This window comes from Megalops cyprinoides, chromosome 20 (assembly GCF_013368585.1).
Source record: "Megalops cyprinoides isolate fMegCyp1 chromosome 20, fMegCyp1.pri, whole genome shotgun sequence".
NCBI classification, from domain to species: domain Eukaryota; kingdom Metazoa; phylum Chordata; class Actinopteri; order Elopiformes; family Megalopidae; genus Megalops; species Megalops cyprinoides.
The window spans coordinates 13,154,351-13,215,298 of record NC_050602.1 but is presented as its reverse complement, the minus strand read 5'-3'; the positions used below and the strand labels follow the sequence as shown (position 1 = coordinate 13,215,298).

The following is a 60,948-nucleotide window of genomic DNA, read 5'->3' as shown; positions in this document are numbered from 1 at the left end:
GCTGACAACAATTAGCCAGCTAACCCACTGCATCTGTTGGATCTCCGGATCTGTGGATGTATAGAGCTGTGCTTGATACCCACAGACTTCAGTTTCAGGTGTTGGCTTAGAGGCTCACAGTTACTATGAGCTTAGTTTAATATTTTTTCTGTTTGCAGGGAGTCAGAAATGTCTACCCATGAGCTGCACATTTCCTTTCCTTTGAGAAAAACATCCCGTCGAGGGGGTGTCCAGTGAAGGTGACAGGAGAGGAGGTGGATTGGGATGCAGCCTGTGTTTCGGAATCCCACACCTGGTAAAGCTTAGGCTCACAAGAGCCCTCAAGCTGAGCAGTAAATACAAGAATAAATAAAACAAGACTGTCTCCACTAACAAACACACACACACACACACACACACACACACACACACACACACACACACACACACACAAAAGCCACACAGACAGCTTGGCTCAGTGTATTAAACTGTTTCTATAGGCTGACAACTTGGAGACCATGGTCAGCAGTGTTCCAGAGGAACTGGTAGGAATGTGACTATAAAACCCAATGCAGACTGACTACCTGTACTTCAAAGATTTTCAACTCTATTTATGAAGAAGAGAGCAATTATGATGATAGTTATTACACAGTGTTCCTCTTAAACTGCTAATGTGAGCTCTGTTCATATGCCAACAATACAGTATGTGATTGGAGCATTACTTGGACACCTTGAGCTTTCCAAGAATCAAAACGTCTGTGGTTGGTACTACAATGAACCACCCTTGAAGTACAGTCAGGATCTGTTGCTCAGTAAGACCACAAAGTGAAAATGTCTCACTGCAGACAGCCATGACCACCAGTCATCGAGATTCAGTTTTGCAGGCCAAGTTTTAGCCACCAGCTGCTGTTTGGGGATCCTGCTCTTGAGCTCCAAACATGGGCACTGCTATGTACCAGGTCCGCTATTTGTTTCAATATGGGGAGAAATAGTCTGAACACAACCTGCCTCCCACTGCTCCAGTTGCACTGCCTCCTAGAGGCCAGAAAGGAGAACTACAGAGAGCCAAATGAGACAACATGACATGCATAAATATTACACCAAACAGGACACACATCACACACTCTTGTCAGAAGTCACATAAATACATCTGTATAGTGAGATATGTATATCAACATATGAACATATATAATAAATGTTTACGTTTTCTTTGTTACATTTGAAAGGATTATTGGAGTTGTAAAGGAATTTCTTGGTGTCAATCCCTAAGTGTCACACTGTAGCTCTGTCCAGCAAAGGCTGACTCATTCGACCAAAAACACATGCAATGTAAACACCAACAACCGTGATGTGTTCACTCACAGACACACCATGCTGGAGACGAGAGCCCTTTGTGTAGAAGATAAATCCCAGAATTTGTAGCATACACAGTGCAGTACTGCACAAAACACTAGGTGGCAGTATTTGATGGGGAGGGCATTTTGCCAAATGGTGAATATTCCATTATCCATTTAGGCTAGCATGGCCTGATTTCCCTGCAAAGGTCTGCAGATGGGTAGGGTATGCTGCAGTTAGCCAGCATAAGTGTGGTGGGTTCAGCAGGCACGTCATTTCACAATCGTAGCCAACTCATAATTGCACCGCTTATTACACTTACTATGATTATTGCTGTGTATTTATTATTTTCTCTCAGGCTGGGATGTTCTGATTTGCACAGCTTGAAATGTTATACCGACAAAACCAATTTCAACTCAGCACTGAGTGAATTTTCAGATTGCATTTAACTGGAAAATGGCATATAGCTGGCCAGGTGAAAGGCAGGTCTAATGGAGTCACCTTCAAGTGGTTTTACTGGCAAGTAGTGTGGAAAATGTGGATGAATGAGCTTAACCAACAGTCAATCTCTCACAAACACTGCCGCAGTATGTGACGTGCGGTCAGCGCAGCCAGACTGTATGCGGCATGAGCTGATGTGAGAAACTGCCATCATGCTGTATGCAGTGACAGCGTAAAACAGGCTGACTGGAGAGCCGAACTGAGCAGCTACAGTGTGTGAGGGACAACCGGGCCTCAGCCAGCGTGGTTCCTGCAGCACAATGTGTGAGCACGCCACTCCTGACCCCTCGTCCTGCTCCCCATGCTGCAGTCACATGGGGGGGGGGTCGCTCCCCAGTGTGACCTCAGACAGGGGGTTTGTCTGATAGGATGGTCAGACAACTCTTCCACCCTGGAGACAACTCTTCCACCCTTTCTATGCTGACTAATCAGGAGGCAGCACCCCGCAGGTGGGCTGGGCAGTCTGTCAGCCAATCAGATGTCAGACCACAGGACGGCCTTGCTCCCCTTCTCCACGCTGACGACGTAGGCCCCCGACGGAGACCAGGACACTGCATTGATGGCAGAGCTGTAAGAGAACCATGAACATGGTCAACACAGCAGAGGACCAATCACTACGGAGCAACCTGAGAGGGGACCAATCAGATCAGAGCAGCAGGATTTACCTGTGGTTTTTGTCCAGGGTCCGATCCAACTTCCCCGTCAGCACATTCCACACGAATAGGGTTCCATCCGCCGAACCAGCCGCCACATAACAACCATCAGGACTGAAGACAGAATAGAATCAGAGTCAAAACACACACACACGCATGCACCATGCACAAAAAACATACACACACAAATCACAGAGTCTAAAATACATTCTCAGATTACCAAATCAAACACTCCAATCATCTCAGTCTCTCGGACAGCACACAGAATTATAACTTCCCCTCCCGCCAATAAGCTCTAACCTGAACGTTACCCTGGTCCAGTCTGCTCCACACTTGAAGCCTTGAGCACTTTGGAAAAAAAAGAGATAAAAATAAGGTGTCGTGATCTCTGTTTGTTCTGGTTTGCTGCAAGTACATTCAAGTTGGCAATATTTACATTTTTGCCCCTTATGATGTTCCAAATGAAAGATCAAAAGCATTCTGATGCTTTAGTAGCGAGTTTTAGGTTTGGGAGCTACTGTCTCTTTTCTACTACCAGAACCTGAGGACCTAAACCTGTAAAACAAAAGCAATCTAAAAAGCGGGCGGTGCAGTGCTGGCAGCGGCGAGGCTGGCATATGCCAGTGTTTAAACTCTCTCTGTGTGATCATCTGTGACTCATCTCACCACCCTTGCTACTCAAGGGAAAATGAACACTGCCTAAAGAGCTATAACCAGCTATAGTGAACTATAGCTAAACAAACAGCTATTTTACTTTTTTGCAAGCTATGAGTACGTTGTCTACTTTGCTAAACAGTTGATGCTTTAAAGATAAAACATTTGTCCACAAGCAGCCATTTGTTTCTAAATTGAAATACAAATTGACAACTCCCATCCTCACACTGTTTGTTGTGCCTGGCGGCAGGTGTGATAACTATGGTTGTGGGCTCCGGTATGAGGCTGAAGTAAGTTATCACAGTCCTGCCTGGGGTCAGTTTCAAAATTTAAAAGTCACTGACATTTGTTATCACACCACAATGACTGGGCTGCCAGCTTTACGGCTCTTTCTTAGTGTAATATTAAACAAATTGCTAAAAAAAAAAAGCTTGCTATGCTATATACATGTTCTTATGTTCTAGCTACATTCGTTTCCATTCATCTGTCCACATAAACTGCAGGAGCAGAAGCATGCAGTGAACCAGGACTTTGAAACATTTGGTAGCATTGAAGCTGTAACAGGAAGTCACCTGAAGGACTGCCGCACGGCGTTACTACGCAGATCGATGATCTTCACCAGGTCGTCACGCGAACAGGTAAGAAGTTCAGTCCGGTCGTGGTTCAGATCCAAGGATGTAACCCGGCCCTGCAGTTCTAGCTCTTGCACGATGCACTCTGACCTGACCACAACAAATCCACACAGAGCCAATCAGACAGAACCAAGCCCTCACAAAGCCATCAGACCGATACATACGGTATGTCTCACCTAATGTCCCAGAAGCGCACTTTCTTATCAAAGTGTCCGCTCATGACACACTGCTCTGTACACACTATGTCATTGCAGCTGGAGCCTGCAAATACTGTCTTCATACCTGAGAGACGGGGGAGAGGAAGAAGGAGCATAGACAGATAGAAGGGTAAGAGGCGTGACTATATTAGCTATATTAGTTGTACCTTTACCCTACCATTCAACTCACATTCATGATGCCTAATTGTAAGCTTTGACCATACTGTATACAATTAATGTCCTGACTGTAAAAACCTGAAGTGAAGTGAGGGGGAGAGGAAAGAAAGGGAGAGAGAGAGACTTGGTTCTCACAGACTTTGCTGCGCAGGTCCCAGAGTTTGAGTGTACGGTCGTAGCTGCCGGAGACGATGCGGGCGTTGTCCAGCAGGAAGCGGGCAGACAGCACCTTTCCACTGTGTCCCGTGAGGGTGTGCTGGGGAGAGAGGGATGAAGCTGTACGCTGTGCCGTCCAGCTGGGGCAATACTAAACTACTTAAACAGTACATTATGATTCTATGCAGGTCAGTTCGTTCAGCAAGACTGTTATTCAAAATGTGCTTTGGTGAAAATTGTAGAGTATATATCAAAGCCACTACTTTTTACAATCTGTGATCTTCATGTTGCATCACCTTACCAGGGTTTCACCTACTAATTCAAATCTCACTGTAAGGTTGAGGTTTTTCCCTGATTTTTGTGCTTACCTATCCTTCACAATAAGATCTACACCTATCAAAGGCAACACCGCATCACCATAAATATCTATCAAACAGACTCATACCCTCCTGATGGGTTTGTGTGTATGCATGTGAGTGTGTGTGTGCGTGTGTGTGTTAAGGTACTCACTCGCAGCCTGAAATCATCGACAGTCCAGATCCTGCTGGCAAAGTCAGTGGAGGCCGCAAGTAAGTAGGATCCCTAAGCAACAGACACAACGTACACCTGTAGTAGGCCATAAAAAGTGCATGAGACACATCTGTGAATATAACTATAAGACTCCAATGACTTTTATCTCATTTTTAACTAAAATTTGCTTTGAAGACTAGCATAGTTTAAATATAGGATTTTTTTTGGTCAAAGCCAGGTGACCTGCCTCCCTGAGGGTGTAGAGGGAGGTGTAGGTGGTGTAGGGGGTTTACTCACTGCACTGTCAAACTCTATGCTTGTGATCCCGGCGTTGCTTCCAGTAAGAGCCCCTTTCAGCTGACAGCGTCCTGCCAGGAGAGGAGAGGGGACAATCTGAGATTTAAAAAACTGCATCTACTACTGGAGCACTCAGAGCTTCAGAGCAGGCTCCAGCTCCACCCACCACCAAAATACCAGTTCATGATTAGCTGTGTTGGATGTCCATCACCAGTGCAAACCCAAACTTTTCAAGAGGTACATGCTGAGAAGTGATCCAATACGCCAAGATCCCATGCACCCAACACTACTCATTATAGCAGCAGATGATTCATACTGCATCACTGACCTCCACACACACACACACAAACACATACACACACACACAAACACACACAAGGTTTATTTTGAATTGTACCAGAGACCACCTCCCAGAGCTTGACCCTGCGATCCATCCCGCCTGTAGCCAGGAGGCGAGACCCAGGACTGAAACACACTGCATTGACCTCTCCATCATGGGCATCCTGCAGAGACACATACACTTGTGTCAGCCACACGCGCACACACACACACACACACATGCATCAGGCACAAAGACACACAAACATCAGTCAGTCAGAAACACAGACACCCCTACATCAGCTATACACAGAGCCACATACCTGGAATAATCAGACAGACACATACACACTCTCTCTCTCATACACTCACACACAAACACACACAGTCTCTCCTCTTTTCTTTCAAAGCCCCCCACCCCCCATTTTAAATACTGTGTGCATCTTAGGATTGTAACAGAACCACGGGCCGTGAGCTGCAGACCACTGGATCAGATTTAGCCATTAATAATGAGGTACTTCATCAGAAGGGCCAGGAACACAGGCTTCATTTCAGAGACCAGGGAGAAAGATCTGTTTCTCTCTGACAGTACTTTGGTAATAAAGTGATAATTGCACTTAATGCTTGCAGTAATACATTCATACAAATCAATCAATTTAAATACAGTTACCATACATAACTGCAGCACTACTGCACTATAAAAGCACAGAACTTCTAGACACAGCTCCGACAGCAGTGCATTTCTCCATGGGAAATGAATGGTTACTAATTACATAAAACTAATTTTTGAACAGTGTGGAGTATTAGCTGCTCCCTGGCAAGTGAATACATCACTTTGTTTAACACTTTATGTAAATAAAATGACACCTAAGGTCATTTGTATTCTTTTAAGCTGCAATACCCGTTACAATGATGCACAAACAGCTGGCTTGCAAAAAAACACAATTATCCCTAACTACAGGGTGCCTTCAATGAGCTGTGCATTATGTGAACTGAATGCAGAATGTCCTTGTGTTGGGTAGAGGTGAAGTGAGGTGGGGTAGTATGGAAGAGTGCTCGTGTGCATCCGTGCGGCAAGCCAGATACTCACAAAGGTATGCAGGGCAGTGGAGGGCAGGCGCACCTCTGCACACACCCCTGTGTGCGTCTCTACCTCTGTGCTGTCTGGGGAACTGTTCACTGAACGACGCCTGCTAGGATAAGCACACACAAGCCAAACATCAGACACACACACACACAAACCTATCACACCAGACACACATGCTTATGCACACATACAACCTGATACCTTCTCACACACATACACGTGCATGCACACACATACAAACACACAGGCACACACAATCCTGTCACATCAGATAACAACCCTAATCTCAAAGTTCATCTGAGTCTGGAGGAGTTTTCAGTTCAGTTTCAGTTTTCAGTATTATTTCTTCCATTCACAGCACTGCTTACTAGTTTGCTAGATAGAGGCAATGGAGCACAAGAGAGGTATGATGGAACAAGGCCTAGAATTGTTAAGTACGCTTCTCTATATTTACTACAGGCTAAAGCTGTGTATATGAACAGCGGCAGTGTAGCATAGTGGTTAAGGAGCAGGACTCGTAACCGAAAGGTTGCCGGTTCAATCCTCGCTGGTACACTGCTGCTGTACCCTTGGGCAAGGTACTTAACCCACAATTGCCTCAGTAAATATCCAGCTGTATAAATGGATAACATTGTAAAGAACTGTAACCTATGTAAGTCGCTTTGGATAAAGGCGTCTGCCAAATGAATAAATGTAAATGTAAATGCAAGAATGCTTCTACTATTCATTAAAGCCATGCTTAAGGAGTAGGTATGTGGCATGACTCACACCAAGCCAACCTCACCATACCCAAAGATGTTGGAGATAGAGTCCAGGATACCCGCTTGGGGCGGCTGGGAGATACGCCTGCTGAGAGAGAGGAAGGGAGGAAGAGACAGAGAGAGGGAGGAGAGGAGAGGAGAGAGTGAGGTGAGTCATCATGAATCCAGCTTTACCTGTGGTGCACAAAGCCCCTCCCCCGTATACGCCTGGCCCCGCCCACAGCCCTACCTCGGAGTGCGGCTGATCGCCCTGCCAGGGGAGGTCTCGCCCGTCGCCTCTGCAGTGTCCTCCTGCAGGACCTCGATGTCGTCGTCCCTGTGGGAAACGCGCCCATCACTGAGGTCGTACTCAACATACACACACATACACACACATACACAGAGAAACACTCACGGGTCGAGTGGCAGGGGCTCCTTTGCTGCCTCTGCCAGGTCCTTTTGTAGTTTGGCCTGTCTGCGCCTGGAAAACAGAAAGCTTTTGTTTACAGACACAGACACACATAGTGAGAGGTCCGTTACAGAAACAACAGTGACAGACATGTCACTCACACACACACGAATGCGGGCACGCACACACACACACACACACACACACACAGAAATGAAACTGTCAAGTAAAACAGTCTGCACTGACCAGACTACACGTTCTCACCCCTTCCCTCCAACATCAGGAAACAGACTGATTCCTGCTGTCTCTGTAAATCTCACCCCGTTCCGTTACTTGCGCTTCCTTTTACTCCCACACTGAGGGTCTCTCTCTCTCACCAAGCGGGTCAACTACTGTCTCTCCTATCCTCATCCTAAGGGTCACCTACTGTGTCTCTCTCTCGCCCTGAGGGTCACCTGTGGCCTGTCTCTCTCTCTCACCCTAAATGTCACCTGCTGTCTCTCCTACCCTTGTCCTGAGCACCCCCTGCGGTCTGTCTCCCACCCTGAGGGTCACCTGCTGTCCTTCTCGTTCTCAGCGTTGAGGCGGTTGGCCTCCTGGGCCTTCTCTGCCATCCAGCGGGAGACCAGCTCCTGGTTGTCCTCAGTGGTGCGGCGCAGCTTCTCCTCCAGGGCGCTGAAGGTGATCTGCAGGGCGTCGTACTCGTCCTTCAGCGTCTGATTGGCTTGCTCCAGCTCCTGAAGGCTGCTGCACAGCTCCCTGCATTCCGCCTCCAGCTCAGAGATACGCTGCTGGTACTGCAGCATCCTGCCAGCAGGGGGCAGAGTGAGCTCAAGCAAAAAAAAAAAAAAAAACTATCACAGATGAGCACAGATGAGCACACAGACTGACGCAGGCGATGACCGCAGACTCACTTGCTCTCATTGCTCTGAATCTCCTTGTCCTTTTGCTGCATCTGGTTGTTCAGTTCGATCACATTCTGGGCCAGCTGCAAGATGGCGTGCTCAAGGTCAATGCATTGTCGAGAAAGCAACGCATTTTTCTTCACCGCATACACTTTGTTTTTTCTATGATGCACATTTACTATATTTTACACAAAACTCAGAAGAAGCAAAGGGTTGTGGTATCTCTAAATTAGGTTTTCCTTATTGTGAATCTAATGCATGCATACCTTAATGAACATAACTACTGGAACTTGGTTATCCATGTTCCATTGTCTAGATAAAAGTCAGCTGAAAATAATATTTACATCTACATTTATTCATTTGGCAGACGCTTTTATCCAAAGCGACTTACATAGGTTACAGTTCTGTACAATGTTATCCATTTATACAGCTGGATATTTACTGAGGCAATTGTGGGTTAAGCACCTTGCCCAAGGGTACAGCAGCAGTGTCCCAGCGGGGATTGAACCGGCAACCTTTCGGTTACAAGTCCTGCTCCTTAACCACTGTGCTACACTGCCGCCCATGTGTACTTGTATTCAAGTATGCAAATGTACTTGACAAGCATGTACTGTTTAAATAACGTGAGCAAACAGGGAAAGACGGAAAAACAAAGGGACAGACCTCGCCGCGCTTCTTGTGCAGCTCGGTCAGTTCCTCCTGGTGTCGGATCCGGATCTGGGCCATTTCCTGAAGCAGGGCGTCGGCACGGCCCGCATCCACCCCAGGGCTGCAACACACAGGAGAGGACCTCGGACACCTGTTCCCCAAAATACACACCCCTCTCTCTGTGTCTCACTCACACACACACAACTGTCTTTATCTGTCTCATTTACATAATTACTCTAACATATACCTGTATTTTTCCTCTTGCCTACCACATATACACAGACCACCTCTTACTGTCACACAAGGCTGTCTTACTCCATCTATCATTTTTACTCTCTCTCTCTCTCTCTCTCTCTCTCTCTCTCTCTCTCTCACACACACACACACACACACAAATGTCTTGTGGGGATTTACAGCACTTGTCCAGGATCTACCTGAGGTCATGTCTGTTCTGATGGTCAAACTTGTCTGTCTGGAGTCTCTCGGACAGCACGGCCTGGAGGTCTGACTTCTCCAGGAGACGATTATCTGACACACAGACAAGAAGGCAGACACAGGCTGAATCCACATCCTTCGCCCCAAACATGACAGACAGAGCTAAAGCACTCAACAGCCGGGCTAAGATGCATTGCATTACATTACATTATTCTCATTTAGCAGACGCTCTTATCCAGAGCGTCTTACCGGCTTACAGGTTACAATTTTTATGTTATCCATTTCTACAGCCGGATATTTATTGACGCAACTGTGGGTTAAGTACCTTGCCCAAGGGTACAACAGCAGTGCACCAGCAGGGAATCGAACCAGGAATCTCTTGGCTACGAGCCCTGCTCCTGACCACTATGCTACGCTGTCGCCCTGAGATGCAGTGGCATGCTGGGACACAGTTTAACTAATACGGCTCTATTCATAGGAGTAACTGCTGTAATGGAGCACTGCGGTGAGCCCGGCCCTGTGGACGGCAGGCTCAGAGGCTACGCTCACATTGATGGATGATCTCCTCGAAGGCCTGTCTCTGCACGCGGTCCCTCTGCTTCAGCTGCTCCACCACATGCCTCTTCCAGGAGCGCTCCGCGGGCCCCCCGGCCCCTGACATCCCCTTCAGAAAAAAAAAAAGCCCCAGTCCCACCATCGATCACTTAATAACATAAACAGTTTCCCAAACAATCAGTACAGTAATCTGTATGTCAGCTGCGTGTGGAGGAACCGGTTATTGCATGCCATGGTGCCAACTGGCCACTGATAAAAGCAGACACACTGTAACCAGGTACCAACTATGGAGAAACTGGTTTCTACGCAGCAGAACAGGACTGATGTCCCTATTTCAAACTCTAGAGAAAAGTACTGGACCAAATCAAGTCCCTGATGTAGTGAAAGCCACAATGAAATTTTGACACACCATACTGCCCTCAAAGGTCTGACAGTAAGACCATGTGTTCACAGCCTAACCCAAAAAGGGGGCTGGGTTGTGCATTCCATTACTGAGCCTGTGTCAGCAATCAAGAATTCTTTATGACCATATTTTAGTAAAAGTTCATTGATCATCCCAAACACAGTGGAATCCATGCTGAGACTACCACTAAAAATGTGAGTTTTTGGAAGACTGCTATCTGGCATACAGTATAAACAAAAAGTTTAAACGTGCAATGTAGAAGAGACCTTTTTAATTATTGTAACAATTACACTTTTATTCTTATAACAAGGCAGACATGCATTACCAGCCATAATATGATGAAACTGTCATGGAAAGTAAAATTTAGCCACTGGCGATATCATAATATTTCCTGCTCAACGGGAAAGACCAGAGTGTTTGGACAGTCAACTCAAGGATGTTTGGTTGCAGGGTGGGACTGAGGGATCTTCAAGCCAAAGGCTATTGCATGGCAAGATTCTGTAAATATCATCTTGTTCAGGACCACGTGAAAGCAGAAGGCAGGTCTAGATTTATGGATTTACATTTGATCTGTCATTTTCATAACCAGCAATTTCAACAGCCTGTGGTCTGAGGCATATGCCAAGCAATACTGAAACCAATATGTATGCTCCATGTACGGGTAACCAGGATAAGATTGTGAATACAGTAATAGTATTAAGTTCAATGTAGGATGCACGAAACGGATGCAAATCCCATTTTGGCAGTAAAGGCCGAGCCCATAACTGTAGCTAGGGGATAGGTGCAAGCCAGATACAGGCATTACGCCCACACTTAAAAACGTTCGATCTGCGAAACATTTGGGGTACTCATTCCAAGCTCCATCCGACATCATACCGAATGATCAAACAGGCGCTGGAAGATGACATTTGGCTTTTTTTTTTTTTACTTAACTAGACCCTAAGAGCTAATATGTGTGAACTGCACAACGCATCACGTTTGCCAACTATAGGTAAATATAAAGAGCTAACATTGCCTATCCACAGCTAGCAAGTTAACCTGCCTTGGTTTGTCATAATTGGTAGCCTTCTCCTAGCTTCCTATAGCTAGCAATCAAATTGATAACAATGACAGCTAGCCAGGAAACATAAGCTCGGTCGCTAGCTAGCTAGCTAGCTAGCCTCATAAACATTGGCTAGCCAGCCTCTGCATTGTATATACATCTGTGAATATAGTTAGCTAGTTAGCCAGACACATAATACACATATTCCCTCACATGAGGTGATAAACATTTGCAAGTGCGCCGCGTAAACAGCATGGTATACTCAGCAAAAATAACAGGCTACTGCACTTCCGCATGTTCACGTTAATTGTTTTTAATTGCATTTTAAAAATCAAAGGAAAGCCACCTACGACACGTAAACAAATCGTCGGTCCCAGTGAGTCCTGGCCAGAACAGACGAACCGCTGTTGCTGTCGTGCTCTGAGAAGAACGAAATTACGGTATCTTTACCCTTATTTATTAAAATCCACCTCCAATCCTGTCCGCCATGTTCACCTCTTCCGTATTTTCCCGGCGCGTTCTCTCGGGAAAACCGTCGTGTGAAAAATACCTAAGCAATACGCAATACGCAAGCTAGCTTACCTTTCCACTGACGCAAAAACTGGGGTGCAACATTTCGTGTTACTTCGGTGTCATATGGGCCTTTAACTAAAAAAAATCTTCTCGTCTGAGGTAGTGATGGAAGGACGTGTTTTGAAATTAATTTATTTAGACCACGGAGGCATGCTTGGAGTAGAAGAGAAGGAGATATTTAAACGGATAAGCCTCCTTATCCTTTCTTTAGATTGAATAACAGAAGTGCCGATGAAATGAATAATCAGTTCCCACAGGTAGTTTAATTGTTCCCTATCTCTTAAAGGTGTCATTTTCTCCATAGAGACATTAGACCAAGGTTCAGTATATTAAGCTCTATTAAACCATTACAAAGGCGACAATATCCTAGGACCTAGGTGAATCGTGTAAATTGCGTTTATGTTATGAGGGCCAAGTGAAACAATAGTGGCTGTCGAATATACTTAATTCAAAAAAATCATTCCTTTTCCATAAACTGATCTTTGTCTATGTCTGTCTGTAAGAATTATCCACATTGTCACATCTGAGTATATAGGGAAACATCGCAGAATTTTGCAGTAGCGCTCAAAAATAATGTTACCATCAAAGCCAATTAAGAGCATGGATATCAGCTACTATTTAGAACCTATTATTATTGCTAAATTTGTGTGAAAGAAATGAACAGTTTAAAAGTAAAAACGGATGTCTTTTTTTAGTATTTAATGATTGGAATGCATATTTGCGTTGTGAAATGCATTTACAGTGTCACATTACAATGCTTGGGGTTAGTCTACGATGTTGAGAAGCAAAATAACTACAGGACACATCGAACAGGTATTTGCAAGTTATCGCGTTTGTTCTGGTGCAGTTTCACGATTCCACAATAGAGGTCAGCAAAATCATACCAAGTGTTTCGCTCTAGTATCCTTTTCACTCAACTTTTAGTGTCTGCGAATTAAACAGGAACATTTGAATATATCGTTTTCTCTCAAGAGTAACCTAACGGCGTTCACCTGTTATTTTCTTTCTTTATACATTTTTATTTCACTCATATATGTCACTAATCATAACACATTAGGCCTACTTCTTAGTGGAAAAAAATGAAAGATGCCAAGGTGTCAAAACAATAGTTTATTGAAAAGAGAAACTGGTATACATTAAAGCATACGTAAATTATAGCCACATGTGTTGTTTAAACTATTCTCTTACATAAAGCCTTTATTCAGTAATTAATTACAATAATCATAAAACATATTACTAAAATGGTATAACAAAAGACATGGACAAAATAAAGCCAAATGCAGTAGTGACAACAATTAAAGCTATTTATACAATTTAACTTTTTTTTTTTTTTTTCAAACACGGTTTAAACATAGCCTTTTGAAGTCCCAGCTTCTGAGGTAGCTGCAGCTCTATAGATCTTTTGCCCTTGTCCAGCTGCAGAGTAGAACCCACTGTGGAACAGAGGCAGCACATCAGGTTAGAGAGAGGAGAACAGAACACAGAGACACAGGACAGGGGGTTAGAGAGTGGCACAGTGACGCTGACAGTTTCACTCTGGGTTAGAATGAATAATGAGAAATGAATAAATGTAATGTTAGGGTTGAGGGTAAAAGGCATGGTTTTGCTCACGATCTTGGTTTTCCTGAGACAGCCCTCTTGCCGGCACAGCACAGGAAAACCCCTCCCACAATGGACAAGAAGGCTGCGCCCCAGCCCATATACAGGCCAGGTCCAAGTTCAAACCTAGAGAGGGGTGGAAACATGGTCAGGAATCAGGGATTCTTATATAGGGTCTGGAAGTCATGTTTGGTCACAGGTGGGACTGGATCTACCATACTTGAAGAATGAAGAGTTTAGAGTATTTGTGTTTCTACATGCCTATGTGTATATATGTGTGTGTGTGTGTGTGTGTGTTTTCATATGCATTTGTACGGGTGCATTACCATGTCACAAGCCTTTGAACTCACCTTTTGCTTCCAAAAAAGGGATTATAGAACTCCTGCACAACTTGATGGGCATACCAGGACACAGCCGTCAAGGTACTAACACCTGCAGGAGACAGAAGTGATCTCTTTACATTACAGCCACTTTAAACAGGTTCAGACTGACCTCAGTGACATATGCTGATACCAGTCATGAAAGAAAGGGGTTTCAAGTACAGGATACACACCCCCTTCTACAGCACAAAGACAAGGTGTGCTCCAAGGAGCTATGCATTTGCACAGCATATAGCCTCTGAATCCTGATTATAAGAAGTGTACACTCAAAAGAAAAAAGAACCTCCCAATTAAAAAGGACAGTATTTAAAAGAATAGCACAAAATATTGTTCGTAAGTTTCTAAGAGCCTGTTTGCAAATTACCTGCCCCATTCCACTCTGACTACATGAACAGAAAACAACTTTACCTAAAATTAAAACAAAAACATTAACATAAGTTCATTTCAGCCAGTTAGCTACTGTCAGTTATAAACCTGCACACGGCACATAATTAAAAAGTAGCTAAATAAGCTAGCTACTTATTATTGTTATCTGTTTCATTCATTTGACTGGCACTCTTGCTAAGTCCTCTGAAGTCATTGTTTAGATATTTGTGCTTGTGAGAATTGCTGAGATATTTGTGCTGGTCAGCAAAAGAGACACTGTTACCAAGATGAGAGAGAGAAGGAGAGAGGGGAAGAGTGAGAAGGAGAGAGACAGAAAGAGGAAGAGTTCTGATCGTACAAAGAGAACTGTTGAAATTCATTTCCACATCAATGCTGGAGGTCAGAGCCCACCTGCCAGGATGAACAGACAGCCGCCAGTCAGTGCAATCTTGTCCTTGTCCTGGTCAGAGGTGCGGCTGGTCTGAATGCACTTCACTCCCAGCGTTGACGCGATGGTTGCAGGCAGACCCAGGAGCAGGGGGGTGATCATCAGCGCACGACATGCCTGCATAAAAGCTGAGCGCAGAGTTAAAGAGACGCAGATGTACAAATTTAGAGAGATACAGCATTGTGGGGTTTTGAAGAGAGACAAGAAGATTACAAAGACACATTTATAGGGACTTAGAGTGAGTGTCACAGTGGTTTACATAGACATAACATAAATGTGCCAATGCAAAGACAATTGGATACCCACTCCTCCAAGAGTGGCAAGTTGACCGTATAACCAGTCACTACAAGCTCCACATACCAAAAAAGAAGTTTATGAAGTGAGCATGTAATCTGTGCATGTGGCTGATATTTTTTATATAGTAATCATATAAAATTATGTCACAAAATGGCACCCATGTATAAACCAGTGTTCTGTTAAAGCATCTTACCTACCTTTTTTTGGAGCTGGTCTGATCTGCAGAGGACATAATGTCCCACATACATTCTCAGAGGCTTGCTGGAAAAATATTGCTTAGTTCACTTGAAAATGGCTGCTCATCTTTTATACTACTACACTAAATCCACATTTCTGGGAGTCCTGTTTTTATTGCCAGAGACAGCCAGGTGGTGTAGTGTATGGGCCTCTGACGGGTGCCGTCCAGGCAGAAGCAACGCCGGCAGTGACCGTGTTAGTGACTGCGAGGTCACGGCAGCAGGTGTACATACCTGGCAGGGCGAGCATGGACTCAAAGTCCCTGCAGGTGCTGATGCCGGCGCTGTTTTCAGCGCAGGAGTGCCACAGGTTCTCATATTGCCGGTTTGAGATGATGACGTTGCCGGAATGCGATGACACCTTCCAGTAGTCGTTGGCCAGAGCGATGCCGGTTAGTAGCCAGCCCCCGACACACAACATGAGCCCGGTCATTTCCAGCATGGTCGACATGGTAGCCCCAAAAATGCAACAAGACAGGAGGAAATGCTCCAGAAACACACAACAGCTGAGAGAAAATATCCCAAAAAAAATGCACCAGGGCTGAAAAGAAAATACCCCGCAGTGCCACACGCAGAAGAGGAGAAAACTGGGCTACAGTGAGTCTGACTGTCCTACATCCCTCTGGTAGATGCGGGGACTTTACTCTTTGCACAGGGGTTGTAAAATCGTAAGAGCCGCTCCAGTCCGCTGCTTTTGATGAAACAGGGAGTGGTGTCTGAGGATCGTGACCATGAATGGTCAGCACAGAACACGTCACACATACGCAGATTGATACACAGTAATAGACTAGTGACATCAGGACTCCTCCAACCTTGGAAGCATAACACTGAAGCAGACAGGGACACACACTGAACACGCTGCTTTGTTTGTTCCTGAACATATGTCCATGTGATTGGGCCTGGCTAGATGTATCTCCCTTTCAGGCATGTTCATCACTGTGTTGGAAGTCGCTCTGGATAAGAGCGTCTGCTAAATGCATTTAATGTTATGTAATGTAATGCATATTCTGTTTTTTTATTAAGATGATACATTGTTATCATTGCACACTCATAAAACAATTTCTTCTGCAGAGTATTGCAATGAACTGATTAGGACACACTAATTATTGCTTTCAAGGTATTGTCCGCCTGTAATCCAGCAAACAACAGCTCTTCTTCAACACTATAGACCTCCTCTCCAACACCGTAATCCTCCCTTCTTGCTCTCCAACTCTGTAAACCTCCTCTCCATCAATGTGGACCTCTTTTCCAACTCTGTACACCCCTCTCCTTCACTGTGGACATCATCTCCAAAACTATTCACAGTCAGTACTGTACTTCACCATCTGAAGACTTCAGGTTCCATCTGGGACCCATACACAGTACTTACATCCTGGAAGCCAATCACTAGCGAGCTAACCAGCTTTATATAGTTTTACAAAGTGGTTGTGATTTTAAATTCAGTGATATGAAAATTTATGGAAAATGAGTTATTGAGTTAATGAGTTGTGAGTGTGACACAGAATTTCCCATAGATGACTGCCATACTGTCTATTCCCATATTGCTGTCATTTCCATCTCTGTCTGTTGGGACCCTGATAACTGTCTATCTGTGATAACCTGGTTATGCTTTCACTGCTGACTGTTCGTGGACTTTCACTCATTATTGATTCTCAGTGCAACAGCTTTTCGTATATTGCCTATTGCAGTGTTTCGAAGCTAAGACTAGAATACGGTGCATCCCTGCCAGCTTTACTTTTTCATTTCATTCATTCAGATTTAGTTTTCTCTGCTGGCATGACAAAAACATGTTTGTTTTGGCAAAATGCATATGCAGGAAGCAAATGAAGCAGACAATGAAGTGTGAGGAAGTATCACAGTGGAACAATACATGAAAATATGACAAAAAGCAACCAATTAGATGTTGACTCGGAGGGACGTTCCGCTTGAGTGATGAGTGATGGTGGACAGCAGTCTCCTCCGCCCTGGATACCCGCGCAGTATGTGGAGCACAGGTCATGGGGGGTCGGGAGGCTAACAGACAGCCTAGCATATGACTAAACACCGTGTTTAGTTTCTGCTGCCTGAAGCCCTGCCCCAGAGCCTACAGATTTTAAAATGTGTATAAAGACTTTATGGATTTATGGCTTTATGACCTGTTTAATGGTTTACCTGTGACAGAGACCAAAGTCTAGTTTCCTAGAAGTGCAGCAGAGGTGAAACGAGGGAGCTTTGTTTCTTATACTGTATTGGTGCAGAGGCTCAGCATCACACAGACACTTCCTTTCTGTTGCCGATACTGAGACTACACTCCCTCCTCAAACAATGTGCAAGTATCTTATACATACAAGCACACACACACACACACACACATTAATACAGAAACAGGAGCGAGAAACCAGCACACACACGTGCACCTTAAACTCTACAGACCTGAAATCTTTTCATGTTTTATATAATTATATAGTGTATCATTTATATACTTCAGTACATTATATCATTTATATCATTTTTTTGTTTGTTTTATTTTTAATTGTATTATTTCTTAGCACTGTAATTCATCAGTTGTACTTATTGGTGTCTTGTGATATTATCATATTTCTTCTGCTGATTGATGAGTATATTCTTTAACCAACACAAAGGTATGCTAAACTAAACTGAAAAATGAGAGAGAGCTCATTAAAATGTATACTTCATTAAATCATTGTAGCATTTGAATAATAAGATAATATTGTTTATTTGAAAATCAAAACTAATTCATATAAGAAAGATTTCAATGGAAAAATGGCAGGGCAAAGACTTTAATCATTTAAGGATAAATCTTCCAACAACTGCCTAATCAGAAACATAGAGCATAACAAAATAGAGATTGTTCCTAAATTAGCTTTTTTTTTTTTTTTTTTACCAAACTGTCACACCACATCACAATTATATCCTACACACTCTACACTCATTGATTATGTCCATTACATTACAGTATATTACATGCATTTAGCAGACACTCTTATCTAGAGTGACTTCCAGCACAGAAGAACAAAAGTGTATCCATTCAAGTTAAATGAGCAACAGCGTCAGACCAAGCCAACAACATTCCAAGACCAGTGACTGTGTATAACACTAGTCAGGCCTATTACAATTTAATTTAATTTAATTTAATTTGTTCTGACTAAGCAACAGAAGACAAGTATACTACTATACATCAGTCACTAGAACACAGAATCCAAAATACATCACAATACTACATGTAAAATAAACAGCAAGTGCTAGAGGCAGAAGGTGTGAGGGGGCGGGGATTGAGGTGGAACCTAGATGTTATCTGAAAAGGTGGGTCTTCAGTCTGCATTGGAAGGTGGCCTGTGATTCTGCTGGAAAGGAGAGATATTTGTTTGTTTTATAAAATTTCAAAAAGAGTTTGATTCAGTTTTGCACAAAGGATATTTGCAAAGAATAAAAAAATAAAATTGGTTTATTTAGGTGGAATCTATATGATAAAAAAACAAAACAAATATACCCATAAGAAGATGGATGTGGAATTAAAATTGTTAAGAAAAGAACAGAATAACATTACTTCATTATGCATTAAATGAAATATGGCTGAAATTTAATTCCAACCCAATTCAGCATCTACTGTGTATTAATGTATTGATCATGATGTTAGAGGCCAAGGTCTCATGTGCTTTGTATGTCATGTGAATAGTACATTACATTATTGGCATGTAGCAGACACTCTTATCCAAAGCGACTTACATAGGTTACAATTTTACATTTGATCCATTCATACAGCTGGATAGTTACAGAACCAGCAACCTTTCGGTTACCAGCCCTGCTCCTTACCACTATGCTACACTGCTGTCCAATAAAGCAATTTAATTGAGAGAGATAGAGAAAACAGAAGAAAGTGTCTGCGTGTGCATGTGGGTGTGTGTGTGTGTCTGTTACAAGGATTCAGGCAGGAAAGGAGGCGGACAGGCCATTTACTGTAAGTGAAAATTTCGTCATACTTCATGACCACCGCCATTAAGTCCTCATCGCCACCTAATGGCAGGTGCATGAAATCGCAACCTCTTTATATCAGTTGAGCCTGTCCAGATATCCACAGAGAAAGCTGCCGACATGTGATTGTTTATGGATAAACTCACAAGACTAAGGTTTTGACCACTCTCCCCTATCTGCTTGTCTGTGTGTTTGTGTGTGTGTGGGTGCATTTGTGAGTGCATATGTGAAGCAGACAATCCTGACATCATTCAAGCTGACAGAGTACCTGATAGCTGCTTTAAATGATTCAACGTGATTATGTATTTTCATAGATCGAAATAGATAAGATTTACTGAATTGTTTTGAAAAAAGGAGGAACTTCTGAAACTCTTTACAGGGGGAACCTGTCCCTATCCTCCCTCCCACCCCTCCCCCACAATACAGCACCAGTGGGAAACACTCACCACGTGTAACAGCAACTGGCTGTGTGCTTAAAAATCCTCTGAGTGTGTATGAGATGCTGCAGTATAAGTAAGTGACATATAAATATAAATACAGTATAAACATAAATATGTAATTAAATGTAAATAAATCTTTCATTTTTAAAAACTGTTGGTGGTAAATGGGAGAAGGGAGGAGGAATGAGAGAGAGAGAGAGAGAGAGAGAATGAGGCTGGGTGAGTTTGTGGGCAAACAGGTCTGACAGCCCAGCATCATATCTGCGGCAACGCAACAGACCCGTCGGAGAGACAGCTCGAGCACGCTCTGATCGCATGCATTCGCTCACACAGTCCAGTGACACACGCTGGCCTTACAAACTTTGAATGTGCACGCTGCTCGTAGTGCCAATGCCGGAGTTAAGCGTTTTTTTCATTTACGCGAAGGACGTGATCAGGGGGACGGAGGGACAGCGGGACTGAGGGACAACAGATGCTTCAGAGTGGGAGCTTACCAACCCTGCTGCTGTTACTGAGCTTCACCTTTTCTATAGAAACAGGTATTACACGCATGAACATACACACACAGACACATACAACAAACACACACACAGAATTATGGACAATGCCATTATAAATGTAAAATTAAATGAATGCTACTAAAATTTTTTAAAAATTGTGTTATTATTACATATCAGAAACTACATTGACATTAATTCTTAAATACTAAAGAGCAAATAAAGTATCAAATTTTGCATACCTTTTGTTTATAGTTTCATTTATATCATATAGCTACATCTAAACATACACATAGATACTTAACTCAGTACATACAGTACTACAATACTACTACAGTTTGTATTATTTGTTTGATTTATTTGTTTGATGTGGTAGCATCATACTATAACAGTGACTGTGACAGTGATTGTCTGTTAATGTTATTTATTATTATTTGTCTTTATGTCCTCTCATTATTATTATGAATTTGCTCATGTCCAGTTTGTTCTTATCTTTGTTCTCATCCAATAATCGGAAGATAGAAATCACACACACACACAGTCTTTACTTTTAGCACAGTTTTAATGCGTGAGAGTGAATGAGAGTGAGTGAATCAGTGAGTGGCTGAATGAATGCCAAGCAGCGCGTAGCGCATGCATGACTCAGAATATAGCTGGAGGGATAGGAGATAATATGAGGAGAATGTGCAGTTGAAAACATGTCCCAGTTTCTCTGAACCCTTAAACTTTACAGCACTGACAGTAAAGCCCTTAGTTGAAACAGTTTACTGGCAGGAGAGTCAGGTGCACAGAACTTAACATAGCAGTAGGAAGCTCCACCCGTGACAATAATGTTCATATTTAATGAGAGGGGCCTGGACAGGAAAAGTGGCATCTAAAAAGAGGAAGATGAGAGACTTTGATAGACCTGGCATCAGAGGCACGGGTTTCTGTGCTTTTGAGCAGTGCTCTGTGGAATTTATGAAACTATGAAAGTGAAGAAATAGTGCGTCTGTATGAGTTGCACAATCATCATCATGTATACTGAGGTGAGGGGGTGATTAACAGATAAACAAGGTGTGCGAGTGTGTATGTGTTTATGGAAGAGACAGGGAGAGAAAGAGAGAGAGATTGTTTCATGTTTCATTGTTTTCATTGCTATAAATTAATAACACACACACACACTCAAACACCAAGCAGCACATTCAAATCCCGTATTTACAGTCAAAGTCCTAGGAATTTACATCATGTGAAATTGACTTCTGTTTCAATGACAGCTGTGTGACAAAATTGTGTGACAAAACAAAACTGACAAATTATTAAATACAGAAAATCATTTAATCACAGATTTTCTTGAACCTCACTTTTCATTCAGCCTCTAAAAAGTGCATGAAAATGTTCCTGTGGCACGAACCCTGGATCAGTTTATCCTGGATATGTTGCTGGAGCGGCAAGTATCTGGTGCCAGTGGCTGCTCAAGCCCATCTGTGAATGAAAAAAATATTTATTGCCTCAAACAGGCTTACTCCTCCTTAGCATATGTTTCTCACAGACTCATGGGAAATGTACCCTCCTCACAGATTTATGTTTGAGTGCTTTGGCAATATTGCCAAATATTGCAATATTTATGGGAGACAAGCTTTATATGTCATGTCTGATTTTATGTTTGTTTGTCTTGTTTCTTAACTCAGATACCAGGCTGCTATCCCCACCACAGAAAGTCCGCATAGAATCAACAAACATGAAGCACCTGCTCAAGTGGAGCCCCCTGCAAGTCTCCTGTGGTACTGTCACCTACTCAGTTCAGTTCCAGGGGTGAGTCTGAGTTGGGGGTTGGGTTTGTGTTTGCCTGTGTTTGTCATGGCTTTATGTGGTTTTGTGTATCAGGGCTGTATTTCCCCATTTGCTGCAATAACAGGGCTGTTTATCCCTCAGCGGTCCACAATGCGGTGTGGCATTTTAATTGTCTTGCCCAAAGAAAAGCTGCTTTCTTTTACACATGCATTGTTCTATGCTGACTGCAGTGTACAGTTTTGAGTGTGGTGTTGTTTTGAGTAAAGATGGTGGAGTGCTGACTGTACAGTGTTGAGGACCTGTGAGTGGAGACTCTGGCCGTGAAGAATAGAATAAAAAGTACAATGTATGGTTCTGAGTGCGGATAACTTTGCTGCAGGGAGTTTGAACTACAGTTTCTGAACGGAAGCTGGGAGAATGCCTTGGACTGTCAGAGCATCCATGAGAACGTCTGTGACTTGACCCCTGACCTCGCCTCTGACTCTGACTATGACATCCGCGTGAGGGCCGAGTGTGGAGGGCGGGTCTCCCGCTGGACAAGCCCTGGGACACGCTTCAACAGGAGAGAGAGTGAGGAATTGTGGGATATCTGTCAGCCACTGTTTCTGCTTATCTGTTATAGCCCCTGTGGATTATGGTTTATTGTTACCATATAATTGTCTGCAAGGTGGAGAAAAAGGCTAAACTCCTCACACTGGTGTCTGATAGACAGTGGGAGAGAATCCCTGACACTTACCAATGGCCCTGGTGAAAGTGAGTGAGTGAGAGACAGACAGGCAGACAGGCAGTTATACTTAAGAAAGCACTGACCCTAATTATCTCTCTGTTTAATTAAAACACACATGCAAATGTTCACTTATGGGCAACCACCAAATACACAGCAATCAGAGATGTTACCGTAAAGCGTAAAGCATACAATACACTGACAATGGACCTATATAGTTGATGACTGTCAGTTTAGAAGTTGAACAGCAATTGAACTGAGTGGATCTTTTGTCTTATGGAAATCATCGATCCTAGATCAAAAACTGCAAAACCTTCAACTTCAAAAATAATTTTAAACAACATAGATCTATAGGGTCTTTGGTGACAATGGCTGCAAAGCATGCCTAGCCCTAAAATGCCCCACAAAGTAGCAGTAAGGTTAATATCTGAAGAGAGTGCTGCTGGTTCTGTCTCACACTGACTCTGCTGTTACTCAGTGTCAAACCACTAGCACTAGCACAGGTGCATTGACACTGTAGGTGTGGTTATCTGAAAGAATCAAAGTGCCTGGATTATGACTGTGATTTGCGTCTCTCTCACTGCTGAACAGCAAACCTCTCAACCCCTGACATGAAAGTCAATGTGTCTGGTGACTTCATCCATGTGGAGTTCGCCGACCTTCCCAGAAATGTGGATATAATCCTCACGCACTGGAAACAAGGCCAGGAGCTCAGTGTAAGGCCCAGGGCTTCTCCCCTTTTATCTCCGTCTGCCCTCATATCTCACCTCCCAGTTCAGTATTACATTACATTACATGCATTTAGCAGACGCTCTTATCCAGAGCGACTTCCAGCACAATCGAACATAAGTGTATCTATTTAAGTTAAATGGGCAACAGTGTCAGACGAGGCTAACAACACCCCCAGAGGAGGGGTGAGCATAACACCATTCAAGCCCTACCACAGGTTAACTTGTGCAGCCTGACTCGTGCTGAAGAGGACTGTGTCTCCTGCAGGCTTCCAGGCACCACATCACTGCAGAGTGGAACCCCTTTCACCTGGGGAGGTTGGAGAGCGGGGCCACCTATTGCCTCAGTGCACAGGCCCTTCTGCACAACATCAACAAGAGCACCAGCACAGAGACAAAGTGCTTCAGCATTTCTGGTGAGTGCCGCTGGAGTCTGTATAGGAGTTAACTGAAATCGAGCAGTTGCCGTGTTGTCAGCGCTCCGGTTGGTCAGTCTCTGCATGTGTGAGTGTTCAGTGTTGTGATTGATCTTTTGCTGCGCTGTCAGCATTGTGAATGGTCAGTCGCCACAATGTCAGTACTTCAACTGGCCAGCCACTGTGTTTTCCAGCGCTGTGATTGCTGAATTGCTGTGATGATGGGTCAGTTATTGTATTCCCAGTCCAGATAATAGTCAGCTGCTGTGTTCTGGCTGCTGGCCAGTTAGTCACTGCGCTCTTTGATTGGTTGACTGCTCTGTTTCCAGAATCCATGCTCCCCTGGCTGAAGCCCACCGCTGTGTTTGTTGCGGTGGTCATCATTATGGCCCTGGGGCTTGCAGCGTTTTGGTCTCTGACACGGTGCTGCCCCACCCTCCTACATGCCTGCTGGCCTAAGGAACAGCTGCCAAAGGCACTGGTGAGTTCCCCCTCAACACACACATGAACACAATCGCTCATGTACACATAAATATACATGCATGAATGTGTTACTGGCTTCTAGGTTGAAGTCAGAGGGGTGACTGAGGGAGGGGGTTAAAGAGACAGGGAGGCTGAGTACAAACGACTCTGCTCTCTGTAGCTCCACGGAGAGGCGGTGAACACACTGAGGGTCCGCACAGAGGAGGAGCTCCGAGAACTGTACCACTCATTGCAGGTGCTGGACCCAAGCCAGCTCGAGAGAGAAGAGGAGAAGGGGTGAGGAAGCATGATGGATCTCCTCGCTTTTAGAGCAGCAGCCACACATTCACCTTGACCTAAACTCACCTGCACGTTGACTTGGATCAGAACTAACAATTACACTATGAAGTGACAGACTCAAGTCTGATGAAGCTTGGATAGTCACTGTGTGATGTCAGTCCTACTGCCTGGCTGTTGAAGGAAACGTCAATCTAATATTCTGCTGGATGATGTCAGTTTATTATCACACTGTCAGTTACGCACAGATGCTGCTGTCCAGCTGCAGTTGTTGAAACGAGCGTTGATATTCATGTACTCGATTTAGCATTTGTGTCAATGTATATATGCTTTAACGTCTTTGCAGTCTACTTGTGTGCATAAAGCATTCCAGCACACGTAAAAGTGAAATGCAAGTGTTTTTAATGAAAGATTCAGTTCACAGCATGAGAGTGTGAGGGCTCTGAAAGAGCACAGCTCCTTTTCTACTACTGGTACAAGAACCAGAACGTCAGGGTGCTTTTTCCACTGCCTTCTCAGTCATGTCAAGGGTGAAGGGGGACATGTAATAGAGAGCCATGTGGCTTCACACAGAAGGCAAAGCTGCTGCTCACTAATACCAGGGCCATAGACAGAGCTGTCTGTGTATGTATTCAAACTGCTGAAAACACCTAGTTTACCCAGACGAGCAAAGGCCCTCACCTTGTCCTTTGGGCAAGCCCAAAATGCTTGTTCACAGGCATCAGATTAGATGAAGAAATATTCCGTACTGCTGCTTGATGTCTTTATCAGAATCAGAATCAGAATAGACTTTATTGTCATTGCACGGTGGGGGTACAACGAAATTGTGGATGCAGTTTTATAGTTTTATAAGTGGTTATCAGCTATCGGCCAATCCAGATGAAAATTAGGAGATTTTTGCGACATTCGCCCTGAACTGGTGCTCTGTGCAAATGCAGTTTTATTACTGGAAGTCGGAGCAAGATAGCTGCCATTTCAAACTTCCTTTCAAACTGCTTTTGCAATCCTTGCAAAAGCAAATATTTTATCTGCCAATCTCAGGACAGAACATCTTTCAATTTCTATTTACCCTTCAGATTTTTGTACTGGCAGATTTTGTACAACCAGATTTTTTTTACCAGTCTGCTAGAGAAGCTTGTTAGAAAAAACTAAAACTCAGTCTCTGTAATTGGCTGAGCCTGGTTGTTGGTGGGAGGAGCTTTGTGGTAGGAAATTCAGTGGAAACAGGCCAAATGTATATTCTAGTTTTGCCAGATTCCAGTAGCAACAGTAGATAACATCTTATATGTGACACTGGGTGTGTTTTGATGTACTGTTGTTGATATGTTGGTAAAGAACAATCCATTCAGGACTCCCCCGAAGATGACAGAGAGGTTTTTATTGCCATACTGTGTTTGTACTATCTGTTACTCTTTCAGTCTCACCCCTACACAGAGACAGGAAACAAGCAGCCATAACAATGCCCACCGTAATCCCCAGGCTCCTCCCACCCCTCCCCCACCCCAACAACAATCCCCACAATATTCCAGTAAAATCACACAAACAGCACCTTCATTATAGGAAAAACCGTGAATCATACAGCCCTCCCAGTCCTTTGAGCTGACAGTCACATGTCCCTGGTTTCAGTCTCAAAGGAGATGTCCAGTAATGTCTGAGTCACAGCACACACGGGACACCCTCCCTTGGCCCACACCTCGCTGATGTGGGGGCTAGGCAGGGTTGTAGCCGCTTTCCTTGTCAGTTTTGGGCACGGAACTTCCTACGTCTGGCAGCTGACCGGTCACGGGCACGCGTACCCCATCCTCCCGTCCGTCCCGTCGCAGGTATCCCAGCCTGTCAACCTGAGGGCCACAGGGCCACGCCTGCGCACGCCCCTGGACCCACCCGCACCTACAGAGCACCACCCCCACCTGGACCCTTGGTTCGCAGGTCGTGCCACATCTTCACCAGTGGCTCGCGGTTCTTCCAGATTAGCTCATGACCATATGCGACATACCAGCTGCAGGCAGGGAAGAGAACAGAAGGTGAGGCAAAGAGATACACAAAGTCACTCACAAAAGCAGATAAAACGTATGTGACCACACATAGACATAAACATAGCATGCCACACCACAGATGGAGGTTTGCCTTAGGGTCTTCACCTCTCCATGTTTGCTGTGGCCTTAAGCTAACCTCACCTACTATGTACTAGACACCTTAACCATATCTTATTTCAACTTCAACTTCAAACAACTTTTCTTTTTATCTTCCATCACCCAAGCACTCTCATCCACTCATTTGTTGATGCCATTATGGCTGGAGAAAACACTTGTAATTTTACCTCTGAACCAGTCATAGTTTTAATACTAATGTGTCTATTTAAAGAATATCAGCATTCTGTTTTACAGTATTTTAATTGTCTTATGTGTACACTACTAATGAAGTGTATAATTCTACACATTTGTGATGGAGCTACCATTCTTTCCATTGTAATTGTTGTAACAAATGTATTTTTACTATTCACAATCTAGTCTGTCTCATTGTTGATGTGTTTTTCAACAGGGGCACAAGCTGGTAGTTTTTAATTTGACTGTGCATTACAGGAAATGTAAGAACTACGCATTTTGGCATTCTATGAGAGGACGATTCTGTTTGTTCACGTCATTGCTTGATTTACTCCATTTTATCAATCTGCATGACAAGTTCTTTTAACCAGTTACCCCATTTTAATATAACTAACAAATTGTATATAACCAAATGTGAAGCTAAAAACTGATTTTTTTTAAACCTCCAAACAGCTATCTGAGCTTTACCTTTTAATGGCCAAATGGTTTGGCCCAGTCTCCTACAAGGATCTCCTAGTATACTGTGGGAGAGTGACGTTCCTGTGCTGCATGACACATGACACAGTAGTCTCAGATAGTTTAGAGTCCTACGACCACACTGAATTATTACCTGTAAATAGTTCTTGCATACAGGTCAATAAAAATACTCTGGCTCCTGAATCTGCTTCCTGACATTTCTGGCATTGGCTGGCTGGGCCAGAGGAATAAGACTGTGAATGGCCTGGATGAAACACTGTTAGCCCAGACCTTATGCTGCAGCATGTCAAAAGCAAAACAGTGCACCGCACTGGAAAACTGATTTGTGCATAATTTGTATTTTTTTTTCTATAACCACATGATACAAACAAAGCCAAATAGAGGAAAGTACTATACTCTAATCGACTCCATAGACATAGACTAAAAGGAGTGCTTTTGCTTGGAGAAATACCAGCACTTTAGCTGGACTAGATTATTAAATATAATTAAAGATAATAGTGGGAAGAATTCAACCTGACAATTATGGACACAGCAATACTTCCCCGATGACAAGCTAATATATTCTGACAGTTTCATGAACAAAAGGACAATGCTTCTACTGTAACAGTTTTTAGTGATAGTCCAGTCCAGTCTGAGACCTCTATGATTGAATTCATTGTCTTTTTTCATTCGATAAAAAATTTGGGGAGAATCAGCACTTGGGTACTCATCAGTCTCCTGCTTTGAACTGTTCCATTAAATCAGAAGCCATTGTGGATTTGCCAGATTGCAGTTGTCACCCCCTGCTGTACACAATGAGGTCGCCGGGATCAAAGACTCACATTCCAAAGAGAGTTCCACCCAGGTGGGCCGCATGGTCAAAAAACTTCCACCCCAAAACCAGGCCGACCGTATCCACAGCAACAATCGCTTTCAGGGCCTAGAGAGAAGCACAACAGCCGGATGTCAGACATGGTGCAGAGACAGACACACACTGCCCTGCACTGTGTCCTAACATCTCACACACGCACACACATTCGCACAAAGTGTTCAATTAATTTAACTTGAATTGTATTCCACCGCATTCTAGCTTCCGTAAGACCAAGGAGCAATTACATAACTCACAGAATTCAGTTCATCTGTGGACGGACAGTATCTCTGGTCAGCACGCCTGACTGTGGTCAGCACACAGATGTGTGCAGTCAGAGCGCTGTACACAGTGCTTGTAATCAGCACACAGTGTGTGTGGGGCAATGAGCTGTATGTACAGTTGCAGTCACTCACACTGCCTGCAGTGAAGGTGAACATGGGCAGGAAGACAATGGCCAGCTTGGCCTCGGGAATCTTCGTACAGACTGCAGCCAGGACTGTCATTATGGCTCCTGACTGGAGAAGACAGGAAGCCACTATTATCATTGTAGCTTTGCCAGCACGTGGCTTACATCAGGTGACTGCAAGTAACATATTCTTGTTTTTCATGCAAGTTTATTTTCTTTTCACTGTTTCCATTCTACTTCCTGTACTGTGGATAATTTGGATAATAGCAGCATTTTACATATAGATATGTAAAGCCATTCCACTTGCCAAAATTACAGTATGAAGTTGTTTCAAAAGAAAAAAGTTGTTGCTGCATTTCTTTCTTGCTATCATGAAGAGTAAAATTCACTTTATAGTACCATTTTAATATTGTTACTTTAGTCATAAAAGTGGCAGAAATTTCAGTTTTAATGGGTGAGATTTAGGGTTCCTAGCTGTCCCAGTGATGCAAGGTTAGCTGGACAGAAGGAAAGGTATCTGCCTCTCCAGTTCCTAAATAAAAGTGCATATTCATATTATAGCTCACCGCTCCAAGCGAAGGACCAAAGCGTCCCGTGGCTGTTTTACACATGTAACTGACGAATGTGGAGATCACACCTGTGAATCAACACAATACTACAGGTAGGCATCTGTCCCTCCATACCGTACACAAGGAAAACTTTCCCACACTGATCACCCAGAGTCCATCACTATAATCTCACTCAGTCTATCAATCCATCGCATCAGAATGGACCAAACACTCAATCACAAGTCAGACACTTGATCAATCGTCCCCCCGCGTGAAGACTGTGCGGCGCTGTTACCTGCAGACAGGTAGACGGCCATGAACTGCTCTGGGCCAAGCAGAGACACAATGCTGGAGGAGAAGCTCCACAGCACGTACATGTTGGCTGCCATGTGAAGGAAGGAATAGTGGCTGAAGGTGGAGAGGACCATGGGAAAGCACAGAGTCTCTAGGGAACAGAGCACAGCAGTGCGTCCCAGTGAACACCAACGACCCACTCAACAACACCACAGTTAAAGTTAACACCCCAATGAACAACATGACAGTTATAACATAAACACCATCACTACCATGAGAGCCAAGAAACAACACATTGGATAGACAGATACCATTGTTCTGTATTGTGCAATGTATTTCATTTTGTTCAAATTTTCATTCCATTGTTACTATGATTTGTTCTCTCAATTTAGACATAAACACTTTAATAAAAAGTGGAAATGCCACTCACTCCTTCTGTTATTTATAAAAAAATGAAATTCTGAACATTTTCACAATGAAAATGGAACATGAGACTTAAAACCAAGAAAATGGAAATCAAAAAAATATAAAACGTTAAACTGAAAGCAATTAAACTAATTTCATGTGGACTTATATCATTAATGTCATCACCCCAGTCAACTCCAACACTATAGTCAACAATACAGTTAACACCAATGGCCCCCTCATACAGACAGAAAGACTCACTGGAACCAGGGTTGGAGGTGAAGTACTTGACCATAGTTCGCTGCAGGGAAGGAATTCTCCAACAGCAGAGCACCAGGGCGTTTGCCACTATGATCCCTGCAAAGGGGGGTGAAGACAAAGCTGATGAGTCAGATGCTCTGACAGGCACACCCTCCCATCTGCGCTTACCTACCTGAGACCGTCCGCTGTCCCTGAGTCAAACTGTCCCACCACTGGTTCACCTGAAACAGAACAACAATTGTCTGTTTTTGGAAGTCTGACAGCTGGTTCCACCAGCGGTGCCAGTAGGCCGTGTCATCAGTCTGTGAAAACAAGACACAAACTTTCATTTCCTGCACAGAACAACACAGAGGTTTTTAGAGAACACCACAGATTTCAAATCCTGTGGCATGCAGTAAAGATTTAACTTCCTGTACTGCTCCTGTTCTCCTTCTCCTACTTCACTCTCCCACACCCCCACCCCTCCCTTCTGTCTCTCCCTTGCTCTACGGGACTCTACCTGTTTTTGGAGGTCACCCTCCTTCTGTGGCCGTAGTTTCTCCAGCCACTCTGCCCGTGCCTCGTCCATGTAGGTCTGCACACGTAACTTCAGAGACTCATACTGCCAGATCGCCGCTGCACCAAAGGAGCATCCTGAAAACTGACATGAAGTTAGTTTTGTCCCTCTGTACAGACTCTGTTACAGTCTGATAAACAGCAGTCACAGATCACTGTGCTGAAGCACTCTGCAGCTAGAAAGGACATACCCCTACTGTGAACACCAGAGGCTTGAACAGTCTTCCAAAGGACCTAGGGGGGCTGGGTTGTGTGGGGGGTTCCACCCCCTTCCTTTGGTGTACCCCTTCGATGAGCTCTGACTGTTTGAGGGCCGCTTCCTCCACCTCTGCCTTCTTGACCTCCGGCTTCTTTGGAGCCTTGCGGAAGCCACATCTCTGCTGTGTGCAGAGGGGGAACCTGTGGAGATGGACAGGTCTGAGATGACACTGGACTGTCTCTCCAATACTGCACCTGTGTGCCACTTTTTGTGAAGACACAGAGATAAAAAACTATTTATCTGAGCTCCTCACTTCCACACTTTCAGGACTGGGGTTCATCTCTGAACTGAAGGAGGTCACAGAATGTGGTCAGTTTCTGTTTAAACATGACGAAAGGCAGAACTGGGAATTAACTGCAAATGAACTTCATCCAGAATCTTCTGTATGTGCAGCATTAAATTTCTAACTCATAATGTACTGGGTATTAGTTTGGACACTTGCTATGTATTACTGTTGTGCCTGTTTAAGAAGACGTTCAAACAAAAACAAGGGAGAATCAACAACTGTCTCGGCTTTCTGAGGTAGTACAGTCAGCTGATGACCTTAGGTAGAGAACGCCCCTGGTTTTGTAACGCCCGCATAATTACAACACTGACGTTCTTATGCGCCACCTGAGTGTTGTATGTAAACGTTTCGCTAAAGAGTGCATATACTGCACTGATGGTACCTGCAGTCACTAAATAGCTAACTTACAACTGTGACAGCATACAGCGAGTCACCTTGCTAGTTTGCTTATTATGCCAAGGGTTGCAGTGATGACTGCATGCTGGAAAAAAAACTGTTCTTTAAACAGTTTAAATCTTTAAAATAGGATGGACTGTTAGCTACATGAAAATATCGTTAGCCAATGCTATACAACTGTTTAGTTATACTACAAATCTCCTGTTATTCGTAAGCTAGCTGCAAGCTATAAGGGCATTTATGAATCACTTCTTTCTATGTCGTGACAAGTCTTTCCGAGCCTCGTCTGCGCTGTGCCATGCACATCTGCACCGCCTGTGATCTGTTTCCCATCCCTCACCTGTTTCCTCGCGTGGTGGCGATGCATATATCTCCTCTAGTCCATCTCAGAAAACAGCCCCTCCACGCCATGTTCCCACCGACCCCGCGACGCCCTACGGCCATCCCCTACCGGGTCAGAAGCAACGAACTCGGAACTACGGCGTTTGACGTTGAGTGCCCTCTATCGGAGAAGAAGAGGACCACCAGTATTTGCTAGATGATCAAGATGAGGATCAGAATTTATGATTGCATTATTTGTTCTTAATCTTTTGCGGGTGATGGTGAGGGGAATTCATAAGACTCAATCTCACAAACTTTTTTTCTTCATGAAAGTCATTGTTAAAACGCACAGGGCCCTGAATAAATGAATATCTTTCTAGGGTTAAATTCCGCAGGTGTATGGACTTTGAATCTCTGTAATTGTATGTGTGCGTGCGTGTGTGTATGTGTGTTTTGTTTAGTGAATCCACCTAAAATCCCCATGATACACGTAAAACTGGACACAGTCCTACTATAGTCAACACAAAAGAATGTCACGCGTTGGCAGGGTTGTCTTTTTATTCTCCATCATGACTATATTGAGAAATTTTCCCACATTGATACGCTGGAAGTTCCGTCTCCATGCTGCGGGAGATGCGGGGCGCCCCCACAACCAAACATTGACTGCTCAGATCCGCAAACTAGCAGCTTGTTGAGAATCTCATCGCTTTAAAACTACCGCCTCCTGTTAATTTACACCCTAAATCATTTGGATAAACCTGTCCTTGACAAAAATTCAGCAGCCGATTACTTTCACTGTCGGCCAGTAGAGTGAATGGGAGCGCTTAGGTGACATCACGGATCGACGGGCGTGCAATCTGATTTCTGAAGGGAAAAAGCTGAAACGCTTCCGCCTTGTGAATAGAAAAAGAAGGACGGGGGGCACCCGCGCTGTTTTTCCTTGCGAAGATGGCGGCCCCTGTTCTAGCCAGCCGGACAGGATCCGTCAACAGCGTCGGGAACAGCCCGACTGCAACGCCCAATAACCCGAATAACAATAACAAAATCATTCCCAGCTACCCCGAGCTCGATTTCAGATCAGGCGCGAGGATTGAGGAATTGAACAAGCTGATCCAGGAATTCAGCAAACACGATCAACGCGAATATGACGACCAGAGAGCCTTGGAAATCCACACCGCTAAGGACTTCATCTTCTCTATGCTTGGTGAGACGTTTATTATTATTATTATTATTTGATTGTGGCATTTATAAAGCAATTGTTAGAATGCTTGGAGCTATTAGGAATCGCCCTTTTGAAACGCTGCAAGAAGATTCGCCCTTTTGCGTTCAGGATGGCTATAATGTTAGCTTGAAGTTTTTCGTTATCCATCTCTTCCACCGAGTTTCATCGGATTCGCGTGTTTTTGGGGTTTTAATCGACGTCGCGGTGGTTGTCACACAGTTACCAACTGCGCTGTATTAGTAGCAGTTCGTGTCAATTCGAAGTGACCTTCGAGCGCTGGAGCGCTGCTCGAACCTGCACACCTGCTCATGTTTCTGCAGGTGTCTGGCCCCATGCCTGCTCTTGTGGGTGATAGTCTGTTCTCTGGTTTACAATCCCCAATCATGTTACCTTTCACTTTGTGCTTAATTTTGCGTTTAAGAATTTTAAATCCCATGAATATCAGTACCATGGACAGTGCAAACAAGGTGAACGCTAGATAATACACTGAATACTATACAACTAGAAACTGACAGAAATTAACACAGAGACACAGACAGACAGACAGACACACACACACACACACACATACACACACACACACGAACACATAAACACCTAGGAAGTCTGTGAGGCTTTAACATCTGAACCCCTGTTTCTGTAAGCAGCATTCAAAAGAACTGGTTTTGTGTTTGTGTGTGTGTGTGTGTGTGTGTGTGTGTGTGTGTGTGTGTGTGTGTGTGTGTGTGTGTGCGCGCGCGCGCGCATGCATGTTAATTTTATTTCATTATTTCTGTTGGAGGTGGGGAGCATTCTTGGGGCAGGGGTGGGGTGGGGGTGTCTTGTTGGCACATAGTGGGCTTAGAAGAGAGGGAGACTGGAATCGGGCAGCAGAGGCAAGCTGGTCAGAGTGTACATTCCATATCAACCATATCAAGGCCAGGGAATGGCTGTCTTCTCTTCAGGACAGACACAGGGCTCACACACTGTACCCTGTTGAACAGCCTATTCACTAAGCAACTGATATTAGGAAATCATTAAATATTATCTGTAATATTCATTGGTTTATATGGAACAATTGAAGAAAAAATTAAGTCAGTTTACATTTTAATTGAATTGATGCACATACAACTATATATTTCTTTCTCCAAGGACCTACAGAAGGTAACATGCAAGACAAGACATGCAATTTCATTCAATTCCAGTTCTTTTTTTTCAACATTTAAACTCTTGACTAAATGTGTTTAGATGGAAGCAGAACTAATGTCCACAGCTGACTGCCAGAAGCAGGGCTTGGAAACGGTGACTTTTAGTGTCTGTGTGTCAGATTTATAGGGGACAGAGGGGGTAGGGAGGGGAGAGAGAGTGAGGGGTAGGAGGGAGGAGGGTGAGGGGAACAGGGGTAGAGGAGAGATGGGCTCTTTGCTAATCCTTAGTCTGGCTGTTAATCATGCATTGTTCGGAGTGGGAGTGGGGGGTGGAACCCTACTGTCAGTGCGCTGAAGAGCAGGAAGAGTGAGACTGTGAGAGAAGGGCTTTATAAAAGAGATTAACATCCACTTCTCTGCCAGAGAAGGCATAGTGTGTTCCACTCAGTAGAACCAATACAGTCCTGTGTGAAGAGTAGTTGCTGAAAGACCGGTCTGACAATGTGGACATGTCTCTGCTGCTACCCGTTTCCCACAGTCCTGTTTTTAAAGCTGAGAAACATGGCTACGTGTCTTCATTCAGGGGGAGATTTCCCTTTCATTCAGGCTAAAAGATGATTGGACAGTGGTGTTAATGTATGTAAATGAGGCTGAGGCACACAGTCCTCTTCTCATGCGGACAGGCGGTGGGTGAGGTGGCTGTGGCTAAGGGCTTTTCATGTTCGGACCTGTGTCAGAGTGCTGTATGATCTTCTCTCCCTCTGTGGTAACTAATGGAAAGCTAATGGCAGGTCCAGTCCTATAAACAGGAATTGTTATTATCATTGTTGTTAGTATTAATACACTGGATGTTCCAGTTTGGCCCTGACCGCTGCCTGGAATCGGTTTGAGAGTCACCAGTTGATTATTGCCATAATCATAACCTTGGTTCTATATACTGACTTAAGCATCAGCTGATGATCTGTTGCACAGTGTTTGCGTTTACTGTCTGTGGTTGAGAACACTGACCCCCAGTGGCAAAGAGCGGTATCACAGTGGCTCCAGCAGGACCTACTCTGGAATGTGGAATCATATGATGGGGAACACTAGAAGCACTATGACGTCTTGTACTGATTGTGTGTGTGTATGTGAGTACATCTTGGGTGTTTGTTTGCATGTGCGTGTGTGTCAGCATGTGTCGTTATTTCTTCTATTTGCTGTCAATCCACAGACAAATTTAACACACACACTAATTGACTCTGCCTCCCTCATTACAGTCTAATAGCTGCCCTCTGTTGTCGGGCACTCAGAGGAGTGGGGCTGGTCCATCACAGACGTCTGATCTCCTATCAGTATCAGAGAGAATGGACTGCATGGACCTGCTGCCAAGCCACACAATCTTTAAACAACCATGAATATTTTACTCACATCCTGCTGCCAGTGCATATTTCAGGGTGGGAATAGGAATGTGGTCAAGAAAGAGCTCCTAATAGTTTAGATGAGGATATTTAGATGACATTAAGTATGTCGGCGTGCAGAGATGTATGTGTGTGCAGGGGTATATGAATGTGCAGTAATGTAAGCATGTACAGGGCAGCATGAGTCTACAATGGTATATGAGTGTACAGTGTATATGTATATACAGGGGTGTACAAATGTAGAAGTGTATGAGTGGCCCTGAGTGTGTTTGAGTGTACAGCGGTGTTTGAACGCACGGAGATTAAACAGTTTGCAGGGTATGGGTGCCGTCCTTTTCACCGCAGTGTTCTCACTCTGCGGCAGCAGCAGACAGTACCGCACCAGAGCATGGGTCAGTGCACTGAACCCTGGACCTGAGGGTTGCGGGTCTGGAGTCGCAGTTAGGGCTCCACTAATGCACCCCCCCTGAACAAAGTGCCTCGCCTTATTTGCTCCAGTAGCATCTTCAGCTGAAGGAATGAATTATTAAGACTTCAGAAGAGAAGCGGGTGAAGATAGCAGCGCGTCGGCCCACTGTGGGAGCCGCGGCTGTGGAGGGCTGTGGGCTCCGCTTGGATCGCGTCCACGTTTTTCCCGGCAGCGGTGTCCTGTTTCAGGCCCCCGCTCATCGATCGGCTGAAACAGACGCCAGTCAGAGACCTCTGCTGTCTGAGGAAGGTCGACAGGTCCGTGACAGGGTCCAGGTCACGTGACAGGAAGTGTGTGTGGGGGGGGGGGGGGGGGGGGCACGTGGGGACAGTGGAGGAAGTGGGGGGGGGGGGGGGGGGGGGGGGTTGCATAATGCATCTTAAACAAATCAAATGACGCACCAGTAATAGCATCAGAGATTTCTGAGTGTACAAGGAGGCTGCCAAGGCTCCAGGGAAGACTCTGCCCATTCACAGTACCTCATCCTGTCCTTTCTGTCTACCACAGATAAACTCCACCCTCTTTTTCTATCATGAATAAGCTCTTCCTGTCTTCTCTGGCTTTCAGGATTGGTTCAGAAACTGGACCAGAAACTGCCAGTGGCGAATGAGTACCTCCTGTTGTCGGGTGGGGTGCGGGAGGGTGTGGTGGACATGGACCTGGACGAGCTCAATGTCTATGCCAGGGGGACGGACTTCGACCTGGACTTCACGCTGCTGGTGCCCGCGCTCAAGCTGCACGACCGCAACCAGCCGGTCACGCTGGACATGCGGCACTCCGCCCTCTGCCACTCCTGGCTCAGCCTGCGCCTCTTCGACGAGGGCACCATCAACAAGTGGAAGGACTGCTGCACCATCGTCGACCACATCAACGGCACCACCAACTACTTCTTCTCGCCGACGCTGGTGGCGGACTGGTTCTACGAGTCCATCAGCGTGGTGCTGCTGGAGGTGCAGAAGAAGCCGCAGCGCGGCATGCCCAAGGTGGAGAAGGTGGAGAAGAACGGCACCATCATCTCCGTCATCCTCGGGGTGGGCAGCAGCCGCATGCTCTACGACATCGTGCCCGTGGTCTCCTTCAAGGGCTGGCCGGCCGTGGCGCAGAGCTGGCTGATGGAGAACCACTTCTGGGACGGCAAGATCACAGAGGAGGAGGTGATCAGCGGCTTCTACCTGCTGCCGGCCTGTTCCTGCACGGGCAGGAAGGAGAACGAGTGGCGCCTGTCGTTCGCCCGCAGCGAGGTGCAGCTGAAGAAGTGCATCTCCAGCAGCCTGATGCAGGCCTACCAGGCCTGCAAGGCCCTCATCATCAAACTGCTGTCCAGGCCCAAAGCCATCAGCCCCTACCACCTGCGCAGCATGATGCTCTGGGCCTGCGACAGGCTCCCGGCCAACTACCTGGCCCAGGATGACTTCTCCGCCCACTTCCTGCTGGGCCTCATCGACGACCTGCAGCACTGCCTGGTCAACAAGATGTGCCCCAACTACTTCATCCCGCAGTGCAACATGCTGGAGCACCTGTCGGACGAGACGGTCATGCTGCACGCGCGCAAGCTCTCCTCGGTGCGCTCCGACCCGGCGGAGCACCTGCGCACCGCCATCGAGCATGCCAAGGCCGCCAACCGGCTGACCCTGGACCTGCAGCGGCGCGGCAGCTCGGCCAGCCTGCCCTCGCCGCAGTCCGACTCCGGCGACCACCAGCCTGATGACCGGCTGGCCAAGAAGCTGCAGCAGCTGGTGACGGAGAACCCGGGGAAGTCCATCTCTGTGTTCATCAACCCCGATGACGTCACTCGGCCGCACTTCCGCATCGACGACAAGTTCTTCTGAGCCGCGGGCGTCCTCTCCGCTTCGTCTGCCCTGGTGACGCGGTTTCCCCCGGTGATGGTTTCCTCAGTGGTGGTTCCCCTGGTGACGTTTGCTGTAGAGCTTTGTGAAGTGAGTTGTCCTGTGGTGCCATTCCATTTCACTCTCTCCCCCAACAGACCCGCACCCCCCCCACCTACCCCGCCCACATCCTGTAACCGGGGTGATCAACAGTCAGTTGGAGAACAGGACGACTGACTCATACAACGACTGTGACACAGCCACTGATTGTGACTTGCAGGAGTGTCCCACTAATGTGGGAGTGTTTGTTGGAAGTGCAAATGCCACTTATGACTGTAAATAGGAAAGATTCTGTGCGTTTTATCAATCTCAAGTCTTATTTCACACAGAATGTTAAGAGACACAACTCTTGGTACTCTTCTTCAAGGCCACCCAGTGCCATGTGGCCAAATTACTGTCTTTTCAAGCCTGGTGCATATCTTTAAAGATTTGTATGTTGTTGTTTTTCATTCATCTACTGTAAAATTCTGCTGACTTGGTACGAGTAATGCTTTTTAAAGTATGTGTCCCATGTTTTCACATTATTGTTCCATGTGGAAGTGAACATCTCCAGAATATGCCAAAAAAACCTGCTGGAATCTGGCTGGTGGACAAATCCATCCTCAAGTGCAATTAGTAAATATACAAGCTCACACACACACAGAAACATTCTCTGTCTCTCTCTTTCTTGTACACACATACACAAACATACTCAGACACACACATATACACATATACACTCCCACATATGCATGCATGTACTCACACACAAATGCAAAAACATTCATACAAGCACACACACATACGTACTCTACCTTTCTCTCTTTTACACCTGCACACACACATACACACAAAAACACAACTGGAAAACAAGCAGGCAGTTGTGTTAAATTTCAGTGGCACTGATTATTGGTGTGAAGTTCTTCAAAACCTCTGATAATTTTCAATGATTTCCAGAACATAATAATGCTTCATATAGGAGTATGTTATGCAGAACCCTCAATACTTGATGTGAATATTTTGCTGTACGTTCTATTTATTTGCTGCTATCTGGAATTACAAAGTTATGTGCTGTTTGATTATGCAAATTAAGTTATTGAAGAAATAAACAACAAATAAACAAAGTAGTCAATTATTGCATGGTCAAAGGAGGGTCTCAATTCACTTGAACCATGGACCAATCACAAGTGTCCGAAAAGAGAAAAAGGCCCAATCAGGAATATCACATTAAGGAAAAGACCCATATCTCGCATCAAGAGGAGGGCCAATCCTAATGTCTCACAGGCTTCCCCTCCATGGAGACCATCTTAGGCCCTGCCCCTCTCCCTGTATATAAAGACCTGCACTGACGAAGGACATTGTCAGAATGCTGTTGGGCCTGCATACAGATAGGATGTGGCCCACTTTCAGAGACAACTCTTGTGAATTAACACCTGTTATTAATATTTCAGAACATCACTGCAGATGAAAATGTCATGTCCTGTGTGTTTGATTAAACCCTATCATGTGATTAAGAAACAATAAACGTGAGGGATAAATAGACAAATCTGTTGGAATTGATCAAGTCTATTATAATCTCTCTCTCTTTCTCTCACACATACACATCCACATCCTCTGTCCATCACACACCCCTATGAACCCCCACAAGAAGAGACAGCACTATATCCATAACCTTCCAGCGCACAAAGATGTGCACACACACACACACACACACAAACAAGCTCATGTTCCCACACACGCACGGACCAACATCCAACTTTGCTGACCCAAACCCGCATTCTTCCTCTCGCAGAATCCATTTCCTTTGAACCACATTAATAATTCTCCTCTCATATTAAAAAGGCATTAACTTTGTCCATTAGCGTGCATTGATGGCAGCAATTATTTTTGTGGTGTGGATGATGTACAATGTACAAAACGAGCGACTGCCATCTCTCTGTGCTCTAATCCTGGTGTTGAAAGAAACCATCCCTCACGTACTAGTAATTCATAAAGTTGAATCTTAAAAATAATTATTTCATTCTACCAGACAGTGTGTTCTGTTGAACTGCTTTGTAAGTGTATTTGGTCACAACACCTGAGGTGGCGTAATGCCAGTATGCAGCCACCCCTGCCAATCAAACAGAGTAACACACCTTTGACCTTTGACTAAGCCACTGACCTCTGTGAATGCACAGCAAATAAACTATCCATGACTAAATCTCTTTGGCTCTTCTAGGTCTCTCCCTCCCTCTTTCTGACTTTACTTCCTTTGTCTCTGTTTTGATGTCCCTCCATCCCTCCCTCCATGTCCGCCCTACCTTTTGTCTCCTGCACTTTCTCGTGTCCATGCATGTGAAAAACAGCATTGAAACGTGCTGTCCTGTAATGACTGATGGAAGATAGTACTGGAAAAAACAGATATATTGAATTATTATTTTTATTTTCATACGTATTTTTTTTTTATTAATGTGCTTATCCCAATGTAGCTAACCGCAATTATGATTTTGCTTATATGACAATAAACATTCCTTTCAAGCGTCTAATGCCAGCCTGTGAACGAAGAGAGGACAGAAATATTTTCATAGCAGCATTTCTTTTTATAACCAGCATAGGAAATATAAGCAGGTCAATTTCCTCGACTGATGCTGACTCTGGCATTTTTCACAGTCTAATCAATAATCTAGTTAGATAAAACCGTCCGTTTCTCCAAACAGAAATGGAACAGAATAGACAGCTTTGGTACATCCGGCTGCATGACCCCTGGACATCCAAATTTAATACTGATGCAGTGCCTTGAGTAACCATTTGTGAATATAATGCGCAATCTTTTTCACAGTATGTTTATGGTACATGCTCGCCTATGCATCGTGTGTAGTGGGTATGCGTTCAGTTATTTCACATATGTTAATGAGTTTATGTTCACACTGGCAGATTGACCTCAATTATTGCTTTTGTTCTGTTCGGATGTTTTGTGAATTACTGTGCGCACTGGTCGGATAGTTAATTCAGTTTAATTTAATCTATTTCACGTGGTTACTTTTATGTCTGCTGCGTTTCTTGTGTCCGTTTTATTTCCTATTTCAAAATATTTTCAGGCTCAGAATTAACCATTAAGTCAATCCGATAGTCCGCAGGACATTTAAGTTTCGGCCATCGTCACCGATTTTTTTTTTTTTTTTTTTTTGACGACGACGAACTTACTGATCCTCCCAGGAGCAATGAGCACCGTGCAGCATCATGTGGTCATCAAGCGGGTGAATCATTACGTATGGACTCATTTCCAACCACGTGCCGGACAGTATTGTTGGGGACCTGTACGCGTGCGCGCACTCAGACACACACACACACTCACAAATTGCATAACTGTAAACTCACAACTTTTTAGATGTCACCTTAAACCTCATCCGCGATTCCTGACGTCACTCGTATAGTTCTTAGGACGGGAACTGCAGCACTACGGAGAGAGAACAGCTCCCTGTCTCGGCGTGCACGTTCAGGTAACGCTATAGCTCACACGAAAACACACATACGCATCCACACGCTTACGGACACAAATACACAAGCGCACACATGCGCACGCATGTTCACTCATTCCACTCATTCACATAAAACACTCCCACAGACACCTCAGCAATCTGGCCTTTCTCACGAGTCACGCTTGCTGGTTGATTACAGCTCGGGCACTCAGTTCCTGTCATAAAGCACAGCATCGTCAACTTCGACCAACCCACCGACAGCACAAGAGGAGATGGACGCCAAAGGAGCCGGTGAGAAACTTTATGATTTTTATGGAAGAGGGTGTGGAACTATTACTGTGTGCGAATGCGTCCGGCTTTGCGGGGGTTTCGAGTCCAGTCGTGCTACTCTACGAGTAGACTGCGGAACTTGGAGCTCGTACAGTAGGCTACATAGGTCCGGTGCTTTGCTGTATTTTATGTACATTACAGCATAGGGGGTTAAAGTATGGTTTAGAGGTTAACGCCCCTGCGTCTAACTTCTGCCTCTTGTGCCAGCGAATGCATGACAGTGGCTCGCCCGCATGAAGCAGATGGAATCCCGCAGCACATGTCCAGAGCGGCGAAGCTCTGGGGATGAAGCGTAAGGGTGTCTTGCGCTTTCCCCTGGCTTCGGTCGATGCTGTCGTCCAGGGCTGTCTGAAATAACTTGTGCTGTGTGCAAAGAAGTGTAGCTATGTCCTTTAGGTTCACCGAAAGGACGCTTAATAATGCAATACCCTGGAATTGGTGCGTCTGTTTGGTTGCTATCGTTATGTTGGGGAAGATTTTTTTTTTGCATAGATGTTTTAGCTCCTCTTGTGCTTAGTCAGGTAATTCAGATGAAAAGTGCTTGCAGTCCACTTTTCCGGTACAGATGGATGGGCTGTTTATAATCTGTGCTGAACCGCTGCTGTTCCGCAGACTGTAACAGAAACAAGCGTCACTGCCAGCCGGCAGTGCTGTGCAGTACAGCCAGAGTTTTCGCTTCGGACATCGGGTGGGGCCTTACTGCACACTTTAGATCAGCGTATTGTTTGTAATCTTGAATTTTAAATCCCGGGAAAATCAATGTTGCACGATACAATATACCTGTCCAGACTAACATGCAGATGTTACTGTTTACAAGGGTAGAACAGTTATTAGGATGGGATAGACAAGAGTGAGAGGGAGTGAATGTGTATGTGTTTCCACAGGAGCTGGTGAGTGTATTGTGTGTTTGCCTTTGAAAATGTGTTGTTGTAGGTGTGTGTGTGTGTGCGTGTGTGTGTGTGTGTGTGTGTGTGTGTGTGTGTGTGTGTGTGTGTGTGTGTGTGTATGTCTTTATGTCTGTGAGTCTGTATATTTCCATAATTCCATACGGGCTGGCGTATGTGTGTGTTTGCCTATAATAATGGTGTTTTGTAGGTGTACATATGTTGTGTATGTCTAAGAGTGAGCATAAACATTTGTCATGTCTTTGTCCAGAGGTTTCAGTATTTTCTGTGCATTTGTGTGTGACTGTGTATATCTATATGTGAGTGTTTGTGGTCTTAGTCTTCATTATCACTGGCACATCCCTGTTGACCACAAAGTCTTCAGTTGAGCTTGGATTTTCACTTTTTTTCTGGCAGTGTTGATTTCATAGGACACATTTATCTACGGGTTTATTTTACATGTAAATGTATTCATTTGGCAGGTGCTTTTATCCAGAGTGACTTACAAAAAATGCGTTCAATAGGGTTAGGTATGTAGCAGTATAGACATGGATCATCAGTGCCATAATTGTAAAATATCGCCATTCGTCGGAAACATTGGCAAAATAATTGCTGTCAAAAGGTGTACAAACATATGCTACTATCACTGTTTTCACCACCAAGCTGGTGCCAACATAAGCTTCTATCACCACAAAGCTTCACCACTGAGCCTTTTCTTCAACAAAGGTTTATCCTGTCACCAGACTTTTTGCCTCTATATATGCCTATATATAATCAGGTTTTACCTCCAGCTGCTACCACAATATGAGAAAGGGGAGGAATCAGAATGTGAGGAGCCCTGGTGTGGTCTGAATCGGTGAGTTTTCAGTCTGTACTGGGAAATGAAGACTGGCCTCCTTGCCCTGACTGTTGTGAGGAGCTCATTCCAACACTTTGGGTTCAGAGTAGAGAGGGACCATTATCTAAATGAGCAACTATTCCAAGAGGGGACAGCTAGACAATGATGCAGTTCAAGTTTTACATTCCATCTGTCTACCCCTTTCTTCTGTCCTTTATTCCTTTACTTTCTCCTCTCCCTCTCATCCCCTTTTCTCTCTGTTCTACATCCTTCTTTTCCATCCTTTCTCTCTTATGGTAATGTGTGTTTTTCAGCTCAAGTGTACATGCAACGTTTGGTGTAACATTTGATGACCTTTGAGATCGTAGAGCTTTAGTTTTTCAAAAAGTTCAGGCTTTCTGAGAACTGACCTCAAATCCGTCTCTCATCCTCTCGACCTAAGCTGTCCTGACAGACCTGCAGATATTAGTATTCATAGTTTCAGTGATGAATGTTTGTTTGCATACATTGCAGCAATGTGTGACCCCGGTGATATCCCTGCTGAGAAGAAGACCGTGTTTGCATCCCTAACAATACACAGCATAGGTAGAGGTTTGCTGTGTGAATGACACACAGCAGGGGGTGGGCTTTGGGATGGGGTGGCAGTGTAGCACAGTGGTAAGAAGCAGGACACATAACTAAAAGGTTGCCAGTTAAATTCCACAGTGCTGTTCCCCTTGACCATTGTACCTAACCCAGAATTGCCTCAGCAAATATCCAGCTTTATGAATGGATAACATGTAAAAATTGTAACCTATGTAAGTCGCTCTGGATAAGAACATCTACTAACTGCCAATAAGTAAATGTAATGTTTGCTGTGTTAATGCCACAGCAGGGGGTGGGGCAGTCTGGGCTAATGACTCACAACAGAGGAAGGTTTTTACCACGCCCGCTACACACAGTCAGGAGAGATGCTTACTGAGCTAAAGGCACACAGTCAGCAGAGCTGTTTGCTGTGCTTGTGCTATAGAATAAGTGTTGGCATTTACTGTGCTAGTAATACAGATGGAATCACCCTGGATCCCAAGGTCAGAGGTCAGGTCATATTAGTATGCACATGAGTCCCCCTGGTCCTAGGATCATAAAGAGTCATTCTGCTATCTCACACTGAGTCTCTCAGACTCTCCGTGCATCTCTCTTCCAGACAATACAGAGATTCTCAGCAAAGCGAGGAGAGACAGACTCTGTGTATCTCTCTGTTCCAGCAGTAACAGAAATTCAGCTCTACATACATCTTTATCAACAATGCCAGTTTGCAAAAAGGGTCCGCATGCCCATCAACGCTAGTTGATGATCTTGACAGTAGGTTGGTTTACAGCACCCTCCAGTGGTGGGTGTATAGAACAACATACAGCATTACACAAAGTGCTCCCCACTGCCCGTTTGAATTAAGATGGAAATGTTAAAACACAAAACCACCACCTTCTCAGAGCTCCAGGCACGCTGTTTGCCTAGAGTGTCTGTCTGCAGATAAATCAAAACTGAATAGGCTGATTGTTGATTGACATTTTGTGCTGACTGATGTCTGTTCTTTGAGTGACAGCTTTCCAAACTGAGCCATTGTTGAATGATGGCTCCAGATAGCCACATCATCTCACAGAGTCATAAGAGGACCTGACTGCAGGTGTTGACCTGAAAGCAAAGATAAAATAGGCTGCAAGCCTGCAGTCCTGTAGCCCCGTGGTTGTAAAGCTGCCAGGAATAGATGTGGCTGTGGGTGTATCAAGCACTATGGAAATGATATGGCTGAAGCAGTATCTGCTTTGACCCTATAGAGGTTAATGTGTTAATATTTAGTTATTATATTTAATATTACATTACATAAATTACATATTTGTCTTTGGATTCAGGTAAAAACAGATTTTAAAATACTTTGTCATGAAGCTATTAACACTTCTAGGGTTTATTCATGTAAATGTTTGAATGACATTGTGTTTTGGGTGTGAATACTACATGGTAGGTCCCAATTATTCATATATGTGTGACTGATTCCTGTTGTGTGTAATAACACGTATCAGTGATCAATCACATACACAGCAAGTATAAATAACGGACATAGCCATTATCAATAGCACACACAAATAGCAATGGCTGATAACCTACACAGCCTATTATTATTCTGTTCATGTATGTACTCTATATTATCAAGCTCTGTTAGTTTTATGTATCATTCAATTCATTTTTAACTGACCTCTCTTTGCTTGAGTGCAAAAAAATGAGCAAATAAATGAGAACAAAAACGAATACATACAGCGATTATTAATACAGCACTGATCAATAAAAGACACGATAGTTCTCAGTAATACACACAGAGCAATGATCGAATGATCAATAAAATTCTACATACAGTGCCTTAAAACACTGCTATATGTTGTGTCCTGTATACATCGGTTTATAGGAAATGTGCAATTTATATTTTGGTCAATATGCATTGTTTTATGTGGGTTAAAGGCCTCTGATGACCCCTGTCGAAGATATGTTAGTACCCTCATTGCCTGTGGCTGCCTCAGTGAACAATTCAGCTAAACTGTGAGAGCTGTCCTGGGGTGACAGATATGGATGATTACAGGAGCCAGAAAGAGACAGAAAGTGAGAAAAGGAATGGAAGCAGATACACTGATCTTTATACTACTGGGATGGACTGATATTGGGGCGAATTCAGACTTGAGAAGCATATGCATAAGTCTTGCTTATATTCTTCCACAGGGACTTGCACAACTCTATTACTACTAAGCACATTCAAACATAGGCCACTTAAGCTCTTATGTGGGAGATGTGCATTTGGAGCTGAGTTTGCCAAAAATGAGGGCATGTTTTGTTGAAATGAGGATGCATCCCTATATAAGATGCGTTTATTCTCACTGACATTTAAGTCTATTTTCTCTCTGCAACCCCTCAACCCAGGAAAAGGTTGAATAGGTCATGTACTGCAGTGGCCATCATGTGTAACAGCAGCCATTACATGTCAAATAGCAAACTGAGTTCCTATTTGATATAGATTGAACTTTATACTTGAATAAATTCACCCTATTTGATAACCCTGCACAACATGTCTATCAGTGAAATGTTGAAAAACTAATTTGGTTGTGATAAATTAATCTGGCTTCACCCTCACTGCAACCCCCCCCCCCCCCCCCAAAAAAAAAAAAACAAAAAAAAATTGAATTCTTAATTCTGAATTCCACTTTTGAGAGTTTGTTTCCCCCTGCTGGCAGCTTACTTCCTCAGTCAGAGGCATGTTTCTTGGCATGGACATTTTTAGGGAATTTCTTTGCCTAGTATCCACATACTTTTTATGAGAAATATAAATTCTTCATATATATATATTCTGTCTTAGGCTAACAAACTGTGAACTCCCCTCCCTCCTCAATTATACATTTGTTCATTCCTTCTCAAATGTAGGATGAACAGGATTCTCTAATAATGTTTGTACTGAGACATTCCTATTAAGTCATAAATGACAGTTTATGGAACTTAATATGTCCCTGTTCTGTTTTCTCCCGCTTATGAGATTGTCCTACATTAGACATTTATTGGATATTAAATTTCCATCATGGTGCCTTATTATTTGGCAGATTTGCATGATTTGATATTGGCAGAGTATTGCAAACTGTGTAAAATAAATAAAACTTGTTGCTGTGTGGCACTCATACCTGTTCTGTAGGTGTTTTTCTGTGTCTTCAGTCTGCCCATCAACTGTGCAGGAAGCTGGAAAAACCACAAGAAAAAGTGGTTATTAACACTTTTCACACTAATTGCTCACATTCTGGGCGATAGTCCTATGTAAAGAGTCATAAACACTGTTTACTAAAATTAGTATTTGAATTATTATTAATAATACCAGTTTAGGCATTATATTCCCCAATTAGAATCACTAATGAAAAAACAAGCAAAACATTCTTGTTTAAGTGATCTAATGCTCCAAATATGCTTCCATCTTTCTGTCTGTGGGTTAGCAGCCTCCATGAGTTCAGCCCATCACCACACCAATATGGTTTGCAAGGTCCTGAGTCATTTCCTCCTTTACCATTTCTTATGAATGGCAGCTGCCTAATGTGATTTTAAGTGGCCTTCCTGGGCTTTCTCCTCCGGACACCTGTGACAGATTTCTTTACCTCTGTAGCCCTCTATAGTTCCATACCAATTGTGACAAGGGCAGAAAAAGCTGAACAGCTAAATCCACCTGCCTATTAAAGGTAGTAGTAAAACATCCAAAGAGAACAAAATGATGCATCTCAGTTTTTAATACAGTCATTGTAGTTTCAGATTAGTCTGCATTACCCTCCAAACAGATATACAGAGATATTCAGAGATATTCAGAGCAACTCAAAGGTGCAATATGAAATAAAAGGACCAACTGTTAAACAGATATGCAGAAATTAAGGAAGGTAGAATCTGGATAGAGAAGATGTTTGGCAGTAAAGGTGAAGACTTTTGAGGTGCTAATGTCATCATCAGTTGACACTAAGACAGTGGCAATAACAGCACTAATTCAGAGTGAAATGTGAGGGTTAATGACTGTAATCTATTTTTAACATTATTTAATATTTAAATTTACTGTACCTCACATTGAAGCCACATTGTTGAACATATTATTTATTTAGTCATTCACTTTTTTTCACAATTGCCCCATTTGCTCATCATTCCAATTTTCTGAGCTCATTGAATATATCTGTGGTGATTAAATGCATCCATGTATTTGTTAACTAAATTTCTGTTAATCCTCAATTGAGGTATACCGACATTTCAAAGAAGTGGAGTGCAATATAGATGTTGCTTAAAAACTGTATGCACAATTATTCATTACGAATAATATAAATATTTATCCACAAAATCTTTACCTACATTTGTCAATTAAAGCTGTGCAGATACAAAGGTTTAATGGAGCACCGCCATAAAATTAAAGCTTTATTGTACCTAACAATTTTGGTGAAATTTCATTTCATTTCGAAACGAATTTCATTTCGTTTCAAACAAGATTTCCTTCTGTTCTACTGTCACTCATCAATGGTATATTCATGACTGTACCAGGTGTATTATGACAGGATATTATGGTTTAAAGGTTTATAATGAACAACTGAGTTTAATGCTGTGGTGTTAATGTTATTAAAGAAGACCAGTGGAGGAGGCAAGGTAAAGTGTACAGGGAGAAAGATGATTGAGAGTTAAGAGACAGAAGTAGACAGGTGAGATCTGGCCACATGTAGCCCCTTTACAGACAGTGTTCTAAGTTATTCTACTGTGGTAACTAATCGCTAAACACAGTCCTGATATTTCAGAATATTAAGGTGTGAGATATTCCTTTTGGTCTGTTTCATCTGTGTACTTTATTTTGTGTTCATATGGTGTTATTGGGTGGAGAAGTAGTTACTTAAGTATAATAATTATGCTGTAATTAATAATAGTCATCTTAGAAGAAAAATGAGGCAAGCTTAGAGCGTCTGAGTTAAAAGATACGACAGGTCTACAGGGATGCTTTCATATTCTTGCCCTTTACATGTTATACTGAGCCAGCGCAGAAACTCACCGCCAAATTAAACTGTTTCACGACAAATCTTATGGAATGAAACACCCTTCAGATTTGTCTCAGTAAGCAGCTGCATAGTGCAGCGTAAATCGTCCACCCCTGGCTGCGCAAAGAAAATAACTTATACATACATACATAGAATAAAAAATGGTGTTTCTTTATTGTGTAAGTTACCCCTCTATCAAGCAAAGCTCTAAAATGTTTTTTAACAAAAGTACACTTCACCATATGCTGTACACAGAGACGATAGAGTCGCAAAAGAAATGAAAGCCTTACCTCCAATCACTATAGCGTAAGTGTCGCGTTCCGACATCCTGACATAATATTACATTGTCTTTGTCTTTAAATGTAGGCAGTATATGACGTATGCTATACGTTTTCTCCACGGTCCCTATAGACACGAGTCAATTGGCTTTTTTCGCGCGCTGTATCATTAAGGATGAATAGCCCACATTACCTCATCCGAAGCAGTCCTGCCACTTCCCCCTGCAGTTTAACTTTGGCGTAAGAGCTCGTACCCTAGCTCTCTCATTTACGTCCGCTAATAAAAAGGACTCGGGCTGTAGAAATCGGAGAATTATTCTGACGTCTCTGCGCAACGAGCGACCGGGGGGAACTGACTGCTTTACTAAATCGCTTATATTGGGGGGAAAGTCCCAATATGCCCCCGTTTATCGTATTTAATGCCCTTCCGGGAGTCCAAAGATCTGGCTTAGAACGGTAGTCGACCCCAGTGGCAATGCCTTGATAACCTCCGTGTTAAACTGTGTTCGATTGCTTGGATTGACAAAGAATCCCTCAAACCCTGATCAATGAGGATTCTGAAGGTTTTCCTGAAGAAGGGATCGCATATGCTGCAGTGTTTCTGTGGAAAGCGATCGAAGCCGACTACAAGCACCACCGGTGAGGCATTACCTTGCATGCTTTCCCTTGAACGATGAAAACGATCGTATGAGCCGCTGGGTCGTGTTAGATTTTAGAGGCTATTTCTCAACGTTACATCGTCACACAGTGACGGCAGCGTGCGGGACTTTCTCCTCTACCACAGGATCTTTGAGGACACAGAACTGTCCCTTTCCCTCGTTCGCCTGTCGTCTAAAAAAAGCCCCAACAAGCCCCACCGGGACTCGAAGCATACAGTAGTTTGTAGTGTTTAGTAGTGTTTCCTATTCAAGCTTTACTATGGAAAGCTATGCGTATTCCCAACTTTTAATGGCTTTAACTCATGTAGATCTGCAAATTTTACACGCCACGCTTGGCGTTTTGTGACCTATTCACCATCAGTCTGATCTATCACATTTACATCATGCTTAGAACCGCAAGCGCTGTGTAATTCGAACTTTAACGATCGTATAACGTGAATTTCTATTTACACATTTCTATTAGCTTGCTATTCAGGTATGAAACAAGAAATACAGCAGCCTAATTAAACCTAGAAGAAAATGGGACGTTGCTGTTGTCCGTCAGACTGGTTATGTGATATCCGTTTGTGTGTTTATCCACAGCATTTCATTGTGAATCTAAGTCTACCATTGTTTTTTATTAAGCACATGTGGATGAAAAATGGGGACCAGACCATTTAATGCTAATCCTATGGTGGAAAAATAATTCTCATGCACTTTGCAGCCATGCAGGAAATGTCATGATGTCACTGGAAAGCTTACTAGTCAGTCATAGCAGAATATTCCATCTCTGGCTATTAAATCTACAGAGACAGATCAATTTAATGTCCCAATATATCTGAAAGCTGCTTATTATAGGTATTTCTGTTTCTGAATTTTGTAAGAGTAGGAAAAAACAAATGAGACACTTTATAACAATTGAAATCATCTGCAGTGGATACAATAAAATGCATATTTTGAATATTAAGTCCATACTGCAAATGGATAATTGTGTAATGTTAGCAAGGGTGTTTAATATGCTAAGATATGGGGTTTTTAATTGCACAATGTCTCAGTGTTTTTGAAATTGAAAGTCGGGTAAAACTTGTGTACTGGGAGTTGTATTTATTTCTTCCGGAAGGGCGCTTTCACACCATGTTTGCCTGCAGTTGATTTGCTTTGTGTGCAGTTTCAAAGTAACTATTGAGGCAAAGGAAACAACTATAATTCAGGAGTTAAATGTTCTCCTTGAGCGGTTAGTTTCCAGTTGTGCCTGGATGTGATTGATTCTAACAAAATACCAAATGAGTTCTAAATGGTCCAACACCACACCTCTGTAGTGTTTTTGGTTCAAATGTTTTAATTCACATACTGGTGCAATTACATCATTGCCAAGATCTGGCATACATCTCCAATGTACTGAACGGTACATCCTTTTAAATCCGACTGTCAGCTGCCATAGGTTTGACAATGTTTTCAGAATGCTGTCTTCTCCCTTGGTCCACACAGTCCACCCATTGCACAGAAAGAAATGGTTGAAGGCAATCATCAAATTTTGCCCCCTCTAGGAGGCAATGTTAAGGGGTTTTATTTTTCCACAAGAAAGGTGGTTTGATCCAAGTTCAACACCATGATTTCCAGCCTTTCTTTACTGCAGTGTGGATGAAAGGTAAGTATTGCTTTAGGACTCTGCTGTGTACTAACTACAGGATCAAACTGTGAAGAGATGAAAACCTTCAGTTTATTATCATTGGTCATTGGTCATATCACTATGAACTACACTGCAAGGAGGGCAAATGATGTCAGCATCAGTCCCTATGTCTTAATTAATCAGTGTTTCTTTTCAACTCCAAATCACCATACACCACTCCACACCTCTTTACTATTCATTGTAATAAGTATTTAAGTACTTATAGATTTACTTTTTAATAATATATATCAAAATATACTATAAATATCACTGAAAGACATTTAAAAGGCATTACAATGTATCCAATGATTATTTTTTTTAATACAAAATGTATGTGCTGTACATGTTTCATGTTTAGTGCAACCCTTTTAATGTCACCTGATGAACTATACCTGTTCTGTCCACATCTACTATCTAGACTTGGACTGCTGAAGTATATCCAGCATAATATTAGCAGCCTAAGCAAAGTATATTGTATGCCACATCATATCCTTGGTAGCAACAATTTAGGCATCAGAGATGTCTCAACAAGCCTCAAGTGCAAAACTGAACATTAGCTGCAGTATACACTGAAATGGAAAAAGCTACTCTGAAAAGTGACAGTAATGGGGATTCCTGTTGATGTTAAAAGGGTGCATGTAATATTGAAACCAATGGTGAACGGCGAAGTGTCTCTGCTTGTGTCTGTGCATAGGTTTCACACAGGACACTGCATTGCCTTCATGAATTCATGTTCCACTCCTCCAAGAGAGCTTTGCGCCTTTCAGCACGCATCCCAAGCAAGACACTCTTTGATGTATAAGCTGATCCAAAATAGCCTGAGGTGAACCAGTTGCATACTGCATATAAGGCCTTTCTATGTATGCGAAGCATTTCCCTGGTGCATACTGAAAATTTGAGGCAGTGTTGGCATTGATATGCCAGTCATCAGCATACATATGGCCTGTTCCTTGTTCATTTTAAGCAGTCATGACATTTTGGATTGTGCATCCAGAATGAAAGTTTTCTCTGGCTTTTTACACCCATGGATAAAAGTGCATAATTATCTGAGAAAACACATGATAAATTCAACATATGTATGCTATCAAGGGACTACAGTACCCGTCAAAAGTTTGGACACACCTGATTAAGATATTGGGAAACATGCATTCAAAGACATTTTGATCTAAAGACGTATGCTTAAATGCTTCAAATTTGTTTCTTAGAAAATTATAAATCATGAACTTGATGCCTATGTGTGAATTTCTATAAAAAAAAAAAAAAAATGTTTTTGGCTATTTTGAAGAATCTAAAATATAAGATAGTTTTGATTTGTTTAGAACACTTTTTAGTCACTACATGAGTCCATTTGTGTTATTTCATAGTTTTGATTTCTTTATTATTATTCTAAAATGTGGAAAATAGTAAACATAAAGAATGAAAAGTGTGTCCAAACTTTTGACTGGTACTGTACGTCAGTATAAGGAGTGGCACCAGTGTTCATGTGACAAAGCTAGATTAGGAGGGTTTTGTTACTAATATTGTCACTGAGTGTATAGAGCGCATATAGCCCTGCTCATTTTCGATGTGTTATTTTTTAATGTATTTCAGTGTCTTTCAGTATATGTTGTGGTCAACAAAATATAATCTGACCTGCCACACATTTACAACGCACTACACCATTCCACTTACAGATCTTAAACAATAAATTGAAACAACCAAATAAAATTTGCATTATGTGTTTATTTATGTGCTGTTATTAACTGCTAACATTTGCTTTTTGGATTTTTGGACATTCATTAAACTGACAGACACCAATGCAAAATGCAACCCATATTTCTTTAATCTGAAAATGCTCAATTAAATATTGGTAATGTGTCACCTGACTGATTCTCCTGTGATTTCCTTTACTATCCATGTGTAGCTAAAGCTACTCTAATTTCCATTTGAATTCAACACTACCCATTCAATGTCTGCAGTGGGCATTAAGTTCAATAAAACAATGGCAGAATGCATTTTGTTGTAGTGGTATAAACTCTTTATAAGAGTTCTCCAATTATTATATATAGTTCCTACATGACATTAAAAGTCCGACCTGAGTGTGATTTCAACAGTTACTTGTCCATCTATGATATAAGCGCTTATACTAACATTTAATGCTCATAAACCACCATCTCACTTCAGATAGGATCATAGGTGTGTACCATCAATCAGAGAAGTACGGTGAAGAAATACCTTTTCCCCCTTCTTTACCTGTTTTACCTGTAGGACATTCATGGAGCTGCTCTACACATCTATTATGCTGAAAAGTTATTCTTTTCATACAAGAGCTTCAGCTTAACTTCACCTTTCTTAGGATGTGAAATCTGAGTAATATTGCATCTGTGATAGGGTTTCCATTTTGTGTTGCATGCAAAATAAAACTGGGGTCTAAAACATTTTGCCATTCAGTTCTGAGTATCATAAACCAGTTTTGTTTTTGTATGTTTAGAGTGTTTTTGTTTAAGTACTGAAAAATAAATGTCAATATATGCATGTACTAGGTGTTAAAATTTAGCACAGAAAATACAGTGATTTTTCGTGTGATCCAGTAATGACATAGCTACATAAACTGACAAACCTGTGAAAATATATGGTCCAGTATAAGGAAAATGTCAAATTCTTAGTAAATTGGCTTTTTCAATGGGAGAATAGATTGTATACAGAGTCATCGATTTGTGGCTCTGATGAACATTGCCCCCTCTACTGTCGTAAAAGTGTATGGCGGGTTACGTGATTTTGTGGACTTAACGTGTAGTCCCTTGCTGCAGGGACAATCCTGTCGTTTTTTATGTGCTACTTCGTTAAGATTCCTTTCATTAATGCATGAAAGTAACTCATCATTTTTTAAAACTGATGCTCAATGCATAACAGTGCTGCCAGAGTGCCTGTGAAGTTTTGGGAATTGTACAGTACAATACATCAAAGTATTGGCAACTGTATAGTTAGAACAACAATACATAGGCCTAATGGTAGTACTCTGTATTTTATGCACAATTGATCTAACTTATAACAGTTATAACAGCTGTAGATGTGGACTTTGGGTTTGTGTTGCAATAAATCAAATATTTATATATGATATCTTTATATCTTTATATATTTAATATTTATATAATATATATTCAGTATAGGTACTTTTATGTCATAAATTGCTCCCTGGTTTACTGTTAGCTGTAAATGAGAGCTTCAGGAATTATAATCGAGAGTAAACGGTTTGCTTACCAATATTGCACAAAACTAATTAGAAAGTAAATTCCATGACTATCCACTAGCTGGCAGCATATTTCAAGATTCCTGCTGAAACATTCTGTATGACGTCATGCTTAAAACTCAAAACTGCGTTTTCGGAAGTGAATGAACAATTATGATTCAGATTAGGAACAGTGATGACCAGAACGTGTGTCAACACTTTCTGTTGAAATTAATACATGGGAATTGGGAGTCATTTCCCTGAATAGCTGACAGCACGTTTTAAGCAGCATGACTGAACAGGTGCCCCAGTGAATTGGCTGACTTTAGGAAGGACAACATTACCCATCCCGTGTCATTCAACGCCTAATGTGATTCACGCCAGTACCCAAACTGAGACAATCACTGTCTAGAGGCTGAAGCAATGTGGTGCAACCATACAATATAAGCCACATGTAATTTTTCATATGACAGCCTCTGCAGTCTCCACATCATCTCTCTGTAGAGATGCTCATTTGTGTTGAGAGACCATACAGAGTCAGTAATCCTGCACAGACTCTGACTGGTCTCCTAGCCTGTAGTGGCATATCTCAACTGTGCCGTCTCTCAGTAACTTGGTGCCAAGTGCATGCATGCGCGCTGACGGCTAACTCACTCAGCAGGGGTGTGCCAACTGTCAGACCGACACAGTGATTTGAGCCGAGAGCTGGAACTTTGTCTCTCACCGCCCATTAACTTTGGAAGGGCGTCTTATCCCAGCGTGCGGTGTTAATCTTTCATCTGGATCCCACACAGTCCGGAAAAGCATTTTCATGTTGGGACTGCAGTGGTGCTCTGTAAATTAAGCACAGGGAAAGCAGAGAGCTGACCTTTAAGCGTGGTTGGAAACGACATCAACGCCTTGCTGTGCTTATGCAGTGAGTACCAGACATACAATATATTTTTAGTGTTTGGGGTGTTTTATTCCTATATAAATGATTTGGAAATTGTGTAATTCATATTATACTTTAATATTATACTTGCACTATGTCCAGACCACTGATATGACCCATCCTTTGATGCTGAGTGAAACCCAAACTATAAACTGTAGATATAAGCTATAAATTTCTCATTCAGTTCACCTTCAGGAAGTTGTAACTGAAGGAAACCAGAAGCAGTTTTATTCTATGGGTTTTCCCATCCCCAAAGTGTTGCTATTTACATAGGTCTTAACGAAGTCTTCGCCATGAGTAAGTCATGACCTGTATGGGAAAAGAATGCAAGAGGCATTTGGAATCAAAAACAAGAGCATGAATTTCTCGCGCCATTCCTTGATAATAACAGTCAGTTAGTCTGGCAGCATGTTTTGCAGGTCCTCAAGCGGTCGGCCTCGCCATGTCTCTGAAATCCTGATAATAGCGTCTTTTCATCCAGGTTGGGCTAGTCTAATAAAACAGTCAGTCTTTCACTTGTTCTGGGTAAGGCCTTGTTCTTTAAAATACTCTCAATGTCTTTCTGGGTTCTCTCTCTAATTTCAGAAGCCATGCTTGCCGATGTAAGACACAAATCTGCAGTTCGTATGTGATTGCACTAATGTGCGTGTTATTACCAGAACTGCATACTGTCTTGAATTTGCTCTGCTAGTTAAGACCGTCCATGAGCAGTTGTTTTCTCATGGGCAATGTCTGCAATGTGCCTGTGGTTTGCCCTCCTTTTCACCTTCAGGTCTCATTATGTGAGGACCATCGATAATGGAAATGAGTACCAGTGTGTCATCAATAGGTATAAGTACCAGTGTGTCATTAATGGTGGACAGTGCCAGTGTGTCATTAATAGCAATGAGTACCAGTTTGTCATCAATGTCAATGAGTGCTAGCGTGTCATCACACGCAGCACCAGTGTCTTTTGCTTTGAACTGGACATTAAGCATGGCTCTGTGCCAACTGGACATCTGTTTTTGAAGTGGTTTAAGTAATAAATCACAGGACGTGGATTCCTTCATCTTAAGAGTCCATTTATCATTACGCAAAAGAAAGCAATGTAACATATCATACAACATCATGCAACACTTGCTGGGGATTGTTGGGGATATTGAATGCTATTACTCTTGGTTGAAGTAGTAGCTTTAGTCCTTCATGAAATACTACCACCTGACTCGATAGTTACTGTCGCAATGTTTGCTGTTGTTAAAACCTAAGAACCCCTGACGCAGGGACGTATCTGACAGTGTGCAATGACAGGGTTAGGGGGCAGCGACAGATTATATTTGAGTGTACAGGAGGTGTAAACCAGGGTCTTAGACTCCCTCACCACCCAGCTCTTTCTCCACCCCCGCCCCCCTTTTCTCTCTCTCTCCCTCTCTCTTGCTCTCCCTCCTCTCTTGCTCTCCCTCTCTCTGCCTCCAAGAATTCCTCATCCAAACCTCAATCACGTATGATTGCGTAGAGAGAAAGCGCTGCAAGCCATTCACCGGGTGCTCGTCACGGGGATTAATCAACACAACCGGCTACTTTGGAAATCGTTTTTATGAATTAATTTTGCATGGTATCAGAAAAATGACGGTTTGATCATTTTTCTTTCATTTAAGAAGAGGATCGTTGGCCAGTGTCTATCGTAGGAATCCAGCATTATTTACTGGACAACGACAACGACAACATGCCGCTGCACTCTGGCAAAATATGATGTCTTTTTCTCAAAGTGGTCAGTGGCACAGGTTGGTGGCTCGCGCGCTGTAGCCTCGGACATCACAATGCTGCGCGAGGCTGCCGCTTCCTCGGTCCAGTCTGGGTCCTGCGTCGTGCCATTTGGTTAAATAAACTATGAAGTTATAGAGCAGCGAATTGGCAGATGCGCGTAATTCTACTATCGAGAAGAATCAGCAACAAACCTTAAGAAAAGTTTCGCGAATGCTTTGCAAAAAACGTGAGAATTTAGCAAACAGGACATAGCAACCAAATGTGGGTCCTATAAATGCATTGTCGTGTTTAAAAGGCACTGCTCGATTCACCTGGAATACGCGCGACTCACTTTCTCCCGAATCGCGCGACAGATTACACGTCCTCTCCAATTAAATCGACGTCAAAGATCCTCACGGCTGTTGCAAATGTACATGTTAGCTTCTTCGTTTAAGTGGTTAACTGAATAATTAACAGATGCCCCATAGAATATCAAAGTGGTTTCTTTGACATATTCCGTGCTTGAATCGCAAAACTACCTGGAAATTGTTCCATAGCGAGGATGCCTTTTAAATCATCAAGATTCACGGGACTCGGTGGATTTCCCGTAGGACCGGAATAATATTTGGTTAATCCCGCACAGTGCTACATGTTACGGGACACATATTTGTATTTGCAATTTATTGCGCCAAGTAGCTGCACCACTCAACCTCTGCCCAGCACCTCGGCTCGCCCGCGGGGAGATGGCCGCGATCGCCAGCTCTCTGATCCGACAGAAACGCCAGGCACGGGAGTCCAACAGCGACCGGGTTTCCACCTCCAAACGCCGCCCGAGCCCCAGCAAAGACCCCCGCTCTCTTTGCGAGAGGCATTTCTTAGGGGTTTTCAGCAAAGTACGATTCTGCAGCGGGAAGAAACGAGCTGTCCGACGGAGACCAGGTCAGTGCTTTAGTTTTAGAATAAACCTCCCCCACCCCAAAGAGGCAGCGGCAGTACCGCAGTCCGGAGCTCCGTCTGACCCAATGGAGCTTAATTCTCCGCGGTGTCAGATCGCGATGCGAAAAATCCACCTGTTCCATCCCTCACGTGTTGTTCCTTATTCAATTCGGCTGAACAACACCGGATTACGTCAAACTATATGTGCATACTCTGTATATGCTGTGGTGTTATAAATGTTGCTGTTTTATATCTGTTGCTAGTATTAGTATTGATTACTACTATCACAATCGTCATCACTGTCGGGGCTCCGCTTTTGCCAGTAATATCCACTTGGCATAATTTCAGTGAATGCACTTCTGTTTAAAACAATACTAAATCCAGAGAGAGAGACAAGTTGCACTGCAATGCAGCAGGGATTATTTAGAGGAAATGTTAACAGGTAAATATTTATCACAGTGGGGTTTACTGCAGTATGGGGAGAGAAGCAGTTATATTGATGAGACACAGTCTCAGTGCCCAGAGCCTAATGGCTTTATTTAGGGTTCCCAGCAAGGGGAGTGGTGCATGTCAATGCGGGTCCTCCACCCACAGCGACAGAGGAACAGATCAGTTGAGTACAGCCATGGTAAATATCAATACTTGCGATGTAGGACAGGCCTAGGATCCTCTGTTTTGAGCATCTTCTCCAGCTGCTTTTGACTTGATCTGACAGCCCTTGTGCCGGATTGTCTGAAAACATGTTGTTTTTCCCTTCTCCCTGTAAGATGCCTCCTCCAACCCTCCACAGGTGCGCCGTAAGGGCGTCAGGCTAGGTCAGTAGCTCAGTCTCCATCTGTGTGCTGTGTTGGTCAGTCACCCCCATCTCGCGCCCACATCGCACCGTGTGCGGGGGGCCCCAGCGCCCCCTCTGCAGTGGCAGTCACTGTGCTGGCCCTATACCCTGCCTCCTCCGAGTGCTTTTCCCAAATCGTATTTTCCTTTCTTTCTGTCTGTCTTTGGAATTTACCTGTGTGGCTTTGTCTAGAGTAAAACAGTGTGAAACTGCAGCAGTACTCTTGTTTTGTGTGTATTGACATGTGTTATATGTATGTTCTGTGCAATGTGATGATTTCGATGGGGGGGGGGGGGGGGGGGGGGGGGTGAACACACCCATTTCATTATCACAAAACCATATGTCCACATTTTTATCAAACTGGACAAGTTTATCTGCATTATTAATATGTGCATTGTTCAAAACAAAACGGCCTTTGTATAAAAAATGTAATTCTTGTTTTGCTAAAGTGAGTAACGATACAAAAACATATTCCCAAGTACACTAAAATGCAGACACACATTTTCATACACACACACACACACACACACATTTGCATGCATCGACATACTCGCAAACACTTGTGCATTGACAGGAACATACCGAAGGGAAATCACATACACACATGCGTACACACACACACACACACACACACACACACACATGCACACGCACACTCTAACAAGCAAACAGAACCCTGCATTTGATATTCTGTCTCTCCTCTTCCACGGGCACAAAGCTGCAGCTCCATCAGGCTTTGCCACATCACGTGTTTGTCTCAGACGACACACTCACACACTGCTCACGTGTGTGTGAGTACTGTACCTGTATATATGTAGCAGTTTCGTCTGTGTTAAGAGCACTGTATGAATGAGGGAATGAAGCAACTGTTTTCTTTTTCTTTCCTTTCTATTTGTTCTTAATACGGTATGTATGAAGCTGTTGTTTCTTTGTTGAGCCATTACGTATGAAAAAGCTGTCTCTGTGTGTGATTGCTCGATGTATAAAGCAGCTCCGTGTCTGAGGACTGCATGTTTCACTGTGTGAGTACTCTGTGTGTGAAGAGGTTGTTTCTGTGTGATTTAGAGGCTCTGATAGATGTTTGGCGGCTAGTTATTGATGGCCCCCTGCTCCGCTCCTCTCTTTGACATCAGAGAAGACAGATCCCGCGGCGTAGATAAATGAGGCCTGTAAAGAATGTTCCAGAGCTGATTCACCAGATTCCCTCAGATTTATGGCCTCTAAGACCAAAGCGGCCCCCCTCATTAATTAAGAACATTTAGCCAATAAAAGAAGCAATTAGATACACTATCTGAGCAGAGTGCAGTAGGACAGGTCAGGGTCAGGTCATGGGGCCCCCTTAAGCAGCCCCAGTATTGTTCTTTAG

At 43.4% G+C, this 60,948-nt stretch overlaps 6 protein-coding genes across 14 annotated transcripts in view; 3 read left to right on the top strand and 3 right to left on the bottom strand.

Moving 5' to 3' along the window:
• Positions 1-417: 417 nt before the first annotated feature.
• On the bottom strand, positions 418-12,154 carry LOC118795270 (autophagy-related protein 16-1-like). 6 transcript variants are annotated; one of them, XM_036553639.1, is made up of 19 exons: positions 12,084-12,154; positions 10,183-10,297; positions 9,633-9,726; positions 9,214-9,319; positions 8,560-8,633; positions 8,201-8,452; positions 7,652-7,717; positions 7,487-7,573; positions 7,265-7,345; positions 6,500-6,599; positions 5,489-5,594; positions 5,092-5,162; positions 4,795-4,866; positions 4,264-4,384; positions 3,931-4,036; positions 3,695-3,844; positions 2,769-2,816; positions 2,481-2,582; positions 418-2,383 (listed from the first exon to the last, which is right to left on the bottom strand). In XM_036553639.1, the coding sequence occupies exons 2-19, from the start codon at positions 10,292-10,294 to the stop codon at positions 2,290-2,292; spliced, it is 1,842 nt and encodes a 613-aa protein (XP_036409532.1). In that variant the 5' UTR covers positions 10,295-10,297; positions 12,084-12,154; the 3' UTR covers positions 418-2,289. The 6 variants fall into 6 exon arrangements, with proteins under 6 accessions (XP_036409532.1, XP_036409530.1, XP_036409534.1 ...); XM_036553637.1 differs by having other exon boundaries at positions 11,984-12,138; XM_036553641.1 differs by having other exon boundaries at positions 6,500-6,602; positions 7,286-7,345; positions 11,984-12,138.
• A 1,397-nt stretch (positions 12,155-13,551) lies between these two features.
• Positions 13,552-15,983, bottom strand: cldn15la (claudin 15-like a). The gene is made up of 5 exons (XM_036553652.1): positions 15,767-15,983; positions 14,963-15,127; positions 14,156-14,237; positions 13,818-13,931; positions 13,552-13,639 (listed from the first exon to the last, which is right to left on the bottom strand). Exons 1-5 carry the CDS (start codon positions 15,981-15,983, stop codon positions 13,552-13,554), a joined length of 666 nt encoding a protein of 221 aa, XP_036409545.1.
• Positions 15,984-20,234: 4,251 nt separating this feature from the next.
• crfb16 (cytokine receptor family member B16) lies at positions 20,235-25,079 on the top strand. Its single transcript, XM_036553647.1, has 7 exons — positions 20,235-20,483; positions 22,112-22,235; positions 22,594-22,784; positions 23,530-23,654; positions 23,935-24,082; positions 24,412-24,563; positions 24,726-25,079. Exons 1-7 carry the CDS (start codon positions 20,417-20,419, stop codon positions 24,843-24,845), a joined length of 927 nt encoding a protein of 308 aa, XP_036409540.1. The 5' UTR covers positions 20,235-20,416; the 3' UTR covers positions 24,846-25,079.
• Positions 25,080-25,139: 60 nt separating this feature from the next.
• parla (presenilin associated, rhomboid-like a) lies at positions 25,140-32,334 on the bottom strand. Of its 2 annotated transcripts, none has more exons than XM_036553645.1 (10): positions 32,243-32,334; positions 31,153-31,360; positions 30,906-31,046; positions 30,579-30,708; positions 30,407-30,502; positions 29,742-29,891; positions 29,465-29,535; positions 28,906-29,007; positions 28,464-28,561; positions 25,140-26,840 (listed from the first exon to the last, which is right to left on the bottom strand). In XM_036553645.1, exons 1-10 carry the CDS (start codon positions 32,311-32,313, stop codon positions 26,732-26,734), a joined length of 1,176 nt encoding a protein of 391 aa, XP_036409538.1. In that variant the 5' UTR covers positions 32,314-32,334; the 3' UTR covers positions 25,140-26,731. The 2 variants fall into 2 exon arrangements, with proteins under 2 accessions (XP_036409538.1, XP_036409539.1); XM_036553646.1 differs by having other exon boundaries at positions 30,579-30,627.
• Positions 32,335-32,865: 531 nt separating this feature from the next.
• mb21d2 (Mab-21 domain containing 2) lies at positions 32,866-38,444 on the top strand. The gene is made up of 2 exons (XM_036553644.1): positions 32,866-33,427; positions 37,006-38,444. The coding sequence occupies exons 1-2, from the start codon at positions 33,172-33,174 to the stop codon at positions 38,265-38,267; spliced, it is 1,518 nt and encodes a 505-aa protein (XP_036409537.1). The 5' UTR covers positions 32,866-33,171; the 3' UTR covers positions 38,268-38,444.
• A 19,073-nt stretch (positions 38,445-57,517) lies between these two features.
• Positions 57,518-60,948, top strand: part of fgf12a (fibroblast growth factor 12a) — a 20,571-nt gene continuing 17,140 nt past the window's right edge. The window contains exons 1-2 of one of the 3 annotated variants that reach the window (XM_036553648.1): positions 57,518-58,750; positions 59,515-59,537. In XM_036553648.1, coding sequence (XP_036409541.1) covers positions 58,461-58,750; positions 59,515-59,537 — 313 coding nt within the window. In that variant the 5' untranslated portion in view covers positions 57,518-58,460. Of the gene's footprint in view, positions 58,751-59,514; positions 59,563-60,948 lie in introns of all 3 variants that reach the window. The other 2 variants (XM_036553649.1, XM_036553650.1) reach the window with 2 other exon arrangements.

Bases quoted from the DNA above. Each gene is read 5' to 3' on its own strand.
- mb21d2 (XM_036553644.1), top strand. From the start codon at position 33,172: ATGGCGGCCCCTGTTCTAGCCAGCCGGACAGGATCCGTCAACAGCGTC. The intron at 33,428-37,005 runs GTGAGACGTTTA...TCTGGCTTTCAG, and splicing joins CTTCATCTTCTCTATGCTTG to GATTGGTTCAGAAACTGGAC.
- parla (XM_036553645.1), bottom strand. From the start codon at position 32,313: ATGGCGTGGAGGGGCTGTTTTCTGAGATGGACTAGAGGAGATATATGC. The intron at 31,047-31,152 runs GTATGTCCTTTC...ACTTCATGTCAG, and splicing joins CTCTGGTGTTCACAGTAGGG to TTTTCAGGATGCTCCTTTGG. The intron at 29,536-29,741 runs GTAACAGCGCCG...GTTGATTCACAG, and splicing joins GGCCGTCTACCTGTCTGCAG to GTGTGATCTCCACATTCGTC.
- cldn15la (XM_036553652.1), bottom strand. From the start codon at position 15,983: ATGTCGACCATGCTGGAAATGACCGGGCTCATGTTGTGTGTCGGGGGC. The intron at 14,238-14,962 runs GTGGGCTCTGAC...TGTCTCCTGCAG, and splicing joins CTGTCTGTTCATCCTGGCAG to GTGTTAGTACCTTGACGGCT. The intron at 13,932-14,155 runs GTGAGTTCAAAG...ACCCCTCTCTAG, and splicing joins CCCTTTTTTGGAAGCAAAAG to GTTTGAACTTGGACCTGGCC.
- LOC118795270 (XM_036553639.1), bottom strand. From the start codon at position 10,294: ATGTCAGGGGCCGGGGGGCCCGCGGAGCGCTCCTGGAAGAGGCATGTG. The intron at 9,320-9,632 runs GTAGATCCTGGA...TGTGTGTTGCAG, and splicing joins CAGAACAGACATGACCTCAG to CCCTGGGGTGGATGCGGGCC. The intron at 2,384-2,480 runs GTAAATCCTGCT...GTTCTCTTACAG, and splicing joins ACCCTGGACAAAAACCACAG to CTCTGCCATCAATGCAGTGT.
- crfb16 (XM_036553647.1), top strand. From the start codon at position 20,417: ATGCTTCAGAGTGGGAGCTTACCAACCCTGCTGCTGTTACTGAGCTTC. The intron at 23,655-23,934 runs GTAAGGCCCAGG...TGTCTCCTGCAG, and splicing joins AACAAGGCCAGGAGCTCAGT to GCTTCCAGGCACCACATCAC. The intron at 24,564-24,725 runs GTGAGTTCCCCC...TGCTCTCTGTAG, and splicing joins AACAGCTGCCAAAGGCACTG to CTCCACGGAGAGGCGGTGAA.